The sequence below is a fragment of the Silene latifolia genome, chromosome Y, assembly GCF_048544455.1.
Source record: "Silene latifolia isolate original U9 population chromosome Y, ASM4854445v1, whole genome shotgun sequence".
Taxonomy (NCBI): Eukaryota; Viridiplantae; Streptophyta; class Magnoliopsida; order Caryophyllales; family Caryophyllaceae; genus Silene; species Silene latifolia.
The window spans coordinates 261974927-262047015 of NC_133538.1; the positions used below are offsets into that span (position 1 = coordinate 261974927).

The 72089-nt window shown below is 36.0% G+C and overlaps 3 protein-coding genes across 3 annotated transcripts in view; 1 reads left to right on the forward strand and 2 right to left on the reverse strand.

Annotated features, from left to right (window-relative positions):
* Nucleotides 1-5464: 5464 nt before the first annotated feature.
* Nucleotides 5465-31135, reverse strand: LOC141630553 (uncharacterized). The gene is made up of 2 exons (XM_074443348.1): nucleotides 29946-31135; nucleotides 5465-6119 (listed from the first exon to the last, which is right to left on the reverse strand). The coding sequence occupies exons 1-2, from the start codon at nucleotides 31133-31135 to the stop codon at nucleotides 5465-5467; spliced, it is 1845 nt and encodes a 614-aa protein (XP_074299449.1).
* Nucleotides 31136-44251: 13116 nt separating this feature from the next.
* LOC141630555 (uncharacterized) lies at nucleotides 44252-59454 on the reverse strand. The gene is made up of 6 exons (XM_074443349.1): nucleotides 59152-59454; nucleotides 58999-59046; nucleotides 58300-58897; nucleotides 46309-46439; nucleotides 45897-45953; nucleotides 44252-44317 (listed from the first exon to the last, which is right to left on the reverse strand). Exons 1-6 carry the CDS (start codon nucleotides 59452-59454, stop codon nucleotides 44252-44254), a joined length of 1203 nt encoding a protein of 400 aa, XP_074299450.1.
* A 3173-nt stretch (nucleotides 59455-62627) lies between these two features.
* LOC141630556 (protein FAR1-RELATED SEQUENCE 5-like) overlaps nucleotides 62628-72089 on the forward strand; it is an 11513-nt gene continuing 2051 nt past the window's right edge. The window contains exon 1 of the mRNA XM_074443350.1: nucleotides 62628-62725. Within this exon, the coding sequence (XP_074299451.1) occupies nucleotides 62628-62725 (98 nt within the window). The remainder of the gene's footprint in view (nucleotides 62726-72089) is intronic.

A 72089-nucleotide genomic window follows, 5' to 3' on the forward strand; every position in this document is an offset into this window, starting at 1 on the left:
GGTGTCATTCTACTTTTCGTTGTTAGTTGTTTTCATCTGCCTTTTCTGGGGTTATTGTGTGAAAATCTCATATGCAAGCTCCCACATCAGGTACATACCTTCAATATGTCGTCTAAGCTATTGTATCCTGCGCTTTTTAAATCGTTGTTTACGTGGAAATGAGATGGGACTTGTATCAATTTGGCTGTCGTCTTACATTGTAATATGGGAGATGCTAATTTAGCCCAGAATTCCGGTTTATTATAACCTAATTTACATGTTGAGCCACGTGGTTTGATCACTGCTTTAAAGTCGGCTTTACTAACACTCCCGAAGGGTTTCGTGAGTTCATATAATATTGCAGTACTCTAAAAGGGATACCTAAAATGGATAATTTCATGGCCCGGTCATGTTTTTATTTTAACTCTACATAAATTTTGCATAGGTTTTATGAACATGCGGTGATTTGCTTGTTGCTCCTCGTTCAACTCTTAGACTATCGATGAATATACTTGCAGTGGGGGTAAGCTGCTTTTCTAATGTTCTGATTTAAAATGACTTTGAAATTAGCTATTATATGCCTCGAATACCAGCTTAGTTGCTACCATTAGATCTAAATTTTGTCAAGGGAAATGTTTTTTTTTTTTAAGGTAAAGGTCGTTTTACAACATTGTTTTTATTTCAATTGTTCATTTTTTAACAGTATTTATGATTGTAGGTGCTTTAAAAAATGGTGTTGAGGCTTAGGGGGAGGCATCATTGTATAAGGTATGTGATTATGGCATGTTTTGCTACACTACGTTATCAGAGGAATGGTTGCAGATTTGCTTATGCCTAGATTTGAGAACCTAAAATCATGCTATTGGAAATAAAAAAGGACATGCAACACACATCAGAGTTCAGACGGAGCTCGCTCGCAAAAGTGAGTGTTGTATCTGGTTGCTTCAGCTGGTGTTAATGGCATATGTGTATCTTAAGTTATCTTTATTACTCAGTCATTTGTAATCTAGACACAGGTAATATATTTTTATGTAAGTTAACTAGATGTTTATAGAACATTTCGTATAGATTAGCTTAGTAACTAAGACGTTTGTGGGATTATTTGTACTTTGGATTGTATTTGGAACGTTGTTGGGTTGAATAAGATGTAATGTTGTTTTACATGTGATATGTGATGTATTATTGGTTGGTTGGATTTCTTGTTGCAGGTTTTTAAGTTGGAATTCAGATTGTGAGTCTTATGTAATTTCGGCAGCAAATTTTTATATATAAAAAAAAGAATTAATAAATTGCGTCGGTTCTTGAAAGAAATGATACAAATGAGAAAAATGAATTGGCCCTAAAACAAAATATCAATTGCATCAGTTATGATATCAAATGACACAAAAAATAAAGAAAATGCACCGGTTCTATAAAAAACTGGTGCAAATGTTGAAGCATTTGCGTCGGTTGTACCTACAATTGCGTCAGTTCTTAAAACACAACTGACGCAAATGGTGCTTTTTTGGGCCAGTTTTTAAGACACAACTAACAATTTAATTGTTGAACTTTTTGAGTCGGTTCCACAACTGACACATATCAAATACGACCCCTCGATATACGTCAGTAAAAAACCGACGCAAAAAGGCCCTCTACAACTGACGCAATAGGGGGTTGATACCTGTCGATGTGATTATAAAAAATAATATTTATAGTTCCAAACTACAACTAGCAAGCGGTAGTAAGGGTCGATCCGCTGGGAGGTAGGGAGATAATAATTGCTTTTATTTTTAGTCTAAGGGTAACAGTTTGAGGGGGTTTTGATATGAATTAAATCTAAATCTAATAACATAAACTAAATAAGCAAATAAAAGTAATAAAGGATGTAAACAATGATAAAAGAAATGCTAAGACGGTCGGTTCACTATAGCTGCGATGGCACACAATCCTAGGTAAGTCCGAAATACAGTCGTGTAGGATGGGTAAAACATGTCCTCTCGGTCCAAGTTAACTAGTAGCTCCTTTCGGCCTATGCCACCAGCCCCTAGGTCTCACTAATACTAGCTCTCGCCCTGAAAAGTGATTCTAAAGCCTAAATTACATTATCTCTCGATCTCAGCAATTTACTCGTCTTAATTCATTAATTAATGCCCTCCCCTATCTGTCGATCTACGGGTTGGTAAAACTAAGCATCTAACAAGTCTCCTCTTGGTCTCATTGTTAAATATTGCACTCAACGAATCAAACGATGCTAATCAAACACGGGTCTGGTCGATCGACCAACTACTTCAGTCGGCCGACCACACGGCATAGTCGATCGACCAGTTAAGCCAGTCGATCGACCATGCCCTAGTTCGGGGTCACCTATTCTAATGCCATCTACGCCATAGATCCCCTACATCTTAGCACGGGGTGTTTAGCTAGACATACTTATACAAATAACAAGAACTAATTTGATAATAAGCATGATGGATTGCATAATTGAAATAATTGAATGAATGAATTCGCATAAAACTGTAACTAAGGCTTGAGATTCTATCTAGCAAGAACTAATACTAACGAAACGAATAAAACAATACTGAAATTAAAGGACTAGAATTACCAAAGCAAAGGAACAAGCAATGAATCCGAAAGTAAGGTACAAACTTTTGAGAATTCTAAACTACGAATAGCTAATGTATTTTTATTGTATATAAACTAAAGATACGTATGATAGGAACTAGATCCAATGACTTGATGCCTATTCTGAAACATAGCGTTACGTTATATAGATAGTCTTACGTAACTTATTCCTAAAACCTAATTACTTTGGGCTTTCTCGCGTCTTCTAATTTCCGTCAGCTCGTGGGTTGGTCGATCGACCACTGGGACCGGTCGATCGACTGAGATACGCTGTACAGGAGCTTCTGATAATCGTGGTCTGGTCGATCGACCAAAGGCACCAGTCGATCGACTGATTTTCTTTCCTGCAGACTTCTGTTCAGCATTCTGACAGTCTATAGACCATGTAGGTCAGTCTATAGACCACTGTAGCTGGTAATCCGCTTCTGAAACTCTCGCAAATATATCTTTCAGGCCTTGAAATGCGCACCAAGGTCGCTTCCCGAGTCTTTACTCCATGTCAAATTCAACGCTAAGTACTTAGGGACGGATTCGGCTCGATTTCTGCTGGATTCTTCACATTTCTGCAATATTACACAAAAACACGAAAGTAGACGGAAATAGGGAAAACTGTAGCATAAACTACATATTTGAGCTCTGAAATGTGTGTAAAATAAGGTATAAAACATCATATAAATGACACGCATCAAACTTCCCCAAACCAAACCCTTGCTTGTCCCCAAGCAAGAACTAGACTCGATCTTAAAACCTAATTGGAACGATTTCATTCTCAGAGCGAAATGCAACTATAAAGCCTATACCAGTTTAATGCTACTATTCAACAATCAATTAGAAATATGAATCATGCAAACGAGTTATGTAGTCGTTAAAAATCGCTGAACCGTCGACCTTGCAAGACTTTTAAAATTGGACTCTCACGGGTCACTCTTCTCTCATGAAGCAAAGGGTAAGCATATATGTGTAAGAGAGGAAGAGAAATAGCCGCTCACCTAGACTACGACCCACATAAACATGCATGCAACTAATATGATAGACAATTCTAACTACCGTACATACATTCCAACCAAACAAGGTCCTGTCACAGCCGAGGGCTTACAAAAATATGGTAAAGTGAGGCAATGGGTAAGAAAAGGCAAAACATTTATGGAAATGTGGAGGTATAGGCGGCCAAGCTAGTACCTAAACAAAACCATATGACAACATCCATTTCCAACTCACTTATAGGATTAAGCACATGCGCCTTTCATTTGGCACAAAACTCACCAAACTGAACTGAAAATACTCCTCAATAAATGTAAATAAAGCATAGGAGTGAAACCGTCTACAAACAACTTTCACGGTTTCCTTCTTTCATCATTTTTCTATTTTTTTTGAATTTTCTTTTCAAATTCTTTTTTTCTTCTTTTCTTTCTTTTTCACATTTTTCTCATTTTCCAACTCTTTTCTTTTCATCCTCCTTCTTTCTTTTCTACCATCTCCAAATAACGCAATACAGACCAAACTTGGCACAATAAATTATATACCGCAAAAGCATACATTATACTAGCTTTACAAGGCAGGCTAAATTTGGATGTAGCTATGGGTCAACAGGCAACTTTGGCTAATGTGGAGTTCAATGGGTAAAATGAAATAAAGGGGAAATTGTAAGCACCTCCCTGCATGTGACACCAACCACTAACCCGAATGTATGCAGGCAAAAAGCAATTGAATTTCATAAATGTGCAAATTAATGATACATGATATGTAAGGAGTAACTACTCACAATCCTACATGAAACTGGTCACAAATGACACCAGTTATATGAGCTCTAATCCTTAGAAATTATAAGTAGGTTGCCAAAATTCAGGTCAAGTCTATAATCCAGCAAATATTTTAACTAAAACTCGTAGGTATGCACATGTGATTCTACTAATAACATGTCAATTAAGCACGGCTTTGGCATAAACCGCTGCAAATGCAATGTCATCATTGAAATACTACCGTTCCGACTCGACCTACATGCTAAAATAAACGTGAAATTTTTTGAATTTTTGAAAATTTTCAAGTTTTTTTGGAATTTTCTGTATATAAGAGGAAAATAAACAACAAATGCAAACTGGAATGCAATAAAACCAATGCAAATGCGACGCAAAACCCTTCCCCAAACCAAATCACACAATTTCCCCATTGTGCAAAATCATATAAAAGAAACAAAAGGGAAATGGGATTTTTGCGTTATTATAACTAAATAAGACATGAAGTTAAACTCGGAAACTCACAAGATTTTAAGTGCAAAAGGAAACCTCCCCAAACCAGCGTGAGCTAGGAGGTTTCAGTAGCCAGCAGTGCTACCGTAGGTACCTGAAAAGAAACAAAAGTACCGCGCGTAATTCCGAGAAAGCAATTTACGAAACGCAAAATTATGTGCAAAATAAGAAAACGGAAGAAAACAGAAATGAATCGGAGAATAAGTGGAGAAAAGACTCCCTTAACTCCGCAAATCGACCAAACACAGCAGGGGAATGGTCGAAAACAGGTACAGCAGCGGGAAGTGGTCGATCGACCGTACCATCCAGTCGATCGACCAGAACATCTGAAACAGAAGCTCCTGTAGCTGCAGTGGTCAGTCGATCGACCACACAGGCCAGTCAATCGACTGATATATCTGACGAGGACAGTGCTTTCTTCGAATTAACTCAAATAGCGTGAGTCAATATGGTCTAACAACCTACAAATGCACATAATACAGCGCCCAAAATTGCGCTAAACCCAATTGTAAAGTCTATAGCCTAAATAAATCCTAAACAAACCAAATTAAAGCGAAGTCTCGCACACAAAAAAAAAAAACAGTAAATAGTCTAAAACGGAATAAATAGTCTTAAAGTGGTTTATAAAACTAGATAGATCAATGGAAGCTGCGGAAAATCTCCGACCAAGGCTTCTGACTATATGAAGTACCCTCCGCAATGCTAATTTCAGCAGCTGGACTCCACTCCACTCCTTCATCTAGAATACTCAATGGGTCATCAACGGCTCTAGCGGCTTCCCAAGCTCTTGGATCGTCCGGCTCATCAAACTCCAAGTCATAATCCGACACTTTCCTCGGCTCTTCCTTCCCCAAACCAGTTCCTGCAACAGTCAAAACGGAAGAGTTTTCCTCCATCGTACTCCCAATCTGGGGCGGAGGTGTTAGAGCAAGAATAAGCACAGGGGTAAGAGGTGGAGTATCATCAAATTTTCTCGATAAATTAGCAGCTTGATTAGCCACTAAAATTGCCAACCGATTTTCAAAATTCTTATCAGATTCAATCCTAGCTTCTTCCATTTTTATAACTTGAACCAAGAGAGTTTGAACTACCTTTCTCAATTCCGCAGTTTCATTTGTAGCATTCTCCAGCTTTTCGAACCTAGCATTAATGGAAGCTTCTAGTGCCGCAATAACATTCATTTCGATACTTGGTTTTCGCGAATTCCCACGCGAACTTCCCATCTTATCAAGAGTACTCAAGCCTTCCTCCTGAAATGATTCTTCTAAAAGTCTCTGTCTAGCGCAAGGTGACCTACGTATAAGAAGAAACTACAAGAAGAAGATAAGGACTGCCTCAAGGAACGGATGTTCCTTGAGACCAAAATAAACTAAAATAAAATAACTAAAACTAGCGCTGCCTCCCCGGCAACGGCGCCAAAATTTGATACCTGTCGATGTGAGTATCAAAAATAATATTTATAGTTCCAAACTAAAACTAGCAAGCGGTAGTAAGGGTCGATCCGCGGGGAGGTAGGGAGATAATAATTGCTTTTATTTTTAGTCTAAGGGTAACAGTTTGAGGGGATTTTGATATGAATTAAATCTAAATCTAATAACATAACCTAAATAAGCAAATAAAAGTAATAAAGGATGTAAACAATGATAAAAGAAATGCTAAGACGGTCGGTTCACTATAGCTGCGATAGCACAATATCCTAGGTAAGTCCGAAATACAGTCGTGTAGGATGGGTAAAACATGTCCTCTCGGTCCAAGTTAACTAGTAGCTCTTTTCGGCCTATGCCAACAGCCCCTAGGTCTCACTAATACTAGCTCTCGCCCTGAAAAGTGATTCTAAAGCCAAAATTACATTATCTCTTGATTTCAGCAATTTAGTCGTCTTAATTCATTAATTAATGCCCTCCCCTATCTCTCGATCTACGGGTTGGTCAAAACTAAGCATCTAACAAGTCTCCTCTTGGTCTCATTGTTAAATATTGCACTCAACGAATCAAACGATGCTAATCAAACACTGGTCTGGTCGATCAACCAACTACTTCAGTCGACCGACCACACGGCATAGTCGATTGACCAGTTAAGCCAGTCGATCGACCATGCCCTAATTCGGGGTCACCTATTCTAATGCCATCTACGCCATAGATCCCCTACATCTTAGCACGGGGTGTTTAGCTAGACATACTTATACAAATAACAAGAACTAATTTGATAATAAGCATGATGGATTGCATAATTGAAATAATTGAATGAATGAATTCGCATAAAACTGTAACTAAGGCTTGGGATTCTATCTAGCAAGAACTAATACTAACGAAACGAATAAAACAATACTGAAATTAAAGGACTAGAATTACCAAAGCAAAGGAACAAGCGATGAATCCGAAAGTAAGGTACGAACTTTTGAGAATTCTAAACTACGAATAGCTAATGTATTTTTATTGTATGTAAACTAAAGATACGTATGATAGGAACTAGATCCAATGTATTGATGCCTATTCTGAAACATAGGGTTACATTATATAGATAGTCTTAAGTAACTTATTCCTAAAACCTAATTACTTTGGGCTTTCTCGCGTCTTCTAATTTCCGTCAGCTCGTGGGTTGGTCGATCGACCACTGGGATCGGTCGATCGACTGAGATACGCTGTACAGGAGCTTCTGATAATCGTGGTCTGGTCGATCGACCAAAGGCAGTAGTCGATCGACTGACTTTCTTTCCTGCAGACTTCTGTTCAGCATTCTGACAGTCTATAGACCATGTAGGTCAGTCTATAGACCACTGTAGCTGGTAATCCGCTTCTGAAACTCTCGCAAATATATCTTTCAGGCCTTGAAATGCGCACCAAGGTCGCTTCCCGAGTCTTTACTCCATGTCAAATGCAACGCTAAGTACTTAGGGACTGATTCGGCTCGATTTCTGCTGGATTCTTCACATTTCTGCAATATTACACAAAAACACGAAAGTAGACGGAAATAGGGAAAACTGTAGCATAAACTACATATTTGAGCTCTGAAATGCGTGTAAAATAAGGTGTAAAACATCATATAAATGACACGCATCAGGGGTTTTTCCATCAGTCAAAATTTAGGCATTACGACGGCATAAAATAAGTAAAAGCCAAAAATCCAAAACAAAAATAAACTGCAAATACAAAACAACAACAAAACCAACAAGGGCAAACCCGCCCAATCCCATCCAGCAAAATATTTCACAAAAACCTCACAAAAACCCGACTAGCCCTTCTTTTCAAGCAAAAGACAAGTCAAGACAACAACAAAGCAACGAAGCCCCCCGGGCTAATGACAGGCTAAATCGCACACCTATCAAAGATAAACCAACTGGCCTAAACTAATGCAGTATAGGAAGTCGGGATCGTATCCACGGGGAGACAATTGTGTTGTATTTGCTAAATCTAAGTCTGTCTAAGTCACAAATTGGGGGGGGGGGGGGGGGGGTTGGGTTTATTGTTTTGTTTACTAAATAAAATAACAAGCAAAGAGAAATAAAATGTAGAAAAAGGATTTCAAATAATAGGAGAAAAAGGCTAGGAAATTGGGTCACCACGGTCAACAACGGTCAGAGGTAGGGTCAACGGCCAACAAAAATACAGTCTAAGGGGTAATGAATAGGTTCTCTCGGTCCACTATTCTCCCTAGAAAACTAATTTAGCTCTCGCTCTAACTAGGATGATCTATTGTTTGTAGCAGGTCTAACTCTTTCCAATCTCTCGATCTAGGTCGGAGTTTTCCAAATCGAATAATCAATTACGTGCACTTAATCAAGTAAACGCTATTAAATGCTACAATTAATAATACAAATTTATATGTATGCCAGACCTAATAATCTAATTATGATCGTCTTATAACCATAACTTCCCTAAATCCTAGCGAAGGAAATTTAGCTATGCATAATTGAGTTAACGAAATTAACAATAATAATGAAAATCAAATTAAGCATGATGAAAATATGAGAATAACAATTAAACATAAAACAAGCAATAACAAAAGAGGAAGAACGAAAATAAACTAAGAGAATTAAATGAAAAACAAAGATTGATTAATTACCGAAATAAAGGAAGGAAAATTTTGTGATACGAAATTATTGAGAGCAAAGTAACGTAATAGCAGTTTTTAACAGTATGAAGATAACCTAATAATATTTACTAAGTCCTTCCTAAATAATAAGAGGAGTAATGGGCCAAAATTATAAAGCGGATTTCGACCAAGTGGGAGATAAGTCGATCGACCAAGAAGAACAGTCGATCGACTTTTCTGTCGTCGCGCTGTTTCTGCAATGCGCATTAAACTTCAAACAGCCCATTTCTTCGTTACTTGATAAAATAGAGAGTTTTTGGTGGCATTGGAAAGCTAACATGACAAGCTTTCATCTCCAATTTGAATCACTTGATTATCATTTGTAGAACTCAAGTTATGACTTTTCAAAGTAGGCATTAATATTGTGAAGCTTTTAACATCACTCCAAACTATCTCCAATTACCAAGTAAAGGTCTAACTCACCCCTTAACCTCTTAAAATGTTTGATAAGCTTCCTTAGCATTATAAAGTCTGGTCTATAGCTCTTCCAAATCTCCATATGCTCAAGAATCAGCTCGTAAATGCATAGTTTGGACAGTTTTCCTACAAAAACCAACATGTAATACCAAAGTAACAAAAGCGGGGGAAATGACATATAAAACAACTCTTATAAGTGAAATATGGAAGCTAAATGCTATGTCAAATGAATCAATAACTGTATAAAAAATGCACTTATCAAACCTCCCCAAATCAAACTCTTGCTTGACCCCAAACAAGCAATAGATACAAGACATAAAAGGAAGACTATGGAGCGACATATAGCTCAGAGCTAGCTATACAAGACTCATTAAACCAATCTAATACAATAGTACACCCTTGCTAAGGAATAAATTCCAAAGCTATACAGCACAAAAATTCAAATGCAAACGAGTTATACTAATGACCTAAGACTACAAACCGTCGACCTTGCATGACCATTTATGTCGGACTTTCACGGGTCACTCATCTCTCATTTTAAGCACAAGGTGAGTACAAATTTTGTAAGAGAGGTGGAGAATAGCCACTCACCGAACTACGACCTACAAAAGCATGTATGCAATGTAACATGATAGATATCTCTAGTAACCGTACACATACACTCCAACCAAACGAGGTCCATAACACATGCCGAGGACTTACATATGAATGTAAGGTGAGGTAAATTGGTAAGAAGGGGCAAAATAATTTGGATATGTGGAGGCAAAAGTCAAGCTAGCACCAAACACAACCAAAAGTAAACATATTCCACTTCTAATCCAACATCAAAAATTAAGCATAATGCCAAATGTGGCATAAGCTCACTCACAATAACAACAATACTTCTCAAATAATATGGAAATGATAAAAATAGGAGTACTAAGAGAATTCTATTCTCTTTGTTTTTTCAATCTCAATTTTTTTCTTCTCTTCTTTCTTTTTCATAACTTTTTCACTTCTTTTTTTCTTCACCTTCCTTCCAACACAAAAGCATTCTTTTCAGAAAGTGACCACAACAAGACTTCCAAACTTATCTGTTGGAGTATGTGTCCTCGACAATACTGTGATCACATGTTTAAACCTCATAATAAGAATACGTAAGGGATGATTCAATTATATAGTCAACTATTCAACATTAATCGGTAACGATTGGCTAACTAGAGTTTGACATTACTGTCGTTTGACGGTGGTGGTCAGTTGATCCCTTAAGGTCACACCTATAGGACAATTCCCTTAATAGATTAATTAATTAATTGTATAACGATACAGATTAATTAATTCCTTAAAATTGAACAATTTATGATAGTGAGTGAGAATATATATCTTATTGTAATTTGATTAAATAAGATTCATTTTAGTAATTAAAATGTTTATGAAACAATTAAGATAAGAATGAATGGTTAATTATAATTATAAAATATTGTGAATTATATTAACATGACCCATTATATACACATGTAATTATGAATTACTAGATATCTTCTTATTTATAATTTAATTAATTTATATAATGATATTTAATTGTTAAATATGCATTAATATGATTAAATACATGTTACATGCTACATGTGACATATTGTGTGACAATGTTACATGTGACAAAATAAAATGGGCTCCACTTTAATATGGGTGCCGAAAATTGGAGGATTTAGGGGTGAATGGGTGTTTTATTTTAATTGTAAAATAGACAACATCATTACCCTAAAAACTAGCCATGCATACCTATGATTTTGGGTAAGAGCAAAAGTGAGATGGGCATGCATTGGATGTCTCTTCCTCCTCTAGGAAATCGTCCCCCCTCTCTCTCAATTAAGAGAATTGGTTCTCTTATTTTTGCTTATTTTTGCTTATCTATCTAACAAAAAATATTCTTATATCATATATGCATTTTGGATGCTTGTATCTCTCTCACACAAAAACCTCATAAAATATTTTTATACGTCATAATTTGTTCATAGATCTAATATGAAAATACTACTAAATGTGTAGTAATTTTATTAGATTAAAATTTAAGGTTTATTATTAATATTATCTAGTTAATAAGATTAATAGTATTAAGGGTAAGTCTTGGGTGCAATCAAGAGGAGGATTTCTACTTTGAAATCATGGAGGATCATGTAATATTATGAGCTCAAGATCAAGTGTAGGAATGAGTCATATACTTGTGCCCATTTTCGTCCCTTATATAATGTAAGAAACATGTTTTTCTTCTTATTTTGTATAAAATCATCTTGCATGCAACTAGATCCGCATGATATAAATTATGAGTAATTTATAAAATGAATTAGATGAGTCTAATAGGGGTTTATGAAACTAACAATTGGTATCAGAGCTTTGGTGTTGCATGCATATCATTTTATGGTTTTTTATGAGTTATTTGATAACAAAATAAAAACTAGAAATTTGTGATATATATGATAGGCCACGAAATTTACTTGCATGTTATAAATTCTGATTCTAAAATATTTTTAGGTCTTTTTGATGATTTATGGATGATTATTGCTTATTTTAATGATTTTTAGTGAAATAATTACATTTTATTGAGTAAAATGAACTTTTATTTACTAAAAATAGTTAAACTTTGAAACTGACCATGAAATTTTAGTATGACCTGACATGCATATTTTACTTATTGTATGTAAAATTTCGTAATAATGTGATTAATATTGCATGATTTATGATTTTTATATGATAAAAATGCTATAAATGGAGGTTAAATGACTAAAACTAGTTAAACTTCGAAACAGGCCATGACATTTTAATATGATGTCACATGCATATTTTACAGATTGTATGTAAAATTTGAGATAAATATGATTTATTATGCATGATTTATAATTTTAATAGTTAAAATGATATAAATAGTGACTATTTTTTAGCAAAAATAGCTAAAATGAATTTTATGGCATGAAATTTTTCCCTAATATTTTATATATGATATGGACATCAGATCTAAAGTTGCATGATTAATTTTGATTGATTTGGTATGTTTATTGATTTTTATGTGATAAAATTGATAAAAGGGCAACTTTATTAGTCATAAAAATTAATTCCAAATTTTTGGTTGAAATTTTGCCATTTCCAGGTTCTAGAAATTATTTAAGAATGTTCAAAATTTTTATTTTAATTTTTTCCTTAATTTTTATGTTTAATTTGGATTAAATGGTAAAAGTTATGATTTATACGATTTATTAATGAAGTAAATTATAAATATTTTGTGTGCAAATTTTATTGAGCTTTTGGAATCTTGGTTATATTCCAGTATATAAAAAAATGTGATTTCGTTTTTTCCAAAATTTTATAATTTATTGAGAATTATTTTATAATTATTATGATTAAAAGAAGTTTAAATAAGCAATAATACAAAACCAAGTTGAATTATTGTCAAATGTTTAGTGAAGACTAATTTTTAAGTTCTAAGAAGGTTAGGATAATTAACTTAGGCTGAAATTTGATTTAAGTATTGATTTGTAATTTTAATAAGTTATTATCACGCATTTCCATAAAACCGGATTATATATGATATAAGGTTTAAGTAGGGCAATTTGACACATTATTTTGTCATGTTAGACACATATATTTATGCTGCATATTTTATTTATGAATGTCATATTTTATTTATGTAATTTTGAATTATGTAATTTTTTCTTAGTATGGCCTTAGTTTTAATCGGTATTACCCGTAATGTAAGGGAATACCGATTCGGTTGTAATTTTAATATGATCTCGTATCACTTTTATTTTTTACTAGATTCATTTTTACAAATGTATAATAGAAAAGCTATGTAATTTTATTATTATTTGTAATTCCGGAGTTCCTTCAAGACGGTGCCAATCGGAAAGGCGTTCTGATCAAGACGGAGTCCTTGGGAAGCGTGTCACTTGAAGTTCAAGTGACCAACGGAGTTGGTTTCCGAATTTGTAATATATTATTTGATTTTCTATTTTAGGAAGGCCATACTAGGAAATTTATTTATTGTTTTGCATTTTTCTTTATATCTTGCATGCATTGCCAAATCGCTATAAACAACACATGCATTTTATATCGAGTATTCGATCGTGTCAATTATAATTATCGTTAGTTCAACAATTTAGTCCACTTAAAATTTGATAGATAATAAATTGACTCGACCTCACACATATTAAAAATTGACATTAAGCCTTACCAAATAGTAGGACCCATGAATTCCCGTGACATTTGGGGTAGGTTCGGTTTTCCCGGGATGCTTTCGTTTTTCATTGGGTAAGCGGGGTAATAAAACGTTATTACACGCGAAATTTGGTTGGACTCAACGGGACATGAAGACTAGTCTTATGTTCCGGGGCTAGAGATGAACTTAACGTAATTTCATTGACCGAGAGTTCTAATTGTAGAATCGGTTAAAGAGTTAACCCACCGAGTTATATTAGTGAGGGATGTATCGGTTTTCCCGTGCCCGAGTTAATATGGATTTGGATCTCGGAATCATTTATATAATTGGGTGGAGGTCATTATATAAATGCTAAAACATGCTAAAATATTTTCATATATTAACGATGAATGTTTCTTTACCCAATATTTCGTTGTTTTATGTTGTTCTTTATCATTTATCCTACTAATATACGATATCAATTCGATTGTAACACGAGTCTCCGCCAAACCACAATTGCTAACGACAAATAGAATCTCTTTATAAATCCTCAAATGAACCGTATCATAGGGCATGGACTAGCTGCATAGGAATCGTTCTATTTCATAGAACTCCATAGGAGTTGTCCTATGTCATATAAGATTAGCATCTTAAACTCCTAACATGCCTATGTATGATTTCTTGTGAAGATGTGTGAATAGAAGTAATAATTAGTCAAAATATATTTTGATAATATCTTCTATGCATCCACGGTTCAAAAGTCTTGTTGCTCAAACTAAACACTTGTCATCAAGCACTTAAGTTATTAAGAATATGACAATGTTAAATTGGTAAATTGATTTGTTAGAAATTTTGATTAACCAAATACCACAATAGAGTTAACCCTTGTGAAGGATTAACTAGGAATTTATATGAAGATAAGTCTTAATCAAGTACAAATTCTTGAAGTTAGTGGGAGAAATAAGAAGTAAGTACCGATATTAATTGTTAAGGATAGAACTAGGCTCGAAAGAGAAGTTGTTAGACACTAAAATAGATACAAACCCCAATAAAAATCAAGGAAGTTGGTCGTGTGACTCCAACATATTCCTTCTTGAAAATCTATTACATAGACATTGCATTCTTGCCAAAAACCACATCATGAGTATTTGATACAAATTTGTGGATTTCATCATAATATTTGGCATTATCGTGTGACGACTAGCAAGAGTGTTACAGTGTACTCATTTTAGTTTAGAAACGTACCTCAATAATTGTTATGATGTACAATATGTCTAAATAAGAATATAATTCAAGTTTTTGTAAAAAAACGCACAGGGTTTCTCTATTATGCAATTAAAACAAGTGTTGTGCCCTAACATACCACGATTAAGTTTATTGTGAGACCATACAAATCAAGGTAATTATATTCAAAGTAGAAATAAAATGTCATATATACAAGACTCAAGTTGGTGATCCCAATCATTTATCAATTCTTAATTGAAAATCACATTTAGAAACTAGTTTTGACTAGTCTCCCAAACCATTTGATTGGAAATCTTTTGGTATGTGCAAATCTTGTACTCAACGCAAGTTAATTCATGACTTTTTCTGGAAAAAAGGATTATGAATAGAGCAAGATATTCGCCCTATTTACACTTTGAGGTGTATGGTCGAATACAATTTCAATCAGAAAAGGACATTATTATTGTTTCATCTCTTTTACCGACGATCTAGGTAGACACTTGGTATCCACTTAATGAGGTAAGAAGAGATTATGAAAACCGGAGTATAAGTACTTCGTCGAGATAGGGTACAATAAAATAATGACTTTGATTTGCACCAAATAGAGTGTGATATGGTATCACAAGATCACTTTCATAATCACACCCTATTAAGATAAGGTGTGTTAGAAGTGATACCAAGAAGGATACATATAATCCTATACAATATGGTTAAATCTTTATGGTAGATTTGGAGGTAGTTTCTATTACGAATTTGTCTAGTACATATTTCCCATTATAACAAAACATAGTAAAAGCAATTCTATACAATTCATATATGATATGATTAGGCATGGTACCTAAGTTGTAGGTTGTTTCGATAACAATAATGTGCTCATTATTTTTCATACATGATCACGAGAACAAAGGGTTTGTGGCTCGTGATGCTGTCTTTTGAGAAAAGAGGATTATTTCTAAAAGACAGAGTGGGAGAAAATGTTCAAAAGCCACAAAATGAGAGCATAAGACGTAGGAAAATGTTCCATCAGAGCATAAGACGTAGGAAAATGTTACATATTTGTCTAAGTCAGTAAATATTTCTTCGAAACCTAAGTTGACATGAGTCATGAACAATCCTGTAACTTATTAAGATGCTTTATCTAGTCTCAACTCCACAAGAGTCCGAAATGAGCATAAACATGAAGATGTTTACTTAGCTTGGTTAGTTGGTGGAAAAGGGTTTTGCACGCAACAACAACGCTTTATTGAATTCGGATATTATTTGACTGTTGGATTTTAAAATCATCTTACATGAGTTTTGTAAATCGCAACTATCCTAAGGTAGGATACGAACTTAAGAAGAAATCTAAAGTAGAAGTTAAGGAGTTGAATTGTATGTTTTGATCATGTGATAAACTTTTCTCGAATTGTCGAGTAGTTCTATTTATACATGGAGTTTAGTGGGAGTAAAGTTGTGTTACTAGTCTTATATGTGAACGACATGTTGATCATTGTGAATGATGAAAGACTTAGGAGAAAAATAATACATCTCTAAGGTATCCAGACCTATAAAGATAGATCTAAGAGGATATTAGCGTTAAATGAATATTCTTATATTGATAAAAGTCTATACAAGTTCAAAAGTACTGAACATGAAGAAATTGAATCCATTTGCTTCTGCTGCAGGATTAGTTCATTGCGCTAAGATGTATTACAATTCTTAAACCTTGTATACTTGGAGTATGACGAGATGTTACAAATCGAATCTTTGAGAGAAGTCTCTATATAGCCACATACTTTATTAGTTAGTACTCAGGAAGTACGAAAGATATGAAGCTAAGCATTTAGAAATGAGATGGATTTATGTGCAAGGTGTTACACGATAACCATATTCTAAATGCACAAAGATGGTTATAGAACCATCTTGGCTATATTATCTAAGGAGGATATCTGCTAGAAACGTCCTAGGCAGTTGAACAATGAGATATACACAACGGAAATTGAGTACACTTACAATAATGAGACATGCAAGAAGGAAGGGATGATATTAGGATTCGGTTTTGTGAATTGGAGGAACTATGGTAGTTCGTTCTAATAACCGAAGGTCCTATCCCTACTCACTGTGAGGACAGTGGGAGCTATTCTAAGGCAAGAGAGCCTATGTCTAGATTGTACCAAGACACGTACTCAAACGTTTTATAATAAAGGTTATACATAATAAAGGGAAAAAGTATATAGTAAGGTTAAGAAAGTGCAAAGTGTTGCTAAGACTTACAAACCAAAGCCTTCTCAGAGGCTTAGCATGATAAGTCATGCCATTTCAATTGACTTGAGATGATCAACTATATACAAGATTAAAAATAAAATATAGATTATGTAGTAATTGATATTTTATCAATTTTACATATGTGATAATACATTCATCGTTTGAGTTTTATACAAAACTCTTTTCTTTAATACTTTGTTTTTCCAAATAGGTTGTCGAGACAATGTTGAACCCTATTTAAGTGAACTGGAATAACATAGTATTGGCCCCTAGTTGCTTATATGAGGTGACATCTTCAAGTGACTAGACTGTGATGCGATTGATGGCAAGTTCAAGTGTCATAGAGTCATAAGAGATGACTAGTCGATCACATAGGCAGACTGTATGGGACACTCTGTCGAGCAGTGACCGCTTATAGAGTTCTGGTAATTTTTATAAAGCTTGGTCGTGGCGAGAGCTACTACAGTATTATTATGAGTCAATTCTTTGACTAGAGACTGTTCACCTAAGTTGGCACAGTTTCTGATTGGCTTTGATTTATGCTCTACGACTTTCGTAACTGAGGTCAAATGGGCATCTTTTGGGTCATGATGAGCTGTGGCTAATCAAAGGGAGCAGTGCGATAGGAATTGTCCACCCCTTGTCAGGGTTATTTAAAATCTCAAGGCCACTCGAGGAGTAGTGAACTGAAAATGCGTGACCACGCTCGGAAGGTATCCACGGTAGATAATTCTGGTCAAACAGTTACTCTCCAAATCGAGGAAAGCACTCTATATATGATCAAATGCAAGTACGACTTGCAAGACACCTTACATTGAGTGGGAGAATATATAATAGGACAAGAGAATTGGTGACGCACACTTATCTCGGATAAGTGGGAGATTGTTGGAGTATGTATCCTCGACAATACTGCGATCACATGTTTAAATCTCATAACAAGAATACGTAAGGGATGATTCAATTATATAGTCAACTGATCAACATTAATCGGTAATGCTTGGCTAACTAGAGTTTGACATTACTGTCGTTTGACGGTGGTGATCAGTTGATCCCTTAAGGTCACACCTATTGGACAATTTCCTTAATAGATAAATTAATTAATTAATTAATTAATTGTATAATGATACAGATTAATTAACTCCTTAAAATTGAACAATTTATGATAGTGAGTGAGAATATATATATATATATATATATCTTATTGTAATTTGATTAAATAAGATTCATTTTAGTAATTAAAATATTTTATTAATAAAATTGATTATTGTTTATGAAACAATTAAGATAAGAATGAATGGTTAATTATAATTACAAAATGTTGTGAATTATATTAACATGACTCATTTTATACACATGTAATTATGAATTACTAGATATCTTGTTATTTATATTTAATTAATTTATATAATAATATTTAATTGTTAAATATGCATTAATATGATTAATTACATGTTACATGCTACATGTGACATATTGTGTGACAATGTTACATGTGACAAAATAAAATGGACTCCACTTTAACATTGGTGCCGAAAATTGGAGGATTTAGGGGTGAGTGGGTGTTTTATTTTAATTGTAAAATAGACAAAATCATTACCCTAAAAACTAGCCATGTATACCTATGATTTTGGGCAAGAGCAAAAGTGAGATGGGCATGCATTGGGTGTCTCTTCCTCCCCTAGGAAACCGTCCCCGCTCTCTCTCAATTAAGAGAATTGGTTCTCTTATTTTTGCTTATCTATCTAACAAAAAATATTCTTATCATATATGCATTTTGGATGCCTGTATCTCTCTCACACAAAAACCTCATAAAATAGTTTTATGCATTATAATTTGTTCATAGATCTAATATGAAAATACTACTAAATGTGTAGTAATTTTATTAGATTAAAATTTAAGGTTTACTATTGATATTATCTAGTAAATAAGATTAATAGTATTAAGGGTAAGTCTTGGGTGAAATCAAGAGGAGGATTTTTACTTTGAAATCATGGAGGATCATCCAATATTATGAGTTCAAAATCAAGTGTAGGAAGGATTCCTATACTTGTGCCCATTTTCATCTCTTATATAATATAAGAAACATGTTTTCCTTCTTATTTTGTATAAAATCATCTTGCATGCAACTAGATCCACATGATATAAATTATGAGTAATTTATAAAATGAATTAGATGAGTCTAATAGGGGTTTACGAAACTAACATTATCAACAAGATTAGCTTGAGAAGGGTAGGCAATATAGGAATGTAGTTGAATAAAAGGGACAAAATAAGGAAAATTTGGCTAATGTGAAGCTAATAGATAAAACATAAAGGAAGGGTCGCCTCTCCACATGTGTCACCGCCACAAACCCGAGCGTGTATAGGCAATAAGAGACAAATTTCATGCTTATGCAAATTAATGTTACATGTCTTACAAGGAGTACTACTCACATCCTTAATGAAACCAATCATGAATGTCATTGGTTTATGAAAGCAATATACCTTAGAATGTAATAGTAGTTAGCTAACATATTAGGTCAAGTCTATTCGTTTGGTAGAATTTATCAAAAACTCGTAGACTATGCAAATGAATTTTTCAAAATAAAGGTGCCACAATAATGCAAGGCTTAAACGAGATAGCAAGAGTATAAAAGCAATGTCATCATTGTTATATAACCACTCCGACTCGACCCGAGACTCTACCTAAATGCAAACTAAATGCAATCATGTTTTTGTATTTTTTTTGAAAATTTTCAATTTTTTGTGTGTTTTTTTTTTTTTATAAATGCTATGCAGAAATGCAAGAAATATGCATATGGATGCAACACAGACATATGTATACCCTCCCCAAATCAAATCACACAATGCCCTCATTGTGTTCAGCAAACAACAATAGCATCAACATATAGAGGAAAGGGATATACGAACAAAATGAATGCAAATAAAATAAAGCAGATGAAAGCAAACTTATGGATTTATACAATACAGACCTCCCCAAACCAGCCAACAACAAGGGGAGGTCGCACAACCCGGGTTGCCCCCCAGTCGGCGCTGGTTTCAGATAGGTCCCGCACGAACTTACTTAGCTTACCAAATAATTACCCACAAATGTGCATAATAAAAACAACTCAGAGCTCTCAAAAGTCAGTCAAAAATCTGCGCATCTGCTACACAAAAGCATAAGTAGCACCAACATATAATACGAGCATATAAAAAAAAAGTTAAAAACCGTCTCAGCTTGTTGAAATTTCTTTGACAGCTCTCGTAACAATCCACCAAATTATTCCACCCATTAGCTAAGGGTGGAACATCAAAGCTCAAATCATAGGTCACAAAAGACAAACAACCAACTCCCACATCGACAACCAACATATTAGTATTTTTCATCACTAATTCATATGGCTCGGGAGGTCTACCTCTACTACTGTCAAAGGAAGGCGGAGAATTAGGGAGCACAAAAGCAGATAACATTGAAGACACGCAAGTAGAAATAACCTGCTTAGACGGATATTCTATGTGAGGTGGAGGAGTCCAGTGCGAAATATGAGAAGGTGGGTAGTCATCCCAAATACAAGGGGTGGTAAAATCAACTGTGTCAATGAGATCTCTCATAATAAGCTCATCTATTATATCGCCATATGTGTCCCATTTAACCTCAAGACCTTATAATCGCACATCCTCACTCTCCTTGTCCCAAGACTGATCACAAAAGGGGTTCTTTAAGGTGCCCATCAAGTCTTCCTTACGTGGCTCAGTGTCTGTAAAATTGTCATAGAGAAGTTCTAGATTATCCTTAAAGAAGGGGTTTGTAACACCCCCATTTATTCAGGAGCCTTTAGCTAGACATCCCAAGTAAATGAGAGCGTTACCATCTCGGTTTTCGAGGTAGTGAATAACAAAATACAACAAACCAAAGTACTTTAAATAAAATTTAGCGATTACATGTTTATTACGTCTTAACCAAACTAAAACTTAACATAAAATAAATTACAACTCGCAGCGGAAATAAATAAAGTGAATAAAGAACTATGTGGTATAGACTTCTACGTAGACTAGCCGGAGTCCTCACGCATCCCATAAGCTCCCAAGTCAGCTAATCTTAAGCACCTACAAATCTGCTTCCCATTTATGGTTCATTACGGGTGTTCACGAATACACTGTCAACCACGAGGTTGAGTAGGAATAAACTAAACAACAATAATAATCCAACCAAAATAGACATCCTTCAAATTCTCATCACTTCATTCGTACAACTAACTTACATCACTGGCAGTAGCACAACCCCCTTAACACCGTGCTATGCTCAACTGGTACTTGAAGATAAGTCTAAATCAAGTACAAATTCTTGAAGTTAGTGGGAGAAATAAGAAGTAAGTACCTATCTTAATTATTAAGGATAGAACTAGGCTCGAAAGAGAAGTTGTTAGACACTAAAATAGATACAAACCCCAATAAAAATCAAGGAAGTTGGTCGTGTGACTCCAACATATTCCTTCTTGAAAATCTATGACATAGACATTGCATTCTTGCCAAAAACCACATCATGAGTATTTGATACAAATTTGTGAATTTCATCATAATATTTGGCATTATCGTGTGGCGACTAGCAAGAATGTTACAGTGTACTCATTTTAGTTTAGAAACGTACCTCAATAATTGTTATGATGTACAATATGTCTAAATAAGAATATAATTCAAGTTTTTGTAAAAAAACGCACAGGGTTTCTCTATTATGCAATTAAAACAAGCGTTGTGCCCTAACATACCACTATTAAGTTTATTGTGAGACCATACAAATCAAGGTAATTATATTCAAACTAGAAATAAAATGTCATATATACAAGACTCAAGTTGGTGATCCCAATCATTTATCAATTCTTGATTGAAAATCACATTTAGAAACTAGTTTTGACTAGTCTCCCAAACCATTTGATTGGAAATCTTTTGGTATGTGTGAATCTTGTACTCAACGCAAGTTAATTCATGACTTTTTCTGGAAAAAGGATTATGAATAGAGCAAGATATTCGCCCTATATACACTTTGAGGTGTATGGTCGAATACAATTTCAATCAGAAAAGGACATTTTTATTGTTTCATCTCTTTTACCGACGATCTAGGTGGACACTTGGTATCCACTTAATGAGGTAAGAAGAGATTATGAAAACCGGAGTATAAGTACTTCGTCGAGATAGGGTACAATAAAATAATGACTTTGATTTGCACCAAATAAAGTGTGATATGGTATCACAAGATCACTTTCATAATCACACCCTATTAAGATAAGGTGTGTTAGAAGTGATACCAAGAAGGATACATATAATCCTATACGATATGGTTAAATCTTTATGGTAGATTTGGAGGTAGTTTCTATTACGAATTTGTCTAGTACATATTTCCCATTATAACAAAACATAGTAAAAGCAATTCTATACAATTCATATATGATATGATTAGGCATGGTACCTAAGTTGTAGGTTGTTTCGATAACAATAATGTGCTCATTATTTTTCTTACATGATCACGAGAACAAAGGGTTTGTGGCTCGTGATGCTGTCTTTTGAGAAAAGAGGATTATTTCTAAAAGACAGAGTGGGAGAAAATGTTCAAAAGCCACAAAATGAGAGCATAAGACGTAGGAAAATGTTCCATCAGAGCATAAGACGTAGGAAAATGTTCCATATTTGTCTAAGTCTGTAAATATTTCTTCGAAACCTAAGTTGACATGAGTCATGAACAATCCTGTAACTTATTAAGATGCTTTATCTAGTCTCAACTCCATAAGAGTCCGAAATGAGCATAAACATGAAGATGTTTACTTAGCTTGGTTAGTTGGTGGAAAAGGGTTTTGCACGCAACAACAACGCTTTATTGAATTCGGATATTATTTGACTGTTGGATTTTAAAATCATCTTACATGAGTTTTGTAAATCGCAACTATCCTATGGTAGGATACGAACTTAAGAAGAAATCTAAAGTAGAAGTTAAGGAGTTGAATTGTATGTTTTGATCATGTGATAAACTTTTCTCGAATTGTCCAGTAGTTCTATTTATACATGGAGTTTAGTGGGAGTAAAGTTGTGTTACTAGTCTTATATGTGAACGACATGTTGATCATTGTGAATGATGAAAGACTTAGGAGAAAAATAATACATCTCTAAGGTATCCAGACCTATAAAGATAGATCTAAGAGGATATTAGCATTAAATGAATATTCTTATATTGATAAAAGTCTATACAAGTTCAAAAGTATTGAACATGAAGAAATTGAATCCATGTGCTTCTGCTGCGGGATTAGTTCATTACGCTAAGATGTATTACCATTCTTAAACCTCGTATACTTGGAGTATGACGAGATGTTACAAATCGAATCTTTGAGAGAAGTCTCTATATAGCCACATACTTCATTAGTTAGTACTCAGGAAGTACTAAAGATATGAAGCTAAGCATTTAGAAATGAGATGGATTTATGTGCAAGGTGTTACACGATAACCATATTCTAAATGCACAAAGATGGTTATAGAACCATCTTGGCTATATTATCTAAAGAGGATATCTGCTAGAAACGTCCTAGGCAGTTGAACAATGAGATATACACAACGGAAATTGAGTACACTTACAATAATGAGACATGCAAGAAGGAAGGGATGATATTAGGATTCGGTTTTGTGAATTGGAGGAACTATGGTAGTTCGTTCCAATAACCGAAGGTCCTATCCCTACTCACTGTGAGGACAGTGGGAGCTATTCTAAGGCAAGAGAGCCTATGTCTAGATTGTACCTAGACACGTACTCAAAAGTTTTATAATAAAGGTTATACATAATAAAGGGAAAAAGTATATAGTAAGGTTAGGAAAGTGCAAAGTGTTGCTAAGACTTACAAACCAAAGCCTTCTCATAGGCTTAGCATGATAAGTCATGCCATTTCAATTGAATTGAGATGATCAACTATATACAAGATTAAAAATGAATTATAGATTATGTAGTAATTGATATTTTATCAATTTTACATATGTGATAATACATTCATCATTTGAGTTTTATACAAAACTCTTTTCTTTAATACTTTGTTTTTTCAAATAGGTTGTCGAGACAATGTTGAACCCTATTTAAGTGAACTGGAATAACATAGTATTGGCCCCTAGTTGCTTATATGAGGTGACATCTTCAAGTGACTAGACTGTGATGCGATTGATGGCAAGTTCAAGTGTCATAGAGTCATAAGAGATGACTAGTCGATCACATAGGCAGACTGTATGGGACACTCTGTCGAGCAGTGACCGCTTATAGAGTTCTGGTAATTTTAATAAAGCCTGGTCGTGGCGAGAGCTACTAAAGTATTCTTATGAGTCAATTCTTTGACTAGAGACTGTTCACCTAAGTTGGCACAGTTTCTGATTGGCTTTGATTTATGCTCTACGACTTTCGTAACTGGGGTCAAATGGGCATCTTTTGGGTCATGATGAGCTGTGGCTAATCGAAGGGAGCAGTGCGATAGGAATTGTCCACCCCTTGTCAGGGTTATTTAAAATCTCAAGGCCACTCGAGGAGTAGTGAACTGAAAATGCGTGACCACGCTCAGAAGGTATCCACGGTAGATAATTCTGGTCAAACAGTTACTCTCCAAATCGAGGAAAGCACTCTAGATATGATCAAATGCAAGTACGACTTGCAAGACACTTTACATTGAGTGGGAGATGATGTAATAGGACAAGAGAATTGGTGACGCACACTTGTCTCGGATATCTGGGAGATTGTTGGAGTATGTATCCTCGACAATACTGCAATCACATGTTTAAATCTCATAATAAGAATATGTAAGCGATGATTCAATTATATAGTCAACTGATCAACATTAATCGGTAATGCTTGGCTAACTAGAGTTTGACATTACTGTCGTTTGACGGTGGTGATCAGTTGATCCCTTAAGGTCACACCTATTGGACAATTCCCTTAATAGATTAATTAGTTAATTAATTGTATAATGATACAGATTAATTAACTCCTTAAAATTGAACAATTTATGATAGTGAGTGAGAGAATATATATATATATCTTATTGTAATTTGATTAAATAATATTCATTTTATTAATTAAAATATTTTATTAATAAAATTGATTATTTTTTATGAAACAATTAAGATAAGAAGGAATGGTTAATTATAATTACAAAATGTTGTGAATTATATTAACATGACCCACTTTAACATTGGTGCCGAAAATTGGAGGATTTAGGGGTGAGTGGGTGTTTTATTTTAATTGTAAAATAGACAAAATCATTACCCTAACAACTAGCCATGCATACCTATGATTTTGGGCAAGAGCAAAAGTGAGATGGGCATGCATTGGGTGTCTCTTCCTCCCCTAGGAAACCGTCCCCGCTCTCTCTCAATTAAGAGAATTGGTTCTCTTATTTTTGCTTATCTATCTAACAAAAAATATTCTTATCATATATGCATTTTGGATGCTTGTATCTCTCTCACACAAAAACCTCATAAAATAGTTTTATGCATTATAATTTGTTCATAGATCTAATATGAAAATACTACTAAATGTGTAGTAATTTTATTAGATTAAAATTTAAGGTTTACTATTAATATTATCTAGTAAATAAGATTAATAATATTAAGGGTAAGTCTTGGGTGCAATCAAGAGGAGGATTTTTACTTTGAAATCATGGAGGATCATCCAATATTATGAGTTCAAAATCAAGTGTAGGAAGGATTCCTATACTTGTGCCCATTTTCATCTCTTATATAATGTAAGAAATATGTTTTCTTTCTTATTTTGTATAAAATCATCTTGCATGCAACTAGATCCACATGATATAAATTATGAGTAATTTATAAAATGAATTAGATGAGTCTAATAGGGGTTTACGAAACTAACATTATCAACAAGATTAGCTTGACAAGGGTAGGCCATATAGGAATTTAGTTGAATAAAAGGGTCAAAATAAGGAAAATTTGGCTAATGTGAAGCTAATAGATAAAACATAAAGGAAGGGTCGCCTCTCCACATGTGTCACCGCCACAAACCCGAGTGTATATAGGCAATAAGAGACAAATTTCATGCTTATGCAAATTAATGTTACATGTCTTGCAAGGAGTACTACTCACATCCTTAATGAAACCAATCATGAATGTCATTGGTTTATGAAAGCAATATACCTTAGAATGTAATAGTAGTTAGCTAACATATTAGGTCAAGTCTATTCGTTTGGTAGAATTTATCAAAAACTCGTAGACTATGCAAATGAATTTTTCAAAATAAAGGTGCCACAATAATGCAAGGCTTAAACGAGATAGCAAGAGTATAAAAGCAATGTCATCATTGTTATATAACCACTCCGAATCGACCCGAGACTCTACCTAAATGCAAACTAAATGCAATCATGTTTTTGTATTTTTTTTGAAAATTTTCAATTTTTTGTGTGTGTGTGTTTTTTTTTTATAAATGCTATGCAGAAATGCAAGAAATATGCATATGGATGCAACACAGACATATGTATACCCTCCCCAAATCAAATCACACAATGCCCTCATTGTGTTCAGCAAACAACAATAGCATCAACATATAGGGGAAAGGGATATACGAACAAAATGAATGCAAATAAAATAAAGCAGATGAAAGCAAACTTACGGATTTATACAATACAGACCTCCCCAAACCAGCCAACAACAAGGGGAGGTCTCACAACCCGGGTTGCCCCCCAGTCAGCGCTGGTTTCAGATAGGTCCCGCACGACCTTACTTAGCTTACCAAATAATTACCCACAAATGTGCATAATCAAAACAACTCAGAGCTCTCAAAAGTCAGTCAAAAATCTGCGCATGTGCTACACAAAAGCATAAGTAGCACCAACATATAATACGAGCATATAAAAAAAAAGTTAAAAACCGTCTCAGCTTGTTGAACATTCTTTGACAGCTCTCGTAACAATCCACCAAATTATTCCACCCATTAGCTAAGGGTGGAACATCAAAGCTCAAATCATAGGTCACAAAAGACAAACAACCAACTCCCACATCGACAACCAACATATTAGTATTTTTCATCACTAATTCATATGGCTCGGGAGGTCTACCTCTACTACTGTCAAAGGAAGGCGGAGAATTAGGGAGCACAAAAGCAGATAACATTGAAGACACGCAAGTAGAAATAACCTGCTTAGACGGATATTCTATGTGAGGTGGAGGAGTCCAGTGCGAAATATGAGAAGGTGGGTAGTCATCCCAAATACAAGGGTTGGTAAAATCAACTGTGTCAATGAGATCTCTCATAATAAGCTCATCTATTATATCGCCATATGTGTCCCATTTAACCTCAAGACCTTATAATCGCACATCCTCACTCTCCTTGTCCCAAGACTGATCACAAAAGGGGTTCTTTAACGTGCCCATCAAGTCTTCCTTACGTGGCTCAGTGTCTGTAAAATTGTCATAGAGAAGTTCTAGATTATCCTTAAAGAAGGGGTTTGTAACACCCCCATTTATTCAGGAGCCTTTAGCTAGACATCCCAAGTAAATGAGAGCGTTACCATCTCGGTTTTCGAGGTAGTGAATAACAAAATACAACAAACCAAAGTACTTTAAATAAAATTTAGCGATTACATGTTTATTACGTCTTAACCAAACTAAAACTTAACATAAAATAAATTACAACTCGCAGCGGAAATAAATAAAGTGAATAAAGAACTATGTGGTATAGACTTCTAGGTAGACTAGCCGGAGTCCTCACGCATCCCATAAGCTCCCAAGTCAGCTAATCTTAAGTACCTACAAATCTGCTCCCCATTTATGGTTCATTACGGGTGTTCACGAATACACTGTCAACCACGAGGTTGAGTAGGAATAAACTAAACAACAATAATAATCCAACCAAAATAGACATCCTTCAAATTCTCATCACTTCATTCGTACAACTAACTTACATCACTGGCAGTAGCACAACCCCCTTAACACCGTGCTATGCTCAACTGGCAGTAGTACTTGCGTACCATGCTCACTTGGCAGTAGTAATTACTTACTATGCACAACTATCTCTGGCAGTAGTAATTACTTACTCTGCACGTCTGGCAATAATGATTACTCGCTATGCACAACTGGCAGTAAACCCTCCGTGTTATGCTCAATTGAAAAATATCTCTCCATACTAAATATAATCCACAGTAAATAATCAATAACAATCCAGTCATACGACACATATTCTCCGTCTCCAATACTCATTCATAATATCAACATTAACCTCGTCATCCATCACAATTCAATATACATTCACATAATAATAAAATACGAATTGAGTAAGAAATTCCTACCTGTCAAGCAAATCCAATTAGTGCAATCTACTAAAAGTATCCTTCAATAAACCCGTTCAACAAGGCCGTCACCTATAGATAAATAATATTTATAACTTAACTATTAATTATTCAATTAATTATATTAATTTAATCAATTATAATTTAATTATATTAGTTATTTCCCGTGTAAATTATTACGTAAAAATCCGTCTTAATAATTTAAAAAAGCCAACCCAATACCCCAACACACAAGAACACGTGAAACCAACCCAAACCACCAATGACAAAACACATGAAAACAAACCCACATACACACGGCAAAACCGTGTCAACCACTCTTCCTTACCCGCCTTTTCCCGACACCACCAACCACCAATGACACCACCACAGCCAACCGCCACTAGCCTACACCATGACGTATCCTGACATCCTCCTACCACCAGCTAAACCGTCCCCTGCAACCCTCAATCACACGCCCTAAACAGTCCCCCAAAACTCGACACAAACAACAACATAAACAACACCTTTACCCTTAACCACCCTCACGGCCACCACCTGCTGCCCAACCGCTCTCCTGAAAACGGCGACATAGCCCCCACACGACCACTAGAACCCTGCCCTAGCAACACCACCACAACACCCTCACAACAACAATATACTCTCGACACAACAACAACTCAACCCCTTATCACCACCAGCAGGCACCTATGGCCACCACCGTCGTCTCCTCTGACCCACGGTGGTCCCACATGTGGCACCCTACCCTCGGTCATGGTCACGGCCAGTCGAAGAGGTCTTACCTATAAGGAATAACAACAATCACAACTTTCCGGCAGCAACCGCACCGAGCACCACCTCCGGTCACCCTATTTCACTCAAAAAGGTCGACTAACCACCCTGGTACCAATCCTAGCCAACCCAGGTCAAGGGGAGTCCAAAAAAGGGTTTTAATTCTGTCTAAACATATGATACATACCCTTCAAACCACCCTAGAAAACACCCTTCGAACACCCCTTTCCCGTCGGTCAATGGTGGTCAACAGTGGGTCTGATCGACCTCTGGTGTCCCACGGTCAAGGTCATGGTCTCGGGTCAGTCAACAATTGTCTATTTAACGAGTTATATTAGTCTTATTGTTATTGTTATTGTTATTGTTATTGTTATTGTTATTGTTATTGTTATTGTTATTGTTATTGTTATTGTTATTGTTATTGTTATTGTTATTGTTATTGTTATTGTTATTGTTATTGTTATTGTTATTGTTATTGTTATTGTTATTATTGTTATTATTCTTGTTATTATTATTGTTATTGTATAATTATTATTATTATTATTATTATTTTTTATTTTTTATTTTTTTTTGCAGAGAAAGTATAGGATTTTGCTTTAGAATTAAGAGTGGATTACAATCCTAAAGCCTTAGTCTACAAAGGAAACTAGAGTAGCTCCCTAAAGTACCAACTAAATATCCAAGCTGTCCTAATTCAAACTAACATCCTCATCACCCTTGGAGTGAATATTAAGCATCCTATGGTAGACAGCGAACTTTATCTCAGAGAAAAGCTAGCAAGTGTTGTTCTTTATCCTATTAAAAATACGACTATTCCGCTCTTCCCAAAGCACATAGATCACGGCAAGTAGGGCGAATCTGCATGCTCTTTTCCAATTACTTTGCCCTCGGATATGAGTGTTATACCAGGTGATTATCCTTGACAATGAACAAGTTATAGTTCCTATTTTTAGCCAGGCAAAGACCAAATTCCAAAGAGCTGCTGAGAATGGACAAAGAAAGAAAAGGTGGTCAGCACTCTCCATTGCAGCTTCACATAACGAGCATCTGTTGATAATCACAAGCCCTCTTTTATTTAAATTGTCAGTTGTAGTCAAACAATTCTGAAAAGGAAGCAGGCTAATGACCATGTGTTTAGGGACACATAAGTTTTCTCCCATAAGAGATGCCCACCTTCCATTACACTTCTTATTCCTAATCAGCTCATATAGAACTGAACCAGCATAGTTAGTAGCATTGTCCCCCGCAAGAACCAGCTTAGCATCCTCTATAGTCCCCATTTGTACCATGAACCAGTCCCTTACCTTTAAGAGATTGGACCAGTACCAAGAATCAGAGCTCCTGGGTGGAAGCTGCCAAACATCTACATGTCGAATTATATAAGCCTTCGTCCATTGCACCCATAAAATCTGAGGTTGATGTTCAAGTTTCCAGAACCATTTCAGTAATTGAGTTTGATTCCAAGCAAGAACTTCTTTCATGTCAATCCCACCTTCAGCCCGAGGATAACAAAAACTATTCCAACTTTTGAAAATCATTCGTCTTGACTCATTGTCATAGCCCCAAAAAAATCTTTGATAAAGTTGATGGATCTTCTTCACAATCCCTTTAGGGAGTAAGATACTTGCCCCCCAAAAGTTTTGTAAGACAAAAATAACCGAGTTAGTTAATGTTACCTTCCCAGCATAGCTAAGCGTGTGCTTTGCCCAGTGGGCAAGCTTTCTAGTAATCTTGTCCAACAGAGGCTGAAACATGTTCTGATGAAGCCTGGTAGGGAACAAAGGGATACCTAAATACCTGAATGGGAACTCACCCTGAGTGAAACCAGTAGTCCGCAAGATATCCTCAATAACATCATTGGCCACCCCACCATAATAGAGACAAGTTTTTAGCGGGTTAGCCTGTAAACCAGAGTACCAAGCAAATATCCCCAAGCAGCGAGCCACAGCATCGACCGAAGGCACGTCACCTTTAGTAAACACCAGGAGATCGTCAGCAAACACTAAGTGCGTGAGATTAAATTTCACACATTTAGGATGGTAGGAAAACCAAGAGTACTTAGGTAACTGTCTCAGCAACCGTGACAAAATTTCCATACAAAGCACAAACAGGTAAGGGGAAAGAGGGTCCCCTTGCCTAAGCCCTCGTTGACCAGGGAAAAATACTTCTACTTTAACATATTAATATGTGTTCTAAGGATATAGTGCATGCATAACTAAATAAGAGATAAAATAAGAAAAACAATGTTCCTTACTATTGTTGTTTTCGGATTTTGGGCACAAGGAAGGTCTCCTACCTTCACTTGTTCTTGAGCTTAAATGTCAATGGAAGATCCTCCAACCTTGGTCTCAATAGTAGAAACCCTCCTCAAGAGATGCACCCAAGATTAGCCCTTATCACTACTAAATAATATTTGCTAGATATTTTTTTAATAGTCTACCTTAAAAATGACTACTAATACTCATATAATACATTAATAATATTAGTAGTGTTTTTGAACAATTTAGATTAAAACTACTCAAGTTTTTAGAGAAAAGAAAATAAGCATATGAGAGAGGGATTTTGCATGTGTATTATTTTGAGAGATGGTAGAGGAAAAATGAGAAGAACAAATTATTCTCATCCTTGGTGTATGTATTGTCCAAATGCTCTATTATAGAGCATTCTGGTCTTCTCCAAATATCACATGCAATAATCATTTATATGTAGGTAGTAGGCTAGCTTATAAAGTGTATCATAAGATGTTGGAGCATCTTTCCAACAACAAAATGACAAAACTCAAAAATCAAGCATGCTCACCCTTTGGACAGTGCACTTGAGTGCATATGGGTCTATTTTTGTCTTATAATATTTGTCCCACAAATACTTTATAGTCTTATGTTTAATTATCTTACATAATCAAATATTAATTTGATCATACAACAATTATGTGACAAATTAATAAACATATATTCACTCAACTTATTGAGTAATATTTTAGCATTATATCAACATATAATGGGTCCCCATAATAGCTAGTTAGTTAAATTTGCAACCTCTTGTAAATGTAAATAACTAATTACCTCTACCTCGAAATATATATAAAACCTCAATATAATTTAGTAAATTAATATATTAATCCACTAAATCGAATCTTATTTAATCGAATTACAATAAGATACATATTTCCTCTCATAAATATAAATTGTTCTTATTTAATGAATTAATTAACTTGTATCAATATGCAACTAATTAACTTTACTGATTAGGGCATCATCCTATAGGTGTGACCTTAAGGGATCAAATGACCACCACTGTCCTATGACAGTAACGTCAAACTCTAGCAAGCCAATTGTTATCGATTAATGTTGATCAGTTGACTATATAATGAATCACCCTTACGTATTCTTATTATGAGATTTAATTATGATTTTAAATCATGTGATCGCACTATTGTTGAGGACACATACTCCAACAATGTCCCACTTGTCCGAGACAAGTGTGCGTCACCAATTCTCTTGTCCTATTACAATCTCCCACTCAATGCAAGGTGTCTTGCAGGTCGTACTTGCATTTGATCATATCTTGAGTGGTTTCCTCGATCTGGAGAGTAACTGTCTGACCGAAATTATCTACCGTAGATACCTTTCGAGCGTGGCCACGCATTATCAGTTCACTACTCCTCGAGTGGCCCTGAGATTTCCAAACAACCCTGACAAGGGGGTGGACAATTCCTACCGCACTATTCCCTTTGTATAGCCACAGTTCATCATGACCCAAAATATACTCATTTGACTTCAGTTACGACAGTCGTAGAGTATAAATCAAAGCTAATCAAAAACTTGTGCCAACTTGGGCGAATAGTCTCTAGTCAAAAGAATCAACTCATAAGAACACTATAGTAGCTCTCGCCACGAACAGGCTTTATGAATTTCCAGAACTTTATAAGCGGTCACTGCCTGACAGAGTATCCCATACAGTCTGTCTATGTAATCGACTAGTCATCCCTTATGACCCTGTGGCACTTGAAGTTGCCATTAATCACATCACACTGTAGTCACATCGAGACGTCACCTCCTATAAGTAACCAGGGGCAAATACTATGTCAATCCAGTTCACTTCAATGGGGTTCAATATTGTCTCAACAACCCTTTTGGATATAACAAAGTAATGAATGAGTTTAAAGAAACTCAAACGATAAATGCAATTATCATATATGAATAGTCAATACCTTATTACTACTTCATATCTTATAATCTATAGTGTATCTTTTACACTAGTTAAACTGCAATAAAAGCTTGGTAATCTATAGTGTATCTTATAATCTATAGTGTATCTTTTACACTACTTGGAAAACCACTTAGCAGCCTATAGCTATTTGAGAGGTGCTGTCTTAGCTGGTCCTTGGACTGCAGCTCTATCTCATCCTCGTCTTGTTCCAAGTCACAAGATTATTTGTTCTTTGGCAGCTCAACATAAATTGGCAACAGTGGACAATCTGCAGAATAGAGGGTTTTATGTGGTTAATCGATGTTCCCTCTGTGAAATTGCCCTTGAGGATCATGCTCACTTGTTCTTTAATTGTTCATTCTCTAAGGATGTCTGACATCAGCTTCTTCGGTGGATGGGTATGCACCGTCTTTGGTTCTTGTTCTTGTTGAACTTGAACACGCAAAATTTGGGAGTACACACAATTGGAGGATGGCCTGGTATTGTACTTCATTGGCAGCTGCTGTTTATCAAATCTGGAATGAGCGAAATACTCGTCTTTTTAGAGGAAGAAAGGCTACAGTTACTGAAAATGTTAGCAGGATTAAATTTCTTGTTTCTACTCGACTTCTAATGTGGACTAGTCATAAGCAATACTCGATTCTAGCTGCTAGTTTATGATCTTGTTGTATAGTGGATAGTCTTTGCAAAAATCTCTTGTAATTTCTTTCATAATTTGAATGAAATGATAAATTTTTTGCAAAAAAAAAAAAAAAAAAAAAAAAAAAAAAACATTGCACGGGACGTGGCTACTAATGTCACATTCATACTTATGGCTTGCATCTCACCATAAGAACGGATGGGAGCATCAATCCCGGCGATCATATCGCAACTAGAGGGCTTATAGCTCACCTCTAGTATCCGATAGGACCAAGACAAACAACACAAGGCATTACTCTTGCCTTGAAAGACAATTACCAATATCAATAACCAAGCAAGACATTTACTACTCATATATCAATATATAATTCCCCTGGTAGGACGACAATGGTACTCCCAAGACTCAGTCCTAGTCTAAATCAGGCCAGACTCTCGGGGCAGAACGGTCCCCGATTCGACATGCGGTAGAACAGTTCGCATCCAAGGCTCGATCGACAGAATGGAAGTCGAGAACCCACAATCGGCAGAACAGTCCGAAAGAGGCGGAAAATATGAGCTAAATCCACAATTAGCAGAACAGTCTGAAAGAGGCGTAAAGATAAGTCAAGCAATATGGTATAGCATAAAGGCATTATCAAGAATACGACTCAACCAAGCGATACGAATCAACTTGGAAAGAGACTACTACGTGTAATGAACCGATGATAATCCGAGTGAGATATTTCATGCCAAATCACAATCATGAATATGAATGGGTAACCCATTTCCTCAATATTTGCCAATTGAATAAGAAATGTAAACAAACGGAAATGAACCGTTTATAATAAGCAAAACAAGCATCCAATCATAAATGACTCAATTTAATTAAGTAAGTAGAATAATTCACTCATATTTGAGATACGATAAATAGATGAGAATGAACGGATTAAAAATTCATATTATAGGCAAGTGAGACATTTCATCAAATTTTGACTTGAATAAATAATAAATCCCATATTTATGATTAAGGTGAGAAATATATGTATAATGAACGATATTTAATGGATTACGCTATATAAAACATGAGACGGTCATTAAACTATTCAAATGAAGCAGACTTGACATCGAAAATACCCATAATCTAAATGTAGCCCAATAACTTAATCATGTAAACCCAACTAAATAAATATGACAAGTCCAATTAAATTAACGGGTCAAACCCAAATGAATAGATATGACAACCCAACTTACTAAGTATAACTAGCTCAATTCATTAAATCTAACTAGCCCAATTTATCAAACATGACTAGGCCAAATTACCAAGTGTAGTTAGCCCAATTACCAAAATCCAATGAGCCCAACAACTAAGTACGTGAGTGGACGATATTAACGAAGTAAGTTATAAAATTCGAGACGGAAATTAAATAATTCAAACATACCAAATTGCGCCCAAAAACAATCCATAACACAACTCAAGACGTCATTTGGACATCAATCCTACACGACTCAAGGATGTCATACCGCACCTATACACGACTCACATCAAGCCCTACACGGCCTCACCACCAGTCACTTATACAGCCCATATCAGCCACGTTTTCGCTGCGCCAAAACAGCCGCCAACCAACATACGATCAGCTCCTAACGCCACCCAAACCAGACCGCCATGTATAGCCTAAAACAGTCCATGGACAACCCTAATCATAACCCGACAGCCATATCAAACCACCACCATTTCCTGCCCAATACAGAGGACGAGCAGGCTACTAGACCCGCAACACAGACTACACCGAAACCTTTTTGACACGATATTTTCAAGTAAAAACAAGACGAAACTTTCCCAATCAAACGAGTACTAGAAGGTGATTTTGACATGTAAAAGACACACAGAAATAGTCCTAAGATGTAGTATACGTCCATCCTCAAGATTGTCTCATAACAGACTCAACAACAGTCCCAAAATATCATTATACAATCCATGAGTAACCTGCACAAAGCGACTCCAAGCAGTCCTAAACAGCCTACTCGACACACTATAACAGTCCCAGCAACGTCCCGATTTCTGTCTTTAAACAAGCTAATTCCAACTCCTATAAATCCAAGGAACCGTGCCAAAATCAGAGTCTAAACACTCCAGCTCAGCATCAATTTGAGGCCATAAATTTACATACAAAAGAGAAAAGACCATAAAGGTTTAAACTTTATCAAACAAAAGCATAAAAATGACACAAGAGAAAGAAATTTCGACATTTGTCGAGTAACCTATCACCGTTACCTCAAACACTCCTTATTCTTCGAATAAATGGTCCACAAGGCACGAGCCTCACTCCGGGTCTTCGAATCCTTCATAAAAGGGCAAGAAAACGGAATAAAGAAGCTAAAAGACGACACTTTTATAAGACGGCAAAAGACGAAACCACTACAAAAAGGAGACTTTCTTACCTTGAAAGAAGGAGGAAGGAAAAAGGAAGAGAATGGTACAAAAATTAAGGAAAAAGGTTGAGAAATGAGAGAGAAATCGGGGTTTGAATGGTCGAAAAATGGTGTTTGCAGCTCCTGTGTTTGTATGTTGTTGTTCACTGAGTTTGGTAATTTAAAAAGAAGAAAGAAATGACGGGTTGGGTTGGCGAGGGAATAAAATAATAATAATAATAATAATAATAATAATAATAATAATAATAATAATAATAATAATAATAATAATAATAATAATAATAATAATAATAATAATAATAATAATAATAATAATAATAATAATAATAATAATAATAAGGGTTATTTAATGTAAATACTCCAAACTATTAGGCTCCTTCTTAAATTACTCCAAACTTTAATTTGACTAACATTATACCCAGCTATTACATCTATTGTCATAGAATAGAATTACAGTTTTATTAACCGGGAGCAGCAGGTCATTATTCTTATAGAACCCCCTTTGTTCCTCATAATCCTGTTTTCTCTCCCTCCTATTCCTTTTAGGATGATATATGTGGGTGACTCCATCATAATTGACTACATCAGCACTCTGCCTATAAACGTAGCAACACCAAATACGAGATCGTAAGCAAAAGAAGTGTAAACTAAAGAACATTCTTAGTTGTTGTAAACGTTGTTATCTCCTCAAAATGTGGGAGGAAGATCGCCCAATATCTTTTTTGCAATTAACTAGGAGTATAACCATAATTAATTATATAATTAGATAATTTAAGTTCCTAAACTACCCTTTACTACTAACTAGATTGAAATTCAAATGTTAAGGGAGGGAAATGAAAAAAAGCTACGTAATTTACTATTACACCCCCGGTGGCGCTCACTTTGGATGTCACCCGGTGGCGCCATCTCATTTTCCTTCCTTTTACTACCTTACCTGCAATGCTCCCCTCTTCCATTTTACTTTCTTTTTCTTCTCTCTTCTTCTTAAAATTTCCTCCATTGCCATATTCATCTACTTCAACCTTTCGTTTTTCATTCTTTCCATGGTCATTTGTCTCTGAATAGGGTTGCTAATTAGCACCAATTATAATGACTAATTAGCACTAAGTAAAACAAAATTCCCAAATTAATTTGGGGGTTAGGAGAAGAAAAATAGATGACCTGATTTAAGATGATGTCATTTGAATATCCTGAAATTACACAAATTTTACTTTAAATAACCCAATGTTAAGGTATACTATAGTCAAAATTACAGTGAGTAGAATGGTGGCAATCTATGTTATTAGTCATAGTAAGGTATCAGATCGTAAAAATTGCGACGAAGATAATCTCTCTTTGTAACTTAGTTCTCATCTGATGAAATTAAACGTGGGCCATTTCAGATTCATACATTCAATTATTAATTGGAATCCAGTTAGTCAGCATTCAATTCAATGCTACTGAGCATTACTAATCTTAATATTTGCATAAAACAGTAAAGAAGCATGGGCGTTGAGCTGTTGATGATTTATGCGGATGGTAATGGCGGTGGTTAAATTTGATGGTTTATGATGTGTGGTGGTCAATGTTCAAAATAATGGTGAACAAGTGATAAGAATGATATATGGACTATGGTTGTTAATTAAGGGTGAAGAAGATGATAATAATGGGATAGCCTTTTGAAAGATGACTTGACTAACAGGTAGTAGGTCCCCCAAGTCTATTAAGTGAAGAGGGGTTAATACTTGAGTTTATTCTAAAATAAAATGAAGTTGAGAGTATTTTGAGAAGACCGCCTATAGTTGAGAGTATTCATGTTAAATAATCCTATAATCCTAATAATAATAATAATAATAATAATAATAATAATAATAATAGTAATAGTAATAATAATAATAATAATAATAATAATAATAATAATAATAATAATAATAATAATAATAATAATAATAATAATAATAATAATAATAATAATAATAATAATAATAATAATAATAATAATAATAATAATAATAATAATAATAATAATAATAATAATAACAATAATAATGAATGGTCCACTCGCTATATTTTCAAGCTACAATCTTTCTGGGATCTAGATGTTGTTTCATGTGTTTCTCCTCTTTGGGCTCAAATTCTACGAATCAGAGATGAATTTGTCCTGAAAATGGGGTCTCCAGGAGCAGCACGGCATTGCTTCCACACTTGGATGGTCCTGAACAAATTTCCTCTTCATGAGGCTTATGAATGTTTCCATGGTGTGCATCCTGAACCCAAATGGATGCGTCCCCTTCTTGACCCCATTGTTATTCCTAAGCATGCTTTCACTGCCACTTTGGTTGTCCAGCAGGGGCTTGCTACTGTGGACAATATTTGTAAGCGGGGAATGGTCTTAGTGAACAGGTGTACCCTCTGCTACAGTGCAGCTGAGAATACTCCGCACTTATTCTTTGTCTGTCCTTTCTCAAATGGACTTATGCAGGAGGTATTGGTTTGGCAAGGAGTTACTAGACGGGTTCTGAGCTTGAAGCATGAGCTTTATAAGCTGGCTCTATGTCGCGGGAAGCTGTGGAAAAAGAAGTTAGCTTATTGTGCGCTTCGCTACCATTCATCACATTTGGCAGGAGCGCAATATCAGGATTTTTAACGGTGCGAGGCGTACGCCTGCTCAGATTCTAGCTAGGATAAAATATGAGGTGTGTGTGCGTTTTTATGCCTGGAATCGTGGGGTTGATAATGAACAACTCCTTAGCTTGCTCATAGGTTGAGGGTCTTTTTCTTATATATTGTTTATGTAAGTTAGTAGGACGAGTTGTAATCTTTCGTTTTCGTTTTTTCTGTTAATGAGAATTGCTGACCTTTCTCCAAAAAAAAATAATAATAATAATAACAATAATAATAATAACAATAATAATAATAACAATAATAATAATAACAATAATAATAATAATAATAATAATAATCATAATAATAATAATAATAAAAGGATTTTATAAATGTAGAGTGTAAGAGAGATAGGTGAGTGTGTTGTCGATACGGGATAGGTCGAGAATAAATTAGCCTAACATGTGAAAATGTGACGGTCTTATGCTAAACGGGAAAAAGTCTTAAATCTATATCAACTTAAGACGGGAAAACTATTATCACGACTATCACTATTATTGTCCGACCAAAAATACGTATTTTTATATAAATTGAGCTTTAAAATATTACTTGTATAAAAATCGTATTTGAAATAAAATTAATTAAATTGAATAATTCAAAAATATAAAATAAAGCAATCAAACGGCTTAATAAATTATAATTGTCAAAATGGGAAATTCGCGGGTGTTACAATCACTCCACCTTTTAAAAAGTTTCGTCCTCGAAACTTGAAAGTAGAAATGGAAGGCTAAATAAAATAAAATTGGAATTTTGCAATCGGTAACCAAAACATTTAAAAGGTTACTTACTTGTAAGAATTAAAATTCTTTCAAAAGTTTCAACTAAAATTTTCTGACAGAACCAGGTCGAAAGGCAAATCATTTGTATAAATCAGAATCAAAACACTTTCAAAAACATTAACGGAAAGTTTTCAAAAGTGTAAGTCTCATTCATGGAACTAAATTGCTCTTGTCGTGCACACAAGAACACTAACTTTCCAAGTCAAAGACAAATTTAAAACAAAAGCTCTTGCCGATAAGCGTAGAACAAGTTATCAAACGTCTCCAATAACGAGTTCTAACATCCGATCAACGTTAAAATCAAAAGAAAAAGGTAATTCCCTCAAATATTCTTTGCAAAAGTCCAATGGGAGTTGAAAGATTCATTGTTGATCTTCAAAAAGGAGTCAATTCCTGAAAATATAGTATTAAACTTTGACAAAGAAGTCATAAATAGATCAAAGTTTACAGGAATTGTATAAAATTTAAAGGAGTCTCGGGTTAGCAATTAAAATCATGTTAAAGAAGTCTATACTCAAATAAAAAATAGGGGACTAAATCAAATTTTCACTTTCAAATCTTTTTAAAATAGGTAAGGTTTTGTAAAGTAACATAAAATTTTAACAACGAATCAAAACTGGTAGTTTGATTTGTTATAAATCGTATGAAATGAAAAGCAATTTAGACATCCTAAAAGAAAATTACGCTAAGAGAATCCAAACCTAAATAACAAAAGAGTAAAGATGAACTCTCTAGGGTGAGAATTGAAGTAAGGTCAACAAGGAGGTTAAAGATAAAGTTTCATAGGTTACCAACATCAAATTTTAAGGAGGAGCATGCTGAAGCGAGGAAGAGAGGTATGAACGGTACGCTTACGATCAATGAGGAAAGGAAATTAGACAACAAGGGAAACGCCAGATACTCAAACCTCAAACAACAACATCAACCTAAGCGGTTCCGAAAACTTCTTAGCAACAAAACTCATAACCACGTCACTCCCAAGGGTTTCCTCAAAACACTCATGTTACTTCATCTTAAGCTATTCCATGAACAAGGTATTTCACTTTAAGTGTGATTTCACCACTCCAAATCCTTAAACATCTATAAACAACTTCCACAAGATCAAGGTCAAAGCTTCTAACAAAGCTATACTCATATCCAACTAGGGTCAACTAGGAGTTCCTCAAAAAAGTAAAACCCTCAATCAAAATCCCAAGGTATATTCTTTCAAATCCGATATCCTAGCACTTTACTTACCATCGAGTTCCTAAGAAACAAGATCTCAGTTGTAACAATGCTTTACCACCGCATATTTCCTCATCCTAACACCAAAAATCAAAACTATGTCCTTTAACTTAACAATTGGCGTCAACCATACCATTATCTCAAGTAGTAATCAAGATCACTCACTTAGACCAACTAATAATCCCACAATTAGCATTTCTCATATGGTAACGTACACATTAAACCCTCATATCCAAAGCAACTACGAAAGCCAATCACAAACTCGACTTACTTAGTCAATCCTACATCCTCAAATTCACCATTCAGTTTCATCTATTTTAAGTCAAGTACTAAGCACTAGCATCCCAAGACACGTCTCACAACAGTTCCCAAGCCTTTCAAATCCCAAACATAAATAACAAAGCAAAGTTCTATAACTTTAGTAACATAGGCATTTCATTCTTAACACACAAAATCCACCAATCAATTATACTCACTTTATCAAGGAACTAGGTACAAGAGTCACCAAGTATGTCTCATCATCCTACCTCAGTCTTCCTACCATCACAACCTCTCAAAACCAGGGTTATGGGTCAACCACAAACAAACCCCACAAAGCCAAATTATCCAACCAAAGTTAACATCCCACAAAAGAAAGAGAACAATCTACAAGGCGTCAAGGGAGGATAAGCAAGGAATAAGGAGAAGTTTAGAGGGCACAAAAGTAACTACCAAGGAAAGGAAAAGAGAGTTTAGAAAAAGGATAGGCACCATGAGGTAAAGAATAAGGCAAGGTACACAAAGAATGAAGTATATCTTCGAGGAAGAAGAAGCATTCTTCAAAGGTTGAACTAATCTTCGATTTTCGGCACTAGGCACCAAGTCTTGATCGCAACACGGGTAAGCTCATGGTCATTGATCCAAGAGTACAAAAATGATTGACAATCAACAAACATGTTAGAACTTAACAAAGAGCAAACACACTACAGACTACCACCTTAGGTCCTTAAGTCTACCCATCTCTCATTCGTTATTCAAAGTCAAGTTCAAATTTAAATTTGGGGTACACGTGTGTGCGTCGGGTACACGTGTGTACGTCGGGAGAAACATAGGCTCTGATACCAACTGTGACACCCCACAATAAAGCGGAAAAAAAATAACAACTAAATTAAAGCGGAAATTTGTGATATTTTTAAAACTTTTAAAATTACTAGTTAAGGAATAGCACGCGGGTGCCACTAAAGAAATGAAACAAATACAACAATATACAAATTTAGGTTATTACAACTCAAGTCTAGAAAATGGGGAAAAGATATCCCACGAATAAACATATAAGGGGTTTCTAAACTAGTAACTAAGGTCCAAGGGTTTAGTTCTCGCTAGCCCACACATCTTCCCCATGTAAGCATCTTCACCACCTGTCATTCATGTAAACATGAACGCCATAGTCAGTGGGGAGTAACTCAAGGTTCTCCCACCCACAAAATGTCGAAACGAACATAACAAAGAACTAAAACAGGTAAGTCATATAAGATACTTACAAAAGATAAGAATATCAAGTTTATATTTAAACACGGCAATTGAATGAGATGGAACAAGATAGATCAACCTTAGCATGATAACGATTAAACTATTCGTGTGAGACAATTAAATAATATGAAACACGAGAATACGGTAATCTACACCAAAGCACGCATTTCAAGGAAATACAATATAGATGTGAGATTGGAATCCGAATCATGTGAAATAGTCAAGTAGGGATTAATCAATGCAAATCACAAAAATAGAAACCGTAGCCATTACTTGGAAAACCACTTAGCAACATTGCACGGGACGTGGCTACTAATGTCACATTCATACTTATGGCTTGCATCTCACCATAAGAACGGATGGGAGCATCAATCCCGACGATCATATCGCAACTAGAGGGCTTATAGCTCACCTCTAGTATCCGATAGGACCAAGACAAAAACACAAGACATAACTCTTGCCTTGAAAGATAATTACCAATATCTATAACCAAGCAAGACATTTACTACTCATATATCAATATATAATTCCCCTGGTAGGACGACAATGGTACTCCCAAGACTCAGTCCTAGTCTAAATCTGGCCAGACTCTCGGGGCAGAATGGTCCCCGATTCGACATGCGGCAGAACAGTCCGCATCCAAGACTCGATTGACAGAACGGAAGTCGAGAACCCACAATCGGCAGAACAGACCGAAAGAGGCGGAAAATATGAGCTAAACTCACAATCGGCAGAACAGTCAGAAAGAGGCGTAAAGATAAGTCAAGCAATACGGTATAGCATAAAGGCGTTATCAAGAATACGACTCAACCAAGCGACACGAATCAACTTGGAAAGAGACTACTACGTGTAATGAACCGATGATAATCCGAGTGAGATATTTCATGCCAAATCATAATCATGAATATGTATAGGTAACCCATTTCCTCAATATTTGCCAATTGAATAAGAAATGTAAACAAACGGAAATGAACCGTTTATAATAAGCAAAACAAGCATCCAATCATAAATGACTCAATTTAATTAAGTAAATAGAATAATTCACTCATATTTGAGATACGATAAACAGATGAGAATGAACGGATTAAAAATTCATATTATAGGTAAGTGAGACATTTCATCAAATTTTGACTTGAATAAATAATAAATTCCACATTTATGATTAAGTTGAGAAAAATATGTATAATGAACGATATTTAACAGATTACGCTATATAAAACACGAGACGGTCATTAAACTATTCAAATGAAGCAGACTTGACATCAAAAATACCCATAATCTAAATGTAGCCCAGTAACTTAATCATGTAAACCCAACTAAATAAATATGACGAGTCCAATTAAATTAACGGGTCAAACACAAATGAATAGATATGACAACCCAACTTACTAAGTATAACTAGCTCAATTCATTAAATCTATCTAGCCCAATTTATCAAACATGACTAGGCCAAATTACCAAGTGTAGTTATCCCAATTACCAAAATCCAATTAGCCCAACAACTAAGTACGTGAGAGAACGATATTAACGAATTAAGTTATAAAATTCCACTACAACGAAAACGCGGGAAACCGACGGAAAAATTAAGGCCATACTGATGGCTTTTCCGTCGGTATTTTAATTTCCTGACGGAAATTCCGTCGGGAAACAGAGTCAGCTTATTTCGTCACTAAAAAATGTGTCCTGACGGAATTTCCGTCAGTATTCCAATCACTGACGGATCACTGACAGGTAAACCGTCATTATATCTAGGAAAACAGTGACGGTTCTTCCGTCAGCTTTTTATGATACTGACGGTTATTCCCTCAGTTTTTTCATTTTACTGACGGTTATTCCGTCAGCAGTTATACACGTGGCAGATCCCTGCAGTTGATAAAATCACATAAAAAAGTTGGAAGTGACGGAAATTCCGTCAGTTTTTTCATTTTACTGACGGAATTTCCGTCAGTTCTATGGACACGTGTCACTTTCCTCTTAAATCTGGAAAAATGGGGATGGAAAGCAGTGACGGAAATTCCGTCGGTATTTTGGAATTACTGACGGAATTTCCGTGAGATATATTGAAAAACAGGCCTGGAAACAGCAGTCTACTGCCCAGCCACGATGCGTTTTTTGCATCGTTTCAAATACAACCACGATGCATATTTGCATCGTTTCCAATATAACCAAAACCTGCAAAACACATACAATCGTCGACCGCCAAGCGGGAATCCATTTTCACGTCGAACGCTAATGCGGGAATCAATAGACAACAAAAGAGAAGGGGACGCAAAATGTTTTACATAAAAAGATAGTCAAATTTGTACAATGTCTTACAAATTAAACACGAAAGAGAATTGTCTTACCATGTTTTTCATACTCCCTACTAGACGACAATACTAACGAAACTAAAGGTTCTAACCTAAAGGCTCTAACCTAAAGGCTCTAACTTATTATAGGCTCAATAAAACTACCACTACCTCCAAACCCGTCATCACCACCCCCAAAGTCATCCCGTCTATGTGGAGGACGAAATTGTGAACACGTGTTTGGGGGTTGAGATGCTTGCATATCAGCCCAAGCCTTTTTCATTGCCGCCATTTGTTCAGCCTGTTCATGAACCTGTCTTTCAAGAGCAATTCGAGCGGCTCGCTCATCATTCATTTGGGTGGAAAGCTGTGAAATCATGCTAGGAGCATAAGAGAAAGACCGTCGGCCAGCTTTGTTAGGAGGAAGATCATACCATACTTCGGACCCTTTATCTCCGGTCCCAAACATCCGGTTCTTCTCGTCAAAGCCTCCTACAGCCTTGTACTAGGCCCGAATCTCGTCGGGAGACTGTCCAGGTGGCAATGGTTGACTCATCTCCTCTTGGAAATCACGCTGAAAAAAGAGAAAAACGTCAGAAATGATATATATATATATATATATATATATATATATATATATATATATATATATATATATATATATATACCTATCTTTATAAGAAAGATATTATCGTTCTTTGTAATAAAAATAAATATTAAACTAAATACAAAAACTTACCTCAATCTCAGCCGCTCGAGGGTTAACCCACTCGCCCTTCTTATTTTTCTTCGTCTTCATGAACAACTTGTGGGGGGTGGCCTCTTGACCCTGAAATTAGTATGGAAACAAGTAAAATCAAGTATATATTTGTCAATCATATATATATAAACCACTTTTTAAAAGCAATATAAACAATACTTACCAATTCCTTGAAAGTATCGGAGCAACTCTTCCGACCAAGAGTGTGGGTGCCCAATGCTTTCCCATCTTTCCCACCCGACTTCCTATTTGCCGTGTTTATTTTCGAATGTTTGGCAAAAGTAGGATCATTTGGCCTATTCCTAAGGTTCTCCAACCAAGTAACAGGCACCCACTTTGGCGGTTTCTTGTTATATTTTAGTCCATTAATAAGAGTGGTAATCCGCCTCGTTACCCTCGACTGCCACTCAGGCACAGGATCATAGCCAGGATCGATGGATCTTACATTACTCTGTTTCAAAAACAATTGTGAAATTAGTTATATAAAACTTATGAAAATTCTTATAAACTTAAGAAAATTATTATAAACTTAAGAAAATTATTATTGAAAAACATAATTACCGCAAAGTAATTCCACATCTTCTGACGATGTGCGTTACTCGCGTCACCCCACCTAGTGAAGTACTCATCTCCTGTGTTACGGGTGAACGACCAAGTAACATATTTCTTAATTGGTTCGTCATCCCACCTGAAAAACACATAAATATTTGAAATTAAAACTGTAAATGTTAAGTTTTAAAAATAAAAAAATTAACATAAACTTACCAATAATGATCATGCCGAGCACGGGCCGATGAGAGAGTCACCTGCATCTCCTCCTGTCTCTGTGTTGGAGGATTAGGATCCTCCTCATCCTCAACCTCCTCGTCCTCCCGATTATGTTGAGATGCATTACTATTGCTCCCAAAATAACGCCGAAAAATGTTCGGCATAATCACTGCATGAAAACAATTCAAATTGTTAGTTCAAAGAAAAAATCGTTAGTTCAAAAAAACCATTTCTGCAAGGTATATATAAACAATTGAAACAAACACTAACTATGGAAAACTGTGAACTAATTACCACTTGCCTCTTCTTTAATGCATTTTATTGGCTGAATTGAGAGGTTTCTTATAACCAAACCTTGGAAATTGAAACACACTATTGATGTTAAGCTAAAACGACATGTATAAAATAAAAAACCAAATAGGCTAGAACGACAAGTAATAAAAAACGAAGGGCAAATTTTATTGAATGTTTAAACTTTAAACTTTTTTACAAATGTATTAATAATTGTACAATTACAACTAGTCCTCCTCACTATCACTACAAATCAAAACAGGTTCATCTTCTGAAAAAAGCACTCCTACTTCTTCCTCCGATTCCTCATTTTCGTATCTAATAAGTTCTTCAACTTCATCTTCATCCCCTTCTTCTCCGACGTCTCTGTCATATTCCCTTGACCTCTTTCCCTTTGTCACTTCGTATACATCTTCATCCTCTATATCTTCCAACAAAATCGGTGAAATTGAGTGATCATTCACAACCACATCTTCTTGAAAGACACTTTCATCAATAGGAGCATCAACTTGTGATCTTGCCTTGATTTTAAAAACCGCGGACCACTGAATACCGTGATTACCTTTCTTAATGGTTGGATAAAGAGCATAACAAACTTGATCGACTTGAAAAGCTGCCATAAATGGGTTATGTCCACGAAGTTTCTTTTTCTCGTTTATATCTACAAGTCCATAAACCTTATGGATACTAAGTCCTTGTGGGGAATTATCAAGCCAATCACATTTAAACAATATAACCATATAATCCCTTTGCTCGGCATAATAAGAAAGCTCAATTACTTCATTTAGGGTTCCATAGTAGTCCAACCCTTCAGTTGAATTCACAGAAACCCAATTGCTTAACGTAGACTTCGAAACATCAACTCCCTCCTTAAAAGCTCGAAACTTATAGCCGTTGATAGAATACCGTCTCCAAGACTTCACCATGTTACTAGGACCCAATGCTAAAGCTATTATTAGACGATCCTTCAATCTATGAACCTATGAATAAAAAAATGTTAATTAAGTTGTTATATTTTTTTCAATATCTAATAAGAAATCTAAATGTGTAGTTCAATTTCAAAGAAAATGTATCATCACTTACTTGATTTCGGAACCATTTCCGAAAACTTTTGTCATGTGATGCCCAACATCATCAGAGGATGTGACATCAGGAAAATTGATTTTGATATGTGCCTCAAATTCCCTATAAGTAGGAAAAGCATGTTTTAGTTATGTATTAATTACCTATAAATTCGATCTAATTTGTTAATTAAAAAACAATTGAGTAATGATGAAGTATTAACTTACTTTTCATAAGTCTCTAAAAAATCTCCACAGTTCCTTAGCACATAAAAATGAGCTTCTTCATACTCTTTCTCAGTTAAGTACCTATGTATACATTTCCCGGTTGTAGTTCCCATGTCATCATTGAATAACTCAGGTAACTTAGATTTCAACTGGTCATCGGAATTTACACCAACATCTAAGTCTTTTGCTTTTGTGTCAATGTGATTTTTGAAACAAAAAGAAAAGAAATTTGAAATTTCCTCTAACAAAAAAGCGTTGCATATTGAACCCTCCACCCGAGCTTTGTTGCCAATCTTTTTTTTAAATGATTAAGAAATCTCTCAAATGGATACATCCATCGATATTGAACAGGTCCTCCAACTTTCGCTTCATAAGGTAGGTGAAGAGGCAAATGCTCCATGGAATTGAAAAAAGACGGGGGAAATATCTTCTCTAACTTGCATATTATCTCCGCAATGTTTGACTCCAGAAGTTCCATAGAATCAACTCTAATCGTAGAAGTACACAGGTCTCTAAAAAATTGGCTTATCTCAGTTATTGCATTCCAAGGACCTGTCGGGAGCAACTCTTTCAAGGCAACGGGGAGTAGTCGTTCCATAAAGACATGACAATCATGACTTTTCATGGAATGTAACACCATCTTTTTATGGTCAACACACCGACTCAAATCTGAAGCATAACCATTCGGGAATTTTAAATTAGCAACCCAGTCACATAGAGCCTTTTTCTCCGCGGTTCATAAAACAAACCTAGATGATGTGTGCCGTTTATAGCAAAGTTCATTAAAGTCTTCTTTACCCTTAAGGTCAAATTTAGTTTTACCTGGTACATCCATGATGGTGTTGATAAGTTGTTCAAAAAAAATTTTCTCAATGTGCATAACGTCCAAGTTGTGTCGAATCAAAGAACGTTTTCAAAGAGGGGAAGTTCCCGAGAATATGCTTTGTTTCCACCAACCTTCATTCGATCTTTCAATCTTTTCAATTCTTGATCGAAGCATCAACTATTTTAGGCAAGTCTTTTACAGATTCCCACACTTCATCACCCGTTAGTTTCGATGCTGCTATGCGATTCTCAGTTTTTCTGTTTTTAAGAAAATGCTTACAATTGTCGCGGAAAGGATGATCAGGTCTTAAGAACTCACAGTGACAATCAAACCAACAAAGCTTTTTGCTATTTTTAAGCCAAAAAGATCTATGATCATTTTCTGGACAATAAGGACAGGCACGATATCCACTTATGGACCAACCAGAAAGCATGCCATATGCCGGGAAATCGTTGATCGTCCACATTAATGCAGCCTTTAATTGAAAATTTTGTTTCTTAGAGACATCGTAGGTGTCCACGCCGGTTTCCCAAAGTTGTTTCAACTCTTTGATCAACGGTTGGAGGAAAACATCTAAATTTAACTTAGGGTTCTTAGGACCGGGAACTAGTACAGATAAGAACATAAATTGTCTCTTCATTCATAACCAAGGAGGTAAGTTGTACGGAGTCACAATCACGGGCCAACAAGAGTATTTCGTCCCAAATTGCCCAAAAGGTTGAAATACATCCGTACACAAACCTATCCTAACATTCCGGGGTTCACTTGCAAAATCTGGATGCTCTCTATCGAAATGCTTCCACGCTTCTCCATCACTTGGATGTGCCATTGTTCGCCTTTCTCTTAATCGAGAGTTTTTGTAGTGCCAACTCATCTCACCTGCTATATGCTTGGTTGCATATAGTCGTTGTAACCTTGGCGCAAGCGGGAAATAAGTTATTGGTTTACATGAAATTCGCCTCCCACTTGAATTCTTTTTACCTTTATACCGAGATGCACGACACTTTGTACATTCTTCAAGATTAGAATTTTCCGCCCAGAAAAGCATGCATTCATTAATACATGCATCAATCTTTTCATGAGGAAGTTGGAGTCCCTTTAGAACTTTTTTAATCTCATTAAAATTGCGCGCCATTTGATTTTCCTTTGGAATTATGTCACCAACGAACGACACAAAACCATTAGCGCATCTAAGAGATATATTGTTCTCACATTTGAGTGATAACAACCTAGCAGCTGCTTGCAACAAACTCATATCACTTCCCTCAAACACCGGCTATTCGGCTTGCTCTAACATTTTAAAGAACGAAGAAACTTGGGGGTTCGGGGTTTCATAACGCACTTCTTCATCGTTAAGGTCATCGGGATTAAGTCGATCCTCCAAAATTTGGTCAACAGTATCACGCAATGCATTTTCCACGAACTCACGGTAAGGATTCTCACTAGCATTTGTACTAGGTAGTTTCTCACCGTGATATGTCCATACATAATAATTATCGGCGAAACCATACGACCAAAGATGAATTTGAACATCTGCTTTCCTTTTAAAACCTAGGTTTTTGCATTTCTTACACGGACACCTCATTTCACCTAAATTCTTGAACTCACTACTTCCTTCCGCGAATTTAATAAACTCTTTCACCCCCTCTACAAATGCTTTCTTGGTATTCTTTTTTTCGTCTAATCTTTCATACATCTACTACCGTTCTAATCTTTTCATGTTATTATGTATCTACACATTTATATATGTCATTATAAAATAACCTAACAACAATCAAAATCAAGAATAATACACAATAATTTAACATTTTAACCAATATAAATATTGTATTTCTTTGAATTGGGTCTTTATCACTCCAACCTAAACCCATCAATGTACGTTTCAAGTCACTAGCAAACATGTACTTGTGATTTATTAATGAGGAAAAAAAATTCGGCAGCAATTCCCATCCGTTCTCCAAATACACAATGTAGAATAAATAATTACTCTACATATGCATTTAGAGAACATTAAAGGAATTGTTACCAAACTCTTTTATCATTAACAAATCACAAGCACATGTTTACTACCTAAGTGACTTAAAACGTACAAAGACAGTCCCAAAACGGGGACTTTTCAAAAATTACTCCTAGTGAGTAATTTTTGAACGGGTACTAGGTCAATATGAACAATAATTTTAACAATATTAAAAACAAAACATACAACAATGACTACTTTTTCAATTAACATAAACTAACATGATTTACTTTTCATTTTACATATCTAGTCTAATTCATATCTATTCTAATTAACATTTAACAATAATCTAATTTTTAACAATAAAATTAAATATCTATCTTAAGTCAACATGCATACATTAAAAAAAAACTAATAATCTAAATTAACAACATACATCCGTCACAACATTGGCTTCTAACCTAAGTCAACATGCATCAACACCAACCCTTTTTCAACAACAATTAAAACAATAACTAATAATCTAAATTAATTAAACTAATTAAAAAAATTAAAAGGAATAATACCTAATTAACTTGACAAAAAAAATGAAAAAGAAGCGGGGGACGTGGGTCGGCGGCGGACAGGGGTCGGCGGCAGGGGTTGTCGGTGGCGGATGTGGGTCGGCGGCGGGCTGCTATGGACAAAAAAAAAGTAAATAAGAAAAGGAGAAGGAAAAGGATGAAGGAGAAGGAAAAAGATAAAGGAAAAAGGAAAAAAAGATAAAGTTAATTACCTTATAGTGACGGCGACGGCGTGGTGGGGTTGGTGGTGGTGGTGTTGGCGCCGGAAGTGGAGGAGGGTGGTGGTGGTGTCGGGTTTTAAGGAGGTTAGGGTTAAGGCGAATTTTAATTGATTTGGGGATTTTTGGTAAAGTGAGGGGAAAGTGTTTGCGATTGCGGGTTAATAGGCATATCTGACGGATTATCCGTCAGTAAAGCTGGAATCCTGACGGAAATTCGTCAGTATTTTGAAAAAACTGACGGAATATCCGTCAGTAGGTACTTTATCAGATTAAAGTTACACACGTCATAATAATAGCATACCTGACGGAATATCCGTCAGTTGAAAAAACTGACGGAATATCCGTCAGTAGGACAATTATTGTGACACCCTGTCACACAGTGAATTCAAAACAATAATTGACCCATTGACGGATATTCCGTCAGTTTTTTCAAAATACTGACGGATATTCCGTCAGGTATGCTATTCTCTTTCCAGCTGTCCTCCATTGTTGCATGTGAATAGCAATGACGGAAATTCCGTCAGTTTTATGGAATTACTGACGGAATTTCCGTCACAGGTTTTTTAGCGCCATTGACTTTGTCAATGCGCCAATATTTACTGACGGAATTTCCGTCAGGAAACTTTACCGACGGACATTCCGTCACAAATCCGTCGGTAACCCGTGTTTTCTGACGGCCTCTTTTTTCCGTCGGTAGGGCCGTCACTAACCCGCGTATTTTTTGTAGTGTTCGAGACGGAAATTAAATAATTCAAACATACCAAATTGCGCCCAAAAACAATCCATAACACAACTCAAGACGTCATTTGGACAGCACTCCTACACGACTCAAGGATGTCATACCGCACCTATACACGATTCACATCAAGCCCTACACGGCCTCACCACCAGTCACATATACAGCCCATATCAGCCACATTTTCGCTGCGCCAAAATAGCCGCCAACCAACATACGATCAGCTCCTAACGCCACCCAAACCAGACCGCCATGTATAGCCTAAAACAGCCCGTGGACAACCCTAATCATAACCCGACAGCCATATCAAACGACCACCATTTCCTGCCCACCCTAATCATAACTCGACACACTATAACAGTCCCAGCAACGTCCCGATTTCTGTCTTTAAACAAGCTAATTCCAACACCTATAAATCCAAGGAACCGTGCCAAAATCAGAGTCTAAACACTCCAGCTCGGCATCAATTTGAGGCCATAAATTTACATACAAAAGAGAAAAGACCATAAAGGTTTAAACTTTATCAAACAAAAGCATAAAAATGACACAAGAGACGGAAATTTCGACATTTGTCGAGTAACCTATCACCGTTACCTCAAACGCTCCTTATTCTTCGAATAAATGGTCCACAAGGCATGAGCCTCACTCCGGGTCTTCGAATCTTTCATAAAAGGGCAACAAAACGGAATAAAGAAGCTAAAAGACGACACTTTTATAAGACGGCGAAAGGCGAAACCACTACAAAAAGGAGACTTTCTTACCTTGAAAGAAGGAGGAAGGAAAAAGGAAGAGAATGGTACAAAAATTAAGGAAAAAGGTTGAGAAATGAGAGAGAAATCGGGGTTTGAATGGTCGAAAAATTGTGTTTGCCGCTCCTGTGTTTGTATGTTGTTGTTCACTGAGTTTGGTAATTGGAAAAGAAGAAAGAAATGACGGGTTGGAGTTGGCGAGGGAATAAAATAATAATAATAATAATAATAATAATAATGCTAATAATAATGCTAATAATAATAGTAATAATAATAGTAATAATAATAATAATAATAATAATAATAATAATAATAATAATAATAATAATAATAATAATAATAATAATAATAATAATAATAATAATAATAATAATAATAATAATAATAATAATAATAATAATAATAATAATAATAATAATAATAATAATAATAATAATAATAATAATAATAATAATAATAATAATAATAATAACAATATTGCTTTATTCTTGGGACATGGGGCGTGATGGACATGGTGGCTCTCTTCGTCCTGCGGATTTATTGCTTTATTCTTGGGACAGGGGGCGTGATGTGTGCGTTGACTTGACGAGTTCTTCTCCTTTGACTCGGATCGGGATGACGGATTTTGTGCCTGGTCGGGTTGTTCCGATGTTGTTCAAATAAAGTTTGCTAAGTATGGGGATTTGTGCGCGGAGCAGGGTTATGGTTTCCTTCCTTTCTCTTTCTCTTCACTTGGGAGCCGGGTTGGATGATCTTTATTGCCTTGCTCAGCGGATCAGAAATTCTCGGTATCTCGGGATGCGGGGGCTCGGGTGGCCGCTTACATTTTTACTAGACTTAGCTTTGCTATTGCTAAGGGTGTGGGAGCCCAGATTGTCTCTCGGCTCCCCACCAATTTCATGTAAACTTTTATTTTTCTTTTAATGAAAGTTGCGCGCATCCTTCCCATAATAATAATAATAATAATAATAATAATAATAATAATAATAATAATAATAATAATAATAATAATAATAATAATAATAATAATAATAATAATAATAATAATAATAATAATAATAATAATAATAATAATAATAATAATAATAATAACAATAATAATAATAATAATAATAATAATAATAATAATAATAATAATAATAATAATAATAATAATAATAATAATAATAATAAAAAAAATAATAATAATAATAATAATAATAAAAGGATTTTATAAATGTAGAGTGTAAGAGAGGTAGGTGAGTGTGTTGTCGATACGGGATAGGTCGAGAATAAATTAGCCTCACATGTGAAAATGTGACGGTCTTATGCTAAACGGGAAAAAAGTCTCAAATCTATATCAACTTAAGACGGGAAAACTATTATCACGACTGTCACTATTATTGTCCGACCAAAAATACGTATTTTTATATAAATTGAGCTTTAAAATATTACTTTTATAAAAATCGTTTTTGAAATAAAATTAATTAAATTGAATAATTCAAAAATATAAAATAAAGCAATCAAACGGCTTAATAAATTATAATTTTCAAAATGAGAAATTCGCGGGTGTTACATTCTTGCTAGAACTCCCACTCAATGTGATATTTCTCCTAGCTTCTGCAAACAAGGATGCCTTGGAATTAGTGAGATTTTCTTCACAAGATTCTCTTACCATAGAGGTGGGCATAAATATGAGAGTGGAGCCATGAATTAATGGTAATCGATGTAAGAGTATTAGATGAATCCATTGCGGAAAAATAACTACAAAAATGGATATGAAGGAAATTAATTAACATTTTATCCTTATAATACTCGCAAATACAAGTATTGCATTCCTATAGTGACCTCTACCCAACTACAATGAATGATTCCGAGATCCAAAATTCATATTAACTTGGATGTGAGCCTACGGGCCCTCTACACCTTTACTAATATAACTTGGTGGGTTAACCCTCTTAACCGATTCTACAATTAGAACTCTCGGTCGATGAATTTACGTTAAGTTCATCTTTAGCCCGAACCTTTTGGGGCTACGGTCGCAAAATACCTTCGTTGAGATCAACCAAACTTTCTAAGTGTAATAACTACTTATTACCCCACTTATCCAACGTCACTAGAAGCACCCCGAAAAATCATATTATACTCCTTATGAAATTTAGATTCATGGGCTCCTACTATTTGGTAAGGCTAAGTATCAATCTTTTAAAACTAAAGGTCTTTTTAATTTATTATCTATCAATTTTAAGTGAACTAAAAGTCGAATTTTCGATAATTATAATTGACACGGTCGAAGACTCGATATGATATGCATGTGTTGTTATGGCGATTTGGCAATGCATGCAATATATTAAAAGAAATGCAAAACAAATAATAAATTCCTAGTATGGCCATCCTAAAATAGAAAATCAAATAATCTATTACATATTCGGAAACCAACTCCTTTGTTCCCTTGAATCTTCAAGTGGCACGCCTCCCAAGAACACCGTCTTTGTCGGAACGCCTTTCCGAATGGCACCGTCTTGAAGGAACTTCGGAGTTACAAATAATAATAAAAATACATAGCTATTCCTATTATACATTTGTAAAATGAAAAACTAGTAAAATAAAAGTGATACGAGATCGCATTAAATTACAACCGAATCAATATCCCCTTTCATTACGGGTATATTGATTAAAACTAAGGTCATACTAAGATAAAATTACATAATTCAAAATTACATAAATAAAATATGATATTCAACAATGAAATTTTCAGCATTATAATATGTGTCTATCATGCCAAAATATGTGCCAAATCGCCCTATTTAACTTATATCGATTATATAACCCGATTTTATGGAAATTCACGATTTTTAACTTATTAAAATCGTAAATTAATACTAAAATCTAATTTTAGTCCAAGTTAATTATCCTAACACTCTTAGGTCTCAAATATTAGTCATTACTCAATTTTTGATAATAATTCAACTAGATTTAATTTTATGCTCATTTTGACCCTAAAATCATAACATTTATGAAATAAATCCATATTAAATTAAAATAACTTTAAAATTTTAATTTTAATTTTTTTTGAACATTTTGGAATATATCCATGACACTCATAATGTCAAAAATGATGGTTAAAATTTTCTAATTAATTTCGAGAAAAATGTAGTTGCGATTTATCGGTTTTATCAAATAAAACATCTAAAGTATTCAAAAATTAATCTAATCAACTTTACACCTTTAGATTTGATAAGTGGGATATAAATGCAACTTAAAATAATTCTCTCATACCATGAAATTTTTTTTAGCTATTTTTGCTAAAATAGTCACTATTTATGTTATTTTTACTCTAGAAATTCATTAATAATGCAAAACGAATCAAGTTCATGTTTAAATTTACACACAGTGAGTAAAATATTTATGTGATAACATATTAAAATTTTATGGCCTGTTTCGAAGTTTAACTATATTTAACCATTTTACCTCCAATTAATTCATTTTTATCTCATAAAAATTATAAATCATGCAAAATAAATCAAATTTCTACGAAATTTTACATACAATAAGTAAAATATGCATGTGAGGTCATATAAAAATTTCAAGGTCAGAGACTTAGTTTAACTATTTTTAGAATTTTAAATACCATTTGAGTCATAAAAATGTAATAAAATAACTAAAAATCATTAAAATATGCAATAAAATACCATAAATCATAAAAATGACCTAAAAAAATTTTAGGGCCATAATATACAACATGCATCAATATTTCGTGGCTTTATCTAATAAATCAAAAAATTTTAGTTTTAATTAAGTTACTAATACCTCGAAAAAACTATAAATCGATTATGCATGCAACATCATATGCTCTGATACCAATTGTTAGGTTCATATACCTATTATTAGACATCTATAATGGTGAACTTATTAACATATTAATATGTGTTCTAAGGATCTAGTGCATGCATAACTAAATAAGAGATAAAATAAGAAAAACAATGTTCCTTACTATTGTTGTTTTCGGATTTTGGGCACAAGGAAGGTCTCCTACCTTCACTTGTTCTTGAGCTTAATTGTCAATGGAAGATCCTCCAACCTTGGTCTCAATAGTAGAAACCCTCCTCAAGAGTTGCACCCAAGTTTAGCCCTTATCACTACTAAATAATATTTACTAGATATTTATTTAGTAGTCTACCTTAAAAATGACTACTAATACTCATATATTACATTAATAATATTAGTAGTGTTTTTAAACAATTTAGATCAAAACTTCTCAAGTTTTTAGAGAAAAGAAAATAAGCATATGAGAGTGGGATTTTGCATGTGTATTATTTTGAGAGGTGGTAGAGGAAAAATGAGAAGAACAAATTATTCTCATCCTTGTTGTATGTACCGTCCAAATGCTCTATTATGGAGCATTTTGGTCTTCTCCAAATATCACATGCAATAATCATTTATATGTAGGTAGTAGGCTAGCTTATAAAGTGTTTCATAAGATGTTGGCGTATCTTTCCAACAACAAAATGACAAAACTCAAAAATCAAGCATGCTCACCCTTTGGACGGTGCACTTGAGTGCATATGGGTCTATTTTTGTCTTATAATATTTGTCCCACAAATGCTTAATAGTCTTATGTTTAATTATCTTACATAATTAAATATTAATTTGATCATAAAACAATTATATGACAAATTAATAAACATATATTCACTCAACTTATTGAGTAATATTTTAGCATTATATCAACATATAATGGGTCCCCATAATAGCTAGTTAGTTAAATTTACAACCTCTTGTAAATGTAAATAACTAATTACCTCTACCTCGAAATATATATAAAACCTCAATATAATTTAGTAAATTAATATATTAATCCACTAAATCGAATCTTATTTAATCGAATTACAATAAGATACATATTTCCTCTCATAAATATAAATTGTTCTTATTTAATGAATTAATTAACTTGTATCAATATACAACTAATTAACTTTACTGATTAGGGCATCAGCCTATAGTGTGACCTTAAGGGATGAACTGATCACCACCGTCCTACGACAGCAACGTCAAACTATAGCAAGCCAATCGTTATCGATTAATGTTGATCAGTTGACTATATAATGAATCATTCCTTACATATTCTTATTATGAGATTTAATTATGATTTTAAATCATGTGATCGCACTATTGTCGAGGACACATACTCCAACATAATATTGAGAGAAAAAATGTGTAGAAGTGATACAACCCATAAACCATTGAACATAAACCATAGGGAAACCAAACCCAGTTAAGCAACTCTTGATGAACTGCCAGTTTACTGAATCAAACGCTTTCATGGGCAAGCATAGAATTATCTTGGAGTAATATATTTCCTATTATATTTATGAGTTAATTCATGGGCAAGCATAGAATTATCAAAAAGATCCCTACCTTGGACGAAGGCGGCCTGCTCATAGCCAACAATCAAACCCAAGACTCCCCTAAGCCTTTTAGCAAGGACCTTGCTCACAGTTTTACAGAAAGTAGTACAGCATGAGATAGGTCGAAAGTCACCAACAGTTTTTTGAGTAGTAACCATGGGTACTAAGGTGATCAAAGTGGAATTAGCAGCTTTTGGCATAACGCCAGTCACAATGTAATCTCTGGCAGCAGCACAAAAATTGTGTCCCGCAGTCCCCCGAGTATCTAGGAAAAACCCAGAAGTGAAGCCATCCACCCCGGGACTCTTATTTCTATCAATAGATTTTAAGGCCTCCAGAATCTCATCATCATTAATAGCCGCAATTAAAATACTAGTGTGACATGGTTGCAGGGTCCCCTGCTGAAAAAGAGAAGATGGCAAGTTATCAGCAGTATCAGCAGTGCCTAACAAACCAGTATAGTAGCCCAACAGTGCATTAGCTACATTTTTCCTACCCTGGCATAAATGTCCTGATGAATCCTCAATATATCCTATGTTCTTACTCAACTTTCTTTCTTGGATAAGAGAGTAAAAATATTGGGTAGAACCATCATTAAGCTGAATGTGCTGACATTTGGCACGTTGATGGAGAGCCTTAATCTCAACAGCCCGTAAGAGTTTAAACTCCTCCCAGAAAACCTTTTCTTACCTAATGAGCAAAGTGCTACCTCCAGTTTGCAAGATAGAATATTGGCAGTCAAGAAGGGCATTCCTGGCTGCAATCACTCACTTATCAAGATTAGAAAATTCATCTTTATGTAAGCTCCTTAAGGGAGCCCTAAGAGCTTTAAGCTTTTGGAACAGAACACTAATCTTCTTACCATAATACCGCTGAGTCCAAACAAATGAGACCTTGTCATTGAAAGTCTTGGAAGAGGACCAACAGTTAAGGAATTTGAATGGTTTGGAGATTCTAATATCATTAGCCATATCCAACAGAATAGGCGTGTGGTCAGAGATGCCAGCAGGAAGGAAAGAAACAATGGACCTGTCCAAGCCTGATTCATGACAACTCTATCCAATTTGGCCATTCTCTCAGCCTTGTTTGACCAAGTATAAAAGTAGCCAGTAGCAGGGTGATCCACCAGCTTACAGTCAGCTAAACAATCAGAAAACTCTTTCATTTATGCAAAGTTTTGATGCATACTACCTTTCCTCTCCTCAGAGCTCAGAACCACATTAAAGTCCCTCATACACACCCAAGGCCCAACAGTAGAAGCACTTAACTGTCCTAATGTTCTCTATAGATTTCTTCTGTCAGCAGCTAAATTAAATGCATACACACACGTGATGTAATACACTTTGTTTGTAACAAGATGAAGAAGGAATAAATGCATAAATTGGGAACCAGTAGCCAAAACAGTAACTGTTTTGTGTGGATTTTGCGCAAGGCGAAATCAGGTCAGGGTAGAGTTGTGTAAGGTTAACTAGCTCTAAATGGTCTCTTGGTCAGGTCGTCAGGGTCAAATGTAAACCTGTAAATATAATAACAATAACAATAATGAGACAAAGAATTTTGTACGTGGAAAACCCTTGAATGGGAAAAAACCACGGGCACCAAGCCAGGAGAGGATTTCACTATGTAATTTGGGAGAATTATTGTATGATAATGACAATGTTTATCTTTCTCTAAATATTGCGTATCTAAATGTATGTTTCTTCTTATGCAATAACGAGATATGTCCAATGTCTTCAAAGTGTTCCTTATATAAGCTCTAATCTTGAACGGCTGCCTGATATGGTATTGAATGCGGATTATTCTCCATTATTGCCTGTAATAATCGCTAATATTCCTCCCTTAATTACTGCATTTACTGCGAGATCTTCTAATTTAATGCTGCGTATATAATTCTTTTATAATACGCGTTTATGGTCCAATATCGTCCTAATATTTTGACCGTTGTCCTCTCCATGGCCTGGCGCCTATCTTCGTGTGCCCTGATAGCCTGACAGCCTGGCAGTCAGGTTTAGATGAGATACTGATCAGGGAGGTCTGCGGATTTCCAGGCCTAACAATTGCCCCTTATCTCCTTATTTTCAGTGTGCCAGGACGAAAAAATGAGGAGATAACTTTATTTTTAGGAAGATTACCCAATGGTTAAGTTATGCTCGGTCGGGTTTTTCAGTAACGGCTATTTTCTCATAGTTTTTATGACGTGTATAAGATTTACTGCAACTTCCTTAATGATTATCCACTTCCTTTGCGGTTGAAACCCTAATCTTCTCCACTATAAATACCTGCGTGCTTCATTAAGTTGAACTCACCAAAGCAATTCTTCTTATTTCTCTCTTAATAATCTTTCTCTTCAGTTCTCTTAATTCCTAACTTCTTTAATCTTCGATCAATTCTTTATAATCTTTCAAATAATGGCTGCAAAAAAAAAGTCTACCAGGGCGGCGGTTTCTGCAACCCCTCCTCCTCAGAATCCTGAGGAAACTTCTTCTGAAAATCTGCCTACTTCTTCTGCTGCTCCACCTTCCACGATCAGCAAGCCGAGTGATTCTCCATTGGAGATGATCTCAATATTCCATGATGATTTTCAATTAAATCCTACGAAGGCTTTAAATGAGGATGAGTCTCTTGCAAACCGTTTGAAGCCTGAGTTTGAGAAGATTTTGAAGGATAAGGGGATCATCCCTGCTGATGCTGAAGTCTGGATCCCTGAGAATTCTTCTATCAGTGCCGACTGGGCTTGTCCTGGTTAGTTCTGTATTCATGACTGGGCTTTCAGGGCAGGTTGTAAGCTTCCTTTTTCTCCTCTTATGGTTGAGGTTATTAAGGAGATTGGTGTTCCATCTTATCAATTGATGCCTATGGTGTGGAAGGTTGTGTGTTCCATTGAGAATCTCTGTAAAAAAAAACATAATATTTCTTTTTCTCTTGACGATTTGAAGGCTTGTTATGCCGTTAAAACAAATAGTCCTGGCCGTACAAGTTTTAAGGTCAGGGCTTCTACTACTCCTCTTTTGAGCAACCTGGACAGCAGCCATGACAAGGGCTGGGCTGCTGGATACATGTTTGTTAGGACCAATTATGTGGGTCCTGACCTGGCGTATTTAAATCATGAGGCTTGCGTTGCTAGTGAGTCTTTTAGTTTTTCTCTTTGCCCTGCATGTTTTACTTGTTAGTGAAAAATAAAATGGAATTTATAATAAGTCATACCTCTTACGTGTGCAGTTGATGATTGGGTTACTGAAACTGAGTATCCTACTCCCAATATTTTTGCTTTATTTGCTATTCCTCCTTTGGAGAGGTCTTGGCCTCTCTGTGATGGGGTTGGTCACCTTCCTCGCTGCTTGAAGGCTAACGGTTCTGTCAGGGCGGCTAAACCTTCTGGGGCTGTTAGTGCCACTACCTCAGGCAGTAAGTATATCTTAGTCTTTCTTTTCTTTTTACTTTGGCTTCCTGATAATGTTTGGTTTATATTGCTAATATAGTATTTCATGTTGTAGCCATCAGGTCATCTACTCGCCTTGCCAGGTTTGGTATGGTTGACCTTTCAGCCAGGCTGGCTAAGATCAAGGAGGAAGGTTCCCAGGGAAGCGGGGATGCTGAGCCTGTTATTGGTTTGACTGAACAGTCTGATGCTGCCAAGGTTACTTCATATTGACATTTCTGCCCCGGTCAGGGAAGTGAGAGCCAGGGTGAACAATATGGAGGCTGCTAGGGTGAAGATCAGGGATTACGCTACTTCTAGATTAGATGTCATGCTCACCCTTGACCTTGTTGAGACTGCTACTCAGGCAGTTGCATCGGTGGATCATTCAGTCAGCCTCTTGGCAGATGCCTTGGCTGCTGTAAGGGAGGTAGGCTAGAACAATTTTTATGTGTGTTTTGTTTGAGCAGTTTTTATTATTGGGGTATATTACTCAAACTTTTCTCTCTGTTTTTGGTCAGGGTGCTGCGACCTGTCTCCATAATGCCTATCAAGCTACTTCTTTGGTAGCTAGGATTGATCTGATGAGATCAGATTATGATAGGTTGAGGTCTGAGCTGGATTTTGCACGAGGTGACCTGGCTGCTAAAGCTGCTGACTTGGTGAGGGTGCAGGCTGAGAGAGATGCTGTTAAGGCTGAGGCAGATTCAAGGAAGCGGCTGTTGTAGGAGGCTTTGGACAGAAATGAGGAGCTCACCCAGGAAAGGAATGAACTGGAGTTCAAGTTAGATGATGCCTCCCTCTATTTCTATATTAAGGGTAAGGTTGCTGCGATGTCGGAGCCTGTTGAGGCCAGGGCGAAATGGAACCCTGAAGCTGAGATGGCTTTTGTTGCTTCAAAGTATCCTGACCTGCATAATATGGAAAATGAACAAGAGGTGGACTCTCCAGGTGAGCAGGATGTTGATGTTGGTCCGGTAAAGGGTGGAAGTAGTGGTACTGTTTCTGAGAAGAAGCAGTAATTTGTTTTTTCAGTTGGGATTTTAGCCCATCCAGGAGGGATGTCCCTGGACAAACAATAGGCCTTTATGAATATTTTGGCGCCTTTGCCCCAGGGGGTAAGGATTTTTATTAATATAGGCATGGTGGCCTTCTCTGGCTGATTTTGCTTTTGACTTTGCTTGGATTTGTGAGTTTCATCCTATTGGGCCTGTCAAACATTTTGATTGAATAACCTGCACGTCATTTTCATTTTATTTAGTTAATCATGAGTACTTCAACCAAGTATAGTTTTTTGCTATAATGGTTGAAGGGGTGGGAAAACCGGCCTGTCAGGAGGGCTTATATCCTGTGCCTAGCTGGAGGCTTGGTATTCGGCCTGTCAGAGGGCATTTTAGACTAAGTGTTTGGGAGGGAACACCCTTAAACTTGTCTTGCTGCGTCCAGCCGGTTGTAATCCGTGGCAGTAAACCTAGTCAGGTCAGGCAATTATTTCATGCCTGATTGGTCCTGACATTTACTGTATCTAGTAGCGGTTACCAACTCGTTAGGCACAGTCAAGTGCAGATTTTTTGTTTCAGAAATATATAGTAGAGTAGCCCTCAATCCTGAATATTTATGCATATAATCTTTTATCATGTATAATTGTTCAGGATTCAAGAAGTAAATAAATAGGTTAGTTGTACAGATATAAATTGCAGGCAAGGCATGTAAAACATGTAGTTCATCAAGTAGCACGTCAAGTTGAGTAGTGATTGAATTTATACCGATTGTAGCCCGATCCGATCTTTACATATGGAATAATTTTAAATGAGTTACATTCCAGGATCTCAGGATCATTTCCCCTTCTAGCGTTTGGAGCCTGTATGCTCCTTGTCCAACAATTGAATCGATTAAGTAAGGGCCTTCCTATATGGGAGCCGTTTGCTTGCTGGGCCGATTTTTTTTTTATTTGGAAATACCTTGCGTAGGACAAGGTCTCCTTCTTTAAAGACTCTGATCTTGACGTTTTTATTGTAAGTCCTAGCGACTGCTTGTTGATATGATGCCATCCCGATCTTGGCGTCTCTTAATTCTTCCGTTAGGACCAGATTATCTTGCATTAGGTCTTTGTTTGCTTCAACATTGTTTCAGCCGTACCTTGATGTTGGCTTTGTGATTACATAGAATGACGACTTCACGGACCCATACACCAGGGAGTAAGGTGTTTGGCCATTCTTTGTTTTTGGAGTTGTCCGTCCGCCCATAGTACTAATGGAAGTTCTTGACCCATCCGCCTCGTCTTCTTTTGACTTCTTTTTTTAGGCGACTTATGACTACCTTATTGCTTGATTCAGCCTAGCCATTAGCTTTTGGATATCCAGGAGTTGATGTTAGCAGGTTGATATTCCATTCTTGGCAAAATGTTTGGGTCCTTTTCCCCACAAATTGAGTTCCATTATCACATACTATTTCTAATGGGACTCCGTATCTGCAAATGATGTTTGTCATGATGAAGGATATTACTTCCTTTTCTGTTACTTGCCTGAAAGAGTCAGCCTCAATCCATTTGGAGAAGTAATCAGTCATAGCCAACATGAATACTTTTTGTCCTGGAGCTACGGGCGGTTTTCCCACAATATCCATGCCCCACTTTATGAATGGCCAAGGTGCGGAGATTGAATGGAGGAGTTCGGATGATGGCTGATGTATGATTGGTGCATGAATTTGCAGCTTCGCATTTTGAAGAGTATTCGAGCGGTCACCCTCGGTGTAGGCCGATGTGCCTGTTCTGAGAAATTTGCTTGCCAGGCTCTTTCCTCCTTTGTGGTTGCCACAGTGTCCATCGTGTATTTCTTGAAGTACTAGTTTGGCTTCGTCAGGCTCCAAGCATCCCAGGTAGGGTCCAGCCTGCGATCTCTTCAACAGAGTGTTATTGATGATAGCATAAGTTGAAGCTCTAATTTTAAAAGCCCTTGCCTCATGTCTGCCCTGAGGCAGTATTCCTCGGAGAAACCAATCATAATAGGGTTTAGTCAAAGAGTTATTGTCCTGATTGACAGGACTGACTTGTTCAGGTCTGCTAATGGCTGGCTCTAATAAGTGCACAATTGGTATTTTGTCAAAAACAGTGGAGGTAAAATTCAAACCTAGGTCGCGAGCATCACCTGGGTGTTGTGTCTCTTGATATTTGATCTATGTCAAATAAAGCAAATTTAGCGGTAAGGTTTTTTTGCATATTCTAAATACGAAATCATTTTTGCATCCTTAGCCGTATAAATTCCCTTTATTTAATTAGCAGTTAGGAGTGAATCAGTTTTTACCTTTAGGTTTTGAACACCGAGGTCTAGATATACCTTTAAGCCTGCTAATCAGGGATTCATATTCTGCTTCGTTGTTCGTAGCTTTGAACTCACAGCTTACAGCCTGTGCTATCATATCTCCGTGGGGCGATTTAAGTACTAGTCCTAACCCTGTCCCTCTGGCGTTGGATGCCCCATATATGAATAGGGTCCATTCTTGGTCTGGGGTTTTATTTTCTAGTTGGTTGACCTCTTTTATCAGGTCTGGTTCCAGGTTAGGCTAAAGTCAGCCACAAAGTCTGCCAGGGCCTACGATTTGATCGCTGCCCTAGGTTCAAAGGAGATGTCGTATGTGCTAATCTGTACTGACCATTTGGCCATCCCGCCCGAAAGTTCAGGCTTACGTAGGACAGATTTTATGGGTAAATTGGTCCTGACTATAATGGGGTGACTTTCAAAATAAGGTCGCAATTTAGTACATGACATAATTACAGCTAAGACATATTTTTCAAGTAGTTCATACCTCAATTCAGCATCTAGCAGGCTTTTACTTACATAGTAGATTGGATGTTGCTGACTGTCCTGTTCTTTCACTAGGCGCCGATGCGTGTCTCTTTGTGGTGTGAGATAGGTATATCTTGACAAAGGCTCTCCCTTCTCTGGCTTGGCCAGTAAGGGTGGAGATGATAAGTAGGATTTTAGATCCTGAAAAGCTGTCTCATGTTCATCCGTCCATTGGAACTGTTTGTTCTTCTTGAGGAGGTTATAGAATGTTTTGCATCTCTCAGAGGATCTCGATATGAAACGGTTCAGGGCAGCTACCCGCCCTGTCAATTTCTGGATATCCTTGACAGACTTGGGTGACTGTAGCTCCAGGATAGCTTTTATATGTTCAGGGCTAGCTTCTATGCCTCTTTTTGTGACCATATATCCAAGGAATTTGCCTGAAGAGACTCCAAAGTGGCATTTTGCAGGGTTTAGCTTCATGTTGTATTTTTCCAATATCTCAAATGCTATTTCTAGATGTTTCACATGATCTTCTGCATTTTTGGATTTCACCACCATGTCGTCTATGTATACTTCCATGATGTCACCTATTTGGTCTTTAAACATCTTGTTGACCAGGCGCTGGTACGTTGCCCCTGCATTCTTCAGGCCGAAAGGCATGGCAGTGTAATAGTATATGCCTCGGTCTGTAATGAATGCAGTACTCTCCTGGTTAGCAGGGTGCATTTTTATTTGATTGAATCCACTGGAAGCATCCATGAATATCAGCATCCCGTGGCCTGCTGTGGCGTCTACCATGGCATCAGTATGAGGCAGGGGGAATGGATCTTTAGGACAGGCTTTCTTCAGGTCAGTGTAGTCTACACAGACTCTCCACTTTCCATTCTTTTTCTGCACAACAACTAAGTTAGCCAGCCACTCAGGGTACATTACTTTCCTGATCATCCCCATATCCAAGAGTTTTTCTACTTCCTCGTTAATAATGGTATTTCTTTCAACTGCAAATTTTCGCCTTTTCTGCTGTACAGGCTTAAAAGATGGGTCAACATTGAGCTTATGTGTAATTATATCAACGCTAATTCCAGTCATATCAAAATGTGACCAAGCAAACCAAGATGATTTATTTTTAAGGAACTTCACCAGTTCAGGCCTGACACCATCTGGTGCGTCAGATCTTATTAAAACATACCTGTCAGGGTACTCAGGGTTTAGGATTACCTGATCTGTTTCCATTTTGGGAGGTGCCACATAGGTACTCCTGACAGGGTACTTTAATTGCTATGCCAGGGACTTACCTGCCTTGGAAGGCTTCAAGGCTTCTGTGTAGCATTCCTGGGCTATCATGTGATCCCCTTTGATTGTGGCTATGCCCCAGTCTGTTGGTATCTTGATACACTGGTGATAGGTTAAGACGGCCTTGACATTATGAATCTAGGGCCTCGCCCAAGATAGCGTTGTAGGATGACAAAATCGAGGACTCCAAATTTCTCATAAGATGAGACTCCTTCCACGTAGGTTAGGAGGTGGATTTCTCCTAGGGTGCTCCTGGTTTCGCCACTGAATCCCACTAGGACGCTGGATTTCTTGATGATTTGGTCCTCGTTGATCTTCATGGCTTTCAGTACGTCGAGCATGATCAGGTTCACTAAGCTGCCTCCGTCTACCAGGATCCTTCTTACTGTGCCGGTTCCAATCTGCATATAAATTACCAGGCCATCATGATGAACATCAGGGATGCCCACCAGGTCACAATCATTGAAAGTGATTGTTGGGATATGATCCGGCTTGCAGGGTGACACAGTCCTTGGCGTCCTGGCTATTTTCTTTGCCGCTGAACTTGTCAGGCCGCAAATCTCTGAACCGCCAGATATGAATTTTACTTCATAAATTGGTTGTGGTGGAGGGAGACTAGGATCCTACTTGTGCTCCTGATTCTCTTTACCCTGGTTTAGGTTCCTGCCCTTTGTCTTGATCAGGTCTTTCAAGTATCCAGATTTTAGCAGGTAGGCCACTTCCTTCCTTAGGGTGAAACAATCATCCGTGGTGTGTCCAATATCCATGTGAAATTCGCACCATTTAGAATTGTCTCTTCTGGGATTTTGATTTTTCGACTTCCCTGGGCCACCCGACGACGGTGATCCCATGTTGTCAAGTCTCGGATTAATCCTGCAATATCAACACTGAAGTTATGTTCGGAAATAGGTGGATGAACTTTAACCTTACCTTGATACTAATGAGCCAGGTTAACTTCTGACTGATCTGCCCTGGAATATGGAGTAGGTCTATAGTTGTTTTCTTTGTTGCTCTTCCTACTGCTTCTTTCATGATCCTTTGGTCTACTGGGTGATCCAAGTTTATAGCTTTTATCTTCTTCTAGCTCGCTGTATAATTTACTATATGGTAGTAACCCCTATCTGAATGCCTCCACTGATGTTCCAACGTCACACCTGGGTATGGATACTTTTTCCTTGTTGAATCTTGCAAGAAATGTCCTGAGAGATTCATCAGGCTTCTGTGTAACTCGGTAAAGGTCACCGGATCGTTTCTCCAACTCCCCGCTACTTGCGAACCGCTTTGGTTGAAACTGTTGATCAGGTTGGCAAAGGAATGGATGCTCCCGGTTGGCAGGTTGATGTACCATTGCGAGAGGCAGGGCGGTCAGGGTCGTTCAAATCCCTTGCACATGCAAACTTGTCTAAATTCGCTGGGAATAGATGCAGCCAGCATTTTCTGCTTGTAAAGGGCCACGTGATTTTGTGGATCCGTGGTTCCATCATAGACCCTCATGGATGGAATTGTGAACCTCTTTGGTAGGTCTACTTTTACTATTTCATCTATGAAAGGCAAATCAACATAGCTGTCAGGGGCAGCTTCTTCCATGCTGGCAGGTACTCCAGGTATCTTATCGAATTTTTCATTGAGTTTCTTGATCTCCTGAACCACTGCCATCATGATGGCTGCTGCAGATTCATCAGGTTTCTCCTTATCATCTTTTGGTTCATCATCACCATCAACATTAATGGATTTAGGAATACTTGGGCTCCCAAAACTGGAAAAATCAATATTTTTAATGATTGATGCAAATGGGGTTCCTGGTTGGAATCTAGAGCCCACCCCTTGAGTTTTCTCTAATTTTTGCTTTAGAGCTGACTCAGATTTATTTAATTGCAGGATTTCTGCTTCAGTTTGGGCAACTTTTTCTTTCAGGATTTCCAACTCAGCGATTTGTTGGAGAGCTGCATTCAATTGTTCTTCAACGGTGGGTTGGGCCATTTTTGTAGGATTTTTGAATTTTTGTAGGATAAGAAAAAAGTATTTAAAGAGCTAGATGCCCCACGGTGGGCGCCAATTATTTTGTGTGGATTTTGCGCAAGGCGAAATCAGGTCAGGGTAGAGTTGTGTAAGGTTAACTAGCTCTAAATGGTCTCTTGGTCAGGTCGTCAGGGTCAAATGTAAAGCTGTAAATATAATAACAATAACAATAATGAGACAAAGAATTTTGTACGTGGAAAACCCTTGAATGGGAAAAAACCACGGGCACCAAGCCAGGAGAGGATTTCACTATGTAATTTGGGAGAATTATTGTATGATAATGACAATGTTTATCTTTCTCTAAATATTGTGTATCTAATTGTATGCTTCTTCTTGTGCAAGAATGAGATATGTCCAATGTCTTCAAAGTGTTCCTTATATAAGCTCTAATCTTGAATGACTGCCTGATATGGTATTGAATGTGGATTATTCTCCATTATTGCCTGTAATAATTGCTAATATTCCTCCCTTAATTACTGCATTTACTGCGAGATCTTCTCATTCAATACTGCGTATATAATCCTTTTTTAATACGCGTTTATGGTCCAATATCGTCCTGATATTTTTGACCGTTGTCCTCTCCATGGCCTGGCGCCTATCTTCGTGTGCCCTGATAGCCTGACATCCTGACAGCCTGGCAGTCAGGTTTAGATGAGATACTAATCAGGGAGGTCTGCGGATTTCCAGGCCTAACAGTAACCAACACAGTTTTTGGATTCCAGAGAATCCATATACGACATTTATAGTGCTCATTATAGTTATCCACTTTATCATAATAGCTAAAATTAGCTTTTGCAATCAGAGGAGGTTTCTCACATTTAATATGAGTTTCAAGTATTGCCCCACAATCCACATGATGCCCCAACAGAAAGCTGAGAACTTCCTGCTGTTTAAGAGGGTCATTTAGCCCCCTTATAATCCAGGAGGAGAAAATCATTGAGGCACAAGGCCTCCTCCTGGATCAATGTCCAGAGGACTTTCGACCAAGTCAGTACCCACAATTTCCCCATACTCATCAATCTGAGTATCAGGTTGGAGTTTAGAGAACTTGTTATCCAGATTTAAAACAACCGTGTCCTTGGAAGATACCTTGATAGCCTTAGACTGTGCCTTAGGAAACCCTGCACACTCGACACCAGACGGGGGGAGGGGGGGTTACATATGGTGGCAACAGGCAAGACCATTTGAGCTTTCTCTATTCCAGGGTCCTCAGCCACAGGGAAGGAAGTATATGTTCTGCAGGTGCAGGTTGTACAGGATGCACAGAAGCCTGAATCCCAGGTGCTTGAGTTGTAGGAGCTACAGGCGATGTAACAGTTGCTTGCACTCCCTGAGGTCTCCTCTTCCTGTACACTTTAGCAGGTTGCTAGTCCATCTACATTTATCCTTTGTGTGCCCAATACGCCTGCAAGCATGACAAAAATGAGGTATCCATTCATACTCAATCTTCTGTGTCACCAGTCCACGATATGGAGTCTTAAAGGTCACAGAAGTGGGTAGTTCCTTTGAGATATCAACTTCAATTAAACCCCTGGCAAAGGCTAGTATTATTATTGTTATTATTATTGTTATTATTATTATTATTATTATTATTATTATTATTATTATTATTATTATTATTATTATTATTATTATTATTATTATTATTATTATTATTATTATTATTATTATTATGGTAGAGTTCCGGTGAGAACGGGGCTTATCGTGAGAACTGTGATAACAGATCTCAACCGTCCATCATAGTAATCTGACGGCTGAGATTAGACGCGCGTTACTTAGAAAAGTAGACTTTCGCGCAAAACAAAAAATAAGAAAGTGTACATTTGAGCAATATCAAACCTACGGAACAAAATCAAACCATACGAAACAAAATTAATCGATTTCATCATTAATCCTTCCTTAATTTGTAAATTTTTGTTTTTCGACATCAAATTTAGTGATTTAAAATCAGTTATTCATCATCAATTGCTGTGTTCGAAGCACAAATCTTCGGAAGCGAAATCAGATTCAATTTGTTAAAATTTTGCATTCATCAGCTATTCAGTTATTTCAAGATCAAAACTTTGTAAGGAAAATCGGAGTTGATTTCGTCATTCATCTTGAATTATTGTTTTCAACAGTCAATATTGAGGTATGTTCAATCAATGTTATTTAATTCCTTTCTCAATCCTTGTTGAATTGATTTTATGATGATGTTAAAGTTAAATTTAATGAAATTCAACTTAATTTCGGATTTGATTAAATTTAGTCAACTAGATTTAATGTTCGAAACCACAAAAACATTAATTTTATAACGAAAAGTATTAAACTAGGGTTTATAGTTTGTTTGTTTGATTTTAGGATGATGATAAACGTAAATGTACTTTGTGGTGAAAAGAAATGTAAAAATAATGAGAAAGGAAAAGTGTGCAATTTGAAATAACTGAAAAGTAGTTTTGCATGTAATAATAATGAGTTGTGTTGTGGTGTATACGTTTCATAAAGAAATGTCATATCAGTGTTATTGAAATATGCATTATCTATAATAACGATGTGCACGTAATTTTTACCTTTTGCATGTGGTCTTGCAACTGTTCACAATAAGTCACAATAAGTCAAATGACGATTTCTAACTTGCTTATGTGGTGAAAAGACACAACTATTCACATTAATTTAAATATTACTCAAGAATGTACATTATATTATTTCAGAATGTACATTATATTAATTATAAAAGAAATTGTTCCATCAAATAAATTGTCCATTATCTATATTCATAATGTGCATTTTCTGATAATTAGGTGCAACTAAAATATCACTAAGCATTGTTTGGAAAATGTACATTATATTATATTTAAAGGTACATTAAATTATTTAAAAAAGAACATGAAATATTATTTGGAAAATAAATGTGCTTTCAGTTTAATTCAAATGTCCATTACGTATTTTCATAATATGCATGTACTGTTTTATGAAAGAGATTTAAAAGCAGACCTTAAATGTACATTATATTATTTTTAAAGGTACATTTTATTATTTACACAGGAATTTGAAATATCAATTAAATTGAACTCGTAATACATATAGTCGTTTAAGTAACATAGATAACTTCAACCAGTTTATTAATTACCATGATTATAATGTGACTGTTGGTAGATTTTTGCTGTTGAAAAGACACAACTGTTCACAATATTTAATCTCTTCTACTCAATTAATCCACTATATAAACACAAGAGTACACCACCAATTTTCCATCCAATCTTCATTTGTAAAACCTTTTTGAATAACCAAAATCTTTAATCT

Bases quoted from the DNA above. Each gene is read 5' to 3' on its own strand.
- LOC141630553 (XM_074443348.1), bottom strand. From the start codon at position 31,135: ATGGAAATTTTGTCACGGTTGCTGAGACAGTTACCTAAGTACTCTTGG. The intron at 6,120-29,945 runs GTATAACACTCA...TCTTATACGTAG, and splicing joins TTGTCAAGGATAATCACCTG to GTCACCTTGCGCTAGACAGA.
- LOC141630555 (XM_074443349.1), bottom strand. From the start codon at position 59,454: ATGAAAGAGTTTTCTGATTGTTTAGCTGACTGTAAGCTGGTGGATCAC. The intron at 45,954-46,308 runs GTGACTCTCTCA...TTTTTGAAACAG, and splicing joins AGAGACAGGAGGAGATGCAG to AGTAATGTAAGATCCATCGA. The intron at 44,318-45,896 runs GTAACGAGGCGG...TATCAACTGCAG, and splicing joins TGCCTGAGTGGCAGTCGAGG to GGATCTGCCACGTGTATAAC.